General features: G+C 36.9%; 1 long non-coding RNA gene across 2 annotated transcripts; it reads left to right on the forward strand.

Annotated features, from left to right (window-relative positions):
* Positions 1–24,427: 24,427 nt before the first annotated feature.
* LOC134477762 (uncharacterized) lies at positions 24,428–53,692 on the forward strand. Of its 2 annotated transcripts, none has more exons than XR_010049959.1 (3): positions 24,428–24,736; positions 25,701–26,056; positions 53,424–53,692. It is a non-coding gene; the product is annotated as an uncharacterized LOC134477762 (long non-coding RNA). The 2 variants fall into 2 exon arrangements; XR_010049958.1 differs by having other exon boundaries at positions 25,701–25,890.
* The last annotated feature ends 18,397 nt before the right edge of the window (positions 53,693–72,089 follow it).

The raw sequence follows: 72,089 nt of genomic DNA on the forward strand, positions 1-72,089 counted from the left end.
TGTGAGCTAAATAAACCTTTCCTTCCCTAATTTTGTATGTTAGGTACTTTTTCTCAGCAATGAGAGAAAAGTAACTGAGACAATTTTTAAACATCCATAAATAATGCATTACTCTTCTTTTTTTGGTACCAGAGATCAAACTCATGACCGCAGGCTTACAAGGCAGGCACTTATGCCACTGAGCTAAATCCCCAGCCCAAAAAGTTTATTTTCAAATACAGACAGGCTCTGGTAGACTATATTTTGGTTTTATTTTATTTTAAAGATAATAAAATCAACAAAACAAAGCAAAATCCAGTCAAAGCAATTAGTGAAATTGGTACAGAACTTCAAAGCAGGATAACAGGAAGACAAAAATGGCTACCATATTATAACTTGTTATCTTCATGATAGTTGTCATTCCATCAGATATAGTAAAACTAAACCAAATCAAAACAGAATATTGAGTAAAGCAAAACAATTAATGAGAACAAAACAAAACAGTGAGAACAATACTGGATTTCAAAAACAAGATAGAAGGAAACCCCCTATATTTGCTATATTGTGTACTGTTATTCTCACTATAGATGCTCCAACCACCAGCCTGAAGCCTGCAAAGTCAACCAAACAATACAAGTATTGAGTTGCTTTTTGCACCCCAATAGCTATCAACTCGGCCTGTCCTCTGAAGCAGCCAGTTGCTTACAGGAGAGGGGAAGGGATCTTGCGGGGAGAGTGTTGGTGATTCTCAGCTATGCACCAGTAGGCTCACGGCAGGCACTATCTGACTTTTCCTGGGCCCTGCATGGCTTCTGCAGCTTACCAGACAGGCTGGCTAAGTTGACTTGTTGGTCCTGATGGGTTGTATTTTGGCAATACTTGCGGTACTGAAAAACAGTCATTCTTATTTCCTCTTTTTCTAATATGAGGCCTTAGTTTTCTTTCAAAGCTACCTGTCCTTTCCAGCTCATATGATGCAAGGGGTTTCATGATCCAGAGTTGCACATGTGACTCATGTCTGAATACTGTGCCTCATTTGGTGGACTTATGGGTGGGTCCAGGAGCCAAGGAAATTAAACATAGATTAAGGGACTTTTGCTTGAACAGTTCTAGAGTTCAATACAGAGAAATATAAGGCTAGAATGTTTGGGCCAGCACTTAAAAAAAAATCTGCTTATATTCAATGGGATTTCTATAATAGGAGGGTTTTCAATAATAGGAGAATATGGAAGACAGAGTGGGAAGGAAGGACAAATAAATATGCAATATCAAACAGCATGGAGCTTTAGTGCTAGCTTTGGCTAGATTGTGTAGGCAGTGGTGGAGTTGTGAAATACTGCTATCTACTGCAAAGTTGTTTCCATCAGAGACAAAAGAGTTGGGGTATTTATACCCCTGCACTTGTCAGCTCTACCCTTGGCAAAACAAACTCGCGAGCAATTCAAGCTTTTAGGGCAGACAAGGTTGACCTCTGAGTTTGAAAGTTACCTGTTTATTAGAAGGAAAAGTAAGCAGGAAAAGGGTACGGGTATCACAGGAAGAAAACTGACAGTTTCCTGCCATACTGCTACAGAGAGAAGTGGATAAGGAAGAAAACAAAGGCAAGAAATAGGGAGCAAAGGAGGTCTTGGACAAATGTTGAACTCCTGGCTTCAGCGATTCCTGAAACTCTAATTTACTCCTGGATTTTGTATTTACATGGGGGAAACCTCTTGGATTAATATTTTAATTACTTTCAAGGAAGTATTTTAACTGGCAGAGATACACAATTGATCAGCCTTTGCATTAACAGAATATGAAGAAAACAAATTTTAAGAGGCACACAGAAGCCCTTGGACCTTAAGTCTTGGAAGTAATTTCTCTCAATTGAGCTTTTGTGTATTTACTTCTATTATTAATAACAGCCCAGCTGTAAGGTTGCAGGCATAGAAGTCGTTCACACTCTTAAAAAACTCCAGCTCCTGAGGATGAGGAAGGGCCAGGAAAGTCTGACCCCAGATGGGAAAGAACCCCAGGTGCACTCAAGTTCCTAATAAATAATGGAGCAGGAGAAGAAGAAAAGGCAAGAAATGTGGGAAATGTGATATCTCAGTTCTGAGGCCCGGTGGACCAACTTGGCAGCCTTGGGTAGAAACAGATTAAGTGTGAGAAATCACTCATCCCTAATATGTGGTCGTTTCATGGGCTGTGTCGTTGTAAGAAGCATTCAGCCTCAGTAAGTCACAGATAACAAAATGTGCATTTTTTCACTTCAGAGGATTTAACCAGTTGATTAACTACAAAAAGAGGGTTCTTGGTGAGTAAAAGATTAAGCTTTCACTTCAGGGAATGCTGGTTGAGCCCTTTAAGAAATGGAGTTCATGTTGCAGCTCTGGGACTCTCATGGATAATAGCTCACATCACAAAACCACAGTAAAGGATTTGGCAAGTGGGTACTAGGGCAGGGGGTCAAGTGGGCAAGGAATTATGGGAAGCCTCTCCTTCTACCCTCATGGTTGGAGGCATTCTTAAAATACAGCAGAGTTACAGAATATTGGAAATCCAGCACCAGGTCTGATTTGAAAATGCCTCCTATTTGAGGGAAAACAGTATGTGATGTCTACAAAGAAAAATGATGGCCATGTAAAATGTTCTTCCTTATCTCTGGCTAATTTGTTTTTTTCCTTTTAAGGGAAGTTATCAGTAAATAGGATAGGAAATCAGGAAAGCACAATGTACTGAGGGCTGAATTTACCAACAGGCAGACTTACAAAAATGGCAGATACATATAGTTCAAGCTTTTGATTTGGGTATTAGCAAAGATGGCCATCCAAAGTTTTTTTCTCAAAGTATTTTGATGTTAATTCAAAACATTACTAAAGCAGTTTTCAAGGGGAGGATCAAAATGTTGAATATTTTTGTGTTTTCTAGCATTTACTTTGTTCATATTGTCTTTATTTTGAGTTATGTGTTAAAGATGGGGCGGAGACAAGATAAATTCTTCAGGATCGTTATATGAAGATCCCATTTGAGCCCTGGTTATATTTCTTGTATGAATCTCTACAGTCTTTAAATTTTAAAATGTTACTTTTTTAAACATCTGATAAAGGATCTTGATTCCACAGTAGAATTTGGGTGACTTTAGACATGGATATTAAGTCTTTTGATCTTTTAATCCTCATAATCCCCTTTGTTATAAAATAAGATAACAAAGGGCATGTTTTATAAGGGTCATTTTGAGGATTAAAAACGTATGTAAGGTATCTTCACATACTAGGCACTGGATAAACATTAGAAAGGACAATGAAAGTTATTATTTTTTATCCTCATTAGTAAGATAGGTCTGGAAAAGCTGAAAAAGGTGGAGCCTGTTTTCCATTTTCAGTCAACCCTCGAAGTTCACCTTTTGGAGCTCTCCTCTGCCCTCTTGGCAACTGCCCTTGAATTTGGAGTTACAAATCTGAGATCTAGTCTCAGCATTGCTACTTCCTATTGTATACGTTAGCTTACTTAAAGGTCTCTGAATTGTTTCATTATCTATAAATGCAGGTAGTATTAATTTGTTGGGTTTGTAGCATACACTAAAGATTAAATTGATACTACCGTGCGTGCTGCACAAAGACTCTCTTTTTAGCCAGTGACTACTTTCCCAAAGCTGACTGCAGCTTCCTAGCTGGCTTTCTGGCGGGTCCAGAGCACTGCCTCTCTCTCTCTTCCCATCCCACTGGAGCTTTCCACACCCTGTTCAATTCACTTTTAAGTTAGTAGAGCAAAGCTGTCAAGATGTTAATGATATTCATCCAGTCAAGAAATGTTTTTGATTGCCTAGTGGGTATCAGCCACAAGGGATTCAATAGCAAATAAAGCACACAAAATATCTGTTCTTGGTGAATTTGCCAATAAGGGGGTTCAAATAGAATTTTCTGCTACAAGCAGACAACCAAGTAAATGGTGTGCATACCATATAAGATGGTGATAATTTTTAAGGGTCAAAAATAAAGTGGAAAGGAGGGATGAGAAGTTTGTGAATTTGTGTGTGTGTGTGTGTGTGTGTTTGTACATATACACAGGTGTATATTTTAAGAGATTGCCTAAGAAGGCCTAACTGAAAATTTGATTTTAAGTACAGAATTGCAAGCAAGGTACCTAAGAGGAGGTGACTGCCAATACTATAATCCTATTATATAATATATAATGTATGTAACAAAATATTACATAAAATTAAAATTTACAATCACTAGCTTTTACCCAAAAGTATTCACTTTAGTAATACTTCTAATTATGCAGATGGGATTAAAAACATGTAGCAAGCAAGCTAAGTTAATACCGGGTCCTGACAATCATATTAGCAGAGAAGTCCATTTTTACTCATTTTCATCTGAAAAGAATCATGATTTTCTTTTTTTTTTTTATTTTTTATTGGTACCAGGGGTCAAACTCATGACCACATGCTTGCAAGGCAGGCACTTATGCCACTGAGCTAAATCCCCAGCCCGAGAATCATGATTTTCAAAGCCCATTCCTATACTTATTCAAGATTCATTCCTTTCAAAATTGTTCTTAGTTGTTGATAGAATTGTGGGGACCGGGGGTGTGGCTGAAAAGATAAGAAGTATGAAATATAAATGACCTTAATTTTGAGAATGCGGAGAGAGACCCCCGACACCCTGGAGTGTGGCATCTCCCCCTGGGGTCGGGGTGATCTCTCCGTGGAACACGTGGAGTGGGCATATGGGGGGCGGAGCTGGGAGGTGGAGTTGGGATGCAGTGTGAAGCTGGGAACTTACATGCTGGCAGACCAATGCAGAGCTGAGCCACCACGTGGAGCTGGAACTGTTCGCAGATTAGGGCGCAGCATTAGAGCCAACCCTGCGCAGACCTGGAGCGCGGCATGAGAGCTGAGATACCGCGTGAAGTTGGAAAGCTTAAAGCAGCAGTATCTCCCAACACTGTTTGGGCTGGAGTGCACATGAGAGCTTAAAGCAGCCTGCACCTATCTCTCAACACTGTTTGGGCTCACCTCCCATCTCGGCAGGGAATGGGTCAGCACACAGTGGGAAAGAGGAAGTGGTGAGAAGACAAAGGGGATGCTGGTGGAGAAAGGACACACATTCTCAAAACAAAGGCTTAAAGATAGAGAGTTTTGTAAATTTGTCGTCAGTGTGATAAGCCATAGATAGGTATGGTTCTTTTGAGCAGGGACAGGAAGTGGTCCCCAAGATAAAATCTGGTGTGGGGTCTGGCCCACAGAGTTATAGCCAGATGAGGCAACAGACCGTGGTCTACTAAGTGTAAGTCGTCACTTTTTACTTGTTTTAGACCAATCGGTATTTTGGTTCCAAAGCTTGTAATAATTGGCCGTCACCAATATACGAGTGGATTTCTTGTGGGTTTTAGTAACAGCTATGCCCATGAGAACTTAAAAAGCTCGAAGGACATGAGAGTCTTTCAGTGTGGACAAAGGCTGGCCCAGGAAAACTCTACCTTGGGCTATCTGAACCCAAAGGACGTGAGAGTCTCCCAGTGTGGACACAGGTTGGCCCAGAAAAACTCTGCTTTGGATTATCTAAGGACATGAGAGCATCACGTGAACCCATGGAAAGGGGGAGAAAACCTGCCTGGGGCCTGGCCCAGTGGCAATCTCTGGGGGTTGCTCACCTGTGGTAAATTGGGTTGGTGTTGTTTGTGAACCAGCGGTGACAAGTTTATAGCTCCCAAGTGTAGAAGTGAGGAATTAATGCAGGATGTAGTCCAGTCCTGGTCCTGAATGGCAGGGGACTCAAACTGGGAGGGCCCCAGGAATCTTTCATCTTGTCTTTCCCGGTCAGGGAACCATATGATAGAATTGTGGGGACCAGTGGCATGACTGAAAAGATAAGAAGTATGAAATATAAATGACCTTAATTTTGAGAATGCGGAGAGAGACCCCCCGACACCCTGGGGCACGGCATCTCCCCCTGGGGTTGGCAATCTTTCTGTGGAACACGTGGAGTGGGGGGCATATAAGTAGCCTAAGCTTAAGGTGGAGCCTCAGGGGGCATTAGGGGTGCACAGGTAGCCCATCGGCACTCGTTTGGCACCAGGGAAAAATTCCTAGGGATAGAGAAGATAGAGTCACAGGTAAATTCCTAGGGGTGGGGGAGATGGAGCTCCTTGATTCCACCTGAGGCTTTACAGGCTACAGTGTCCTATCTGGGTCAAAACTCTTTCAGTTGTATCCAACCCAGTTTGCTGCTCTAAAAAGCCCTGGTCTAGATGTACAGTTAGTAATTAGAACTCAGTCTTGACAGCTGTAAATACTCACAGGATACATACAATGGATCTGACATGTTTCTAAGTGCTGGATAGATATTATCTCATCTTCTCAACAACTCTGCAAGTTAACTTTCTCAATTATCACCATTTTCCAGATGAAGAAACTAAAGAACAGAAAGATTAACAGCTCAAAGTCATGCAGTTTGGAAAGCAGTAGATAAAATTTTGAGCATAGTTGTGTATTTAATTTGTGCATTAAAGTCACAAGAAAAGCTTCTGAATCCCAAACTGCAGGCTCTACTACTTTCAGAGATTTTGATTTAGTGGTTCTGGGGTGGGACCTGACAATTTCCTTTTTTAACAGGTTCCTGGGTGTTGCCACTGATCTAGGGACCATATTTTGAGAACAACTACATTGAACTGTATTAAAATAAAGGAGACTAACTTCAGGTGGCAAAACCAAAGAAAAATATTGTTCTTAAAAAAGAATCATGGCTTAGATGGAAAATGTTCCCCCAAATTTTACTATGTTCAGAGATGGGGCTTTGGAATGTTGTATCATGAAGGTGTTATAGTCATCAGTGGATTATTCCTTTGATGAGTTCATGCTATACATGCTGTTAGGAGATGGGATCTGGTGTGAAGACGTGAGTAACTGGGGTGTGACTTGGAAAAATGTATCATTGTCCTCAGGTCCTGTCTTTTCTGTCTGCTTCCTGGATGTCTTGTGGTAAACACCTTTTTTCTTTCAGGACCCTTGGTCGTAATGTTTGTACCTTGGAGCCAGCTGCCCAAGGATTGAGCCCTGTAAAACTGTGAATGAAAATAGACCTCTCCTAAAATTTGCTGGCATCAGGTATCTTACCCAACAATGGAAAATCTAATCAGTATATTTGCTCTTTTGACAACAATCTGGAGAATCAGAGTCTTCACCAGTTTGTCACTGACCTCTTTTAGGGACTTCCAATCTAGTGCATCATATAAGACCATATGCACTAATTAAAAAAAAAACAGGGTGATCAGTGGAATCTGAGAGTTTTCGAGGTTCACAGGAGAGGACACACAAAAGATAGATAGCTAAAATAATGACTTCCAAGGAGTCATACTTTTTGTGTCTATATTCCTTTGCTATGTGGAGCTGTCACTATGCATGAAGAGGTGGAATTCATTTAACTTGAGCTAGCCCATTGCTTTAATTAATGGAAGCAGCAGGTATAGTCACAAAGTTGAGGTTTTGAAAGATCTTAACTGCTTTTATTCTTGACTTCTTGGAAGCTTGGGATCAGGAAGTTACTGAAAAGACCAGGGTGAGCTCCCTGGAGAAAAACAGAGTATATGGTGGAAAAATGAGGGAGCCTGTCACTAGAGGTAGAAGCCACAGACATGTTCAGAAAGAAAAGGATCAAGAAAAGTTCCTGGATTTTCTTTCCACGTTGGCAATTTCTGTCTACACTTGTTCAGTTTACCAGCAACTCCTAAGACTCTTCAGCTACAGGTTCCACACTCAACTGCTTGCCTAGTGTCAGGATGCCCCACTTTGCTTGCAGGTGGATTGTGATGTCATTCTGTCCCTAAGGCTGAATATCACATTTCTGTGTGAGCATAATGGGCTGTGAATTTAGGATTATGTCATTGTCACAATGTCATATAGAATTTTTCTTTTTAAAATTCTTTTTATTTTAAAGAGAATAAAGTCAAACAAAATAAAACAGGATAAAGTCAATCAAAACAAAACAATGCAAGTGATATAGGACTTCAAAACAAGGTAATAGGTAATTAACAATGGCTAAAATAATGCCTCTTGTTATCTTCAAAATAGCTGCCCATACCATCAGACATAATAAAATAAAACAAAAGAGAATAAAATCAATCAAAACAAAACAATGAAAGCAATACAGGGCTTCAAAACAAGATAATAATAAATCAACAATGGCTCTGAGAATATATCTTTTTATCTTCAGAATAGCTGCCCACACTGTCAGATGTAATAACATTAAAAAAACAATAAACTCAATCAAAATAAAATAATGAAAGTGATAGAGGACTTCAAAACAAGATACTATGGCTATCATAATATATCTTGTTATCTTCAAAATAGCTGCCCATACCATCAGATATAATAAAATCACACAAAACAAAATGGAATAAAATCAAATAAAACAAAACAATGAAAATAACACAGGACTTCAAAACAAGATATTAGGAAATTAACAATGGCTACCAAAGCATCTGCAACGTGGGCCAGGAGGAGAACAGAGCTCCAGAGATCTGGCCATGGAGGGACTCAGGCAGCTTATTCACCTGTCCTCTTGGTAAGAGTCTGCAATGCGGGCCAGGAGGAGAACGGAGCTCCAGAGATCCGGCCATGGAGGGACTCAGGCAGCTTATTCACCCGCCTTCTTGGTAAGCATCTGCAGTGTGGGCCTGGAGGAGAACCATTGAGCTTACTGCCACGCGGGCTGAAAAGCAAGCACCCTTCTCCCACCTGCCCCCTCTCCTCATAGCTACTGGGGATAGATATTTCAACATCTTTTGGGAGGATGACCATGTGCAGTATAGCAAATATGGAGGATTTCCTTCTATCTTCTGTTTGAAGACATAGGTTGTTTTCACTGTTTTATTGTGTTTCTTTTGCTCTATTCAGTATTCTCAGTTGGTTTTATAATGTTCCATTTTTGGTTTGACTTTACAATACCTAATTGACTGGACAACTACTGTTAAGTTAAAGAGATATACCATAGTACTTATTACTAGTATCCCAGTATCCTGTGAAATCCTGTACCAATTTCACTGAATGTCTCGATTTGCTCTGTTCTGTCTTGTGCTGTTGCATTTTTACTACTTTCAAAATTTAAAAAAAAAAAAAAGAAATACATGTTAAGACTCATGGATGTGTAGAATCTATAAACAGTTTATGAGAACTGATCTTATGACACATGATGAAATGAACAGATACTCTGAAGAAAAAGAGACATTAAAATACCCAGTGCTGATCCTGGAGTGTCATAATATGAAACCCAGCAATAGTATTATTCTTTGTTCAGAGTGATATTAGCCTGCTTGTGTTTATTCAATGTCAACATAATTGAAGATATAGGTAACTGCATGTATGTTTAAGTGTATAGGATTGATAACTATATTTCTAAGTTTTTGTTGGATAGCTGAACAGAACTGGTTGCAATCTCACTGTTTGAATCCCCACTTTATATGCTCCACTTTAATATCTTTAATAATTATTTGTAAGAAGACAATCTGTAATCATCAACTAGTGATTTCTTACTGTTTATTTTTTTCTTTGAAATTATGTATTATTTCTACCCATTTTCTGTTTTGTTTAGTCTTTCTTTAAATTTAGTTTTAAAAAGAAGACACTACAGTACCCAGTGCTGATCATGGAGTGTCATGATGTGAAATCCAGCAATACTATTATTCTTTGTTCAGAATGATTTTAATCTGCTTTAGTTTGTTTAATCTAAACATAAATGAAGATATGGATAACTGCATGTATGTTTAAGTGTATAGGATTGACAACCATGTTACTAAGTTTTTGTTGGACAGTTGAACAGAACTTTTTGCAATCTCTGTTTGAATTCCCACATGTTCCATTTTTGTACCTTGAACAACTATTTGTAAAACGACAACACCAACTAATGATTTCTTACTGTTTATTTTTTTCTCTGAACGTATGTACTATTTCTACCTGTTTTCTGTTTTGGTTAGTCTTTCTTTAAATAAAAATTTAAAAAAAGCCAATGGCTACCATAATGCCTCTTGTTATCTTCAAAATAGCTGTCCATACCATCAGATATAGGCATGTAAAATTAACAAATTAATACAAGAACTAAGTTGCTTCTTTACTTCAGTTGTTATCTTTCCAGGAGTTTCAGCTATGTGACTTCAAATTTCTACTATGTCTGTGTCCCCTAAACTTTTTCTGTGTGGGCTGAGGTTGTATTTTGCTCCTTTGTCTTGATATTTTCCTGCAGCCCTTTGCTGCATCCTAGGTACTTCCTACCTTTGCTGCCAGTCCCTTGGTGTAGGTAATTGGAGTAGGCATCTGAGTTCTTCTGATCTGGTGTCCCTGGAGTGGTGGAGAAGCACACAGTGGTGGTTTGCTGATACTCACCAGATGGTGGTGGGGCATTATGGAATGGCTTCTTCTCTGGGCTTACTGCATCTCTCCAGGCCACTGGTGCAGGGCCCTGGGGTGTTGCTTCTTCCAATTAAGTTCATTTGGTTCTATTAAGTCTAGATTTGGTTCAGCTCTGATATTTCTTTATTGCTTTTTTGTCTAGTTGATCTGCCCCTCGGTGACAATGAATTATTGAGGTCTCCCACTACAATTGTGTTAACATGTATGTGTAACAACTGTGTGTAACATGTGATTTTCTATGCCTACTAATAACTGTCTCAAATAGTTAGGTGCTCCTGTGTTAGGGGCATATATATATATATGTATCATTATTATGGCATTTTCCCTGTCTCTAGCTGTCTCATTGATGCCAATCAATCTTGTGTTATTCTTCTTTGCTTCATTTTATAGCTGCTGGATTGATTTCTCATGGTCTCTTGCTATTTTTAGGATATCTTTATTTTCATGATTACTAGCTGCAATTCTGTTTAAGATCTCAAATTCTATCCTTTTCTTCATTCAATCTGTTGCATATCTTTCAGTGGAGGTTTTAATCTCCTGGATCTCTGCTTGGATCTATTTCATGGATTCCATTTCTCTCTTGTGTTGAGTATTTTATTTTGTTTCCATATTTTTCTAAGCTCATATATTCTTTTGTTTATGTCTTCTCTAATATCTTTGATTTTAAAAATCATTTCATTTTTGTACCTGAAAGATTTTCCCTATACTCTTTTCCACTGGATTATCACTTCTGTTGTTATTATTTTGGAAAGTTTCAGTATTTGACTTCTACTTTCATCCATCTCACTGAATTCTAGGCTGTTTTTTCTTTTATTTTGTCTTCTCTATTGAAACCTCCCATGATATATACCTCTATCAGTTGCATTGAGGCCTCTCTCAAGGAGGAAAGGAGATGTCCCTTTTTCTGGGATGTCCTTGTGTTGAGTATTTTATTTTGTTTCCATATTTTTTTAAGCTCATATATTCTTTTGTTTATGTCTTCTCTAATATCTTTGATTTTAAAAATCATTTCTTTTTTGTACCTGAAAGATTTTCAGTTGGTTTTGGTTCTCTACATATCCTAAGAACCTACTTTCTGCTGGTGTTCATGGTTCTGTGGTAATGTTCATGTTACACCCCAGAGATGTGGTGGGTCTGAAGCTGATCATGGCCTCTGGATGTGGGGTCTGGGACTGGTCTCCTCTCCAGAGTCCAATGCTGTCTCTTCACTGCTGCTTTAGATGCTTCCATGTAACTGGCCTTGCTGATTACTTCACCCTCCAGAGGTATGGGCATCTGCATGCTGGGCTGTTGGTCTGGGTCTTAGGGTTCCCATTGGTCTTATACTCCTCTGGCTTATACTCCTTCAGGACGCAGTGGAAGAGGTCCTGAGTGAAAACTTAGTATCTTCCAGCTAGCTGCCACTCTGGGATGTCAAATTTGTCTTTTTCACTTCTCTTGTTTCCCTTTTACCTACATAAAAAATAACCAGACTTACCAAGCCATCCTTGGATAAGAATAAGGAGAACAGACTTCTGGCAAAGAACCATGGCAGCCCATAGTATCTGTTTAATATCTAATAATATTTTGTTTATAGTGAGTATGTGTGTCAATGTTTATAACTAAACTTAACAGCAAGGGGCTATTTATGTATCTCATGATCTTCATTTTTCATTTGTGTTTTTGACATGAAATTTCTTTTTCAACTAATAATTTTTAAGATTATATTCACTTCTATAAAAATCTATAATAAATGGTATAATAAAGGTGCTAGAACAGGTTTCAAAAGCTGTGAAAGTGTTAAACAGGACACGGTAAGATTAATTAGGTTTGCATGCAAATGACTGAAGGTGCTGAGCATTCTGGTCAACTGACAAGCATCCAGTCTCAGCCCTCCATGCATGTGCTGAGGGTCATGGGACAATGGGCATGTTTCTAGGTTGCCATGCCCTGTGCTTTCTTCTCATCAACCCAGGCTTTCAGAGCATCCATCCTCTAAGGTTGTTAAAGCATGTTGGAGAAAACAAAGTGCAAACTTGTGGGAATTCCTCTCATATCTTGTCTCCTCCTCCCCCACTTAGTACAAAAAGCTGATAGTATAGTTTCTTTAGTGAAAAGGCTCTTCTGAGTCTTCTAAATTCTTTTAATTTTCATTTTAGAATTGGGAAGGTCTTTTTTAGAGCTGGAGTCCTTCATTTTGGCAAGCTCTGAAGGGCTGAAGAAGCCTGTGATTCATAGCTAGTTCTACATTTTAGGATGTCAGACATACATACAAAGAATGTAAAGTCTTATTTGATAACATTGGACTTTGCTCATCAATGTTGCAAGGTAGCTGGCCCTTAGGGTGTAACTGTAGTTTAAGACTAGTGAGAGAAGGCTTCCGGTCTGGGAACTCCATAGTCAGCTGAGTGAACATGTTTGGCCCCTTTATCAAAGATAAGGTGGACTTCCGGGAGAACATGGCGGACAGATAACAGCAACTACCGGAGGCTCTCTGAAAGACTCGGCTCAGAAGCCAGGAATGGTGTGGACTAAGGAGATATAAGCAGGTGGAGATATGCTCTGCTGACTCAGGAACGAACTGGGCTGAGAGAAACCAACTTGGAATGCAGTCCTGGTGCTAAAACAGGAACAGAAAAGCCTTGGTGTGGAGGCTGGACCCCACGCCATTGGAAGCCGCAATTTGGGTTTCCCGCCGCGCGGCCGGCAACTGCATCTACAGCGGCTCGGCAAGGCGCGCAGAAGCTCTGAGAGCGGGAGTCTGCGAACGGAGTCGAAAACTGGACGGGCAGGGAGGCGTGCACTGACTTGTGGTGAGGTGAGTGAGAGAAACTGACACTCTACAACAGTTTGACTCCAGCGGAGGACTTTCTGGGCCCCGGCAGTCCTGCAGGAGCAGGGCGCGGTGGCGACTCCAGCCACACATCCCCCTCTTGGGCGGGATTGGTGAAAAGTGCCTGGCCTGCGTGACGTTGCTGGCAGACCCGGTGGGCTGGCCCAACCCAGATCCCAGAGCCTGACAGTGGCCGGGAGGGGCGACCCCCGCGTAGGCTGCCTGATCTGCAACTTCCTGGTGTGCTGCAGTGGGTGGGAACACTTAACCGGAGCAATTTGATCAGGCTGTAGCTGACAGGGAGAGAAGCTGGGTCTCCTATATAAGCTTGAATATATAAGGAACAGAGAATATGGGAAGAGGCAGCAACAAGAAAGGCTCCTCGGCCCCCAATCCTGAGAAACAGTCAATAGCGGACACCGCACCAATAGACATAAAGCGCCATATAGAGAGCCTCATAGACCAATTCAGGAATGAAGTTATCAACGACCTGAAGCTAGAAGTATGCAGAATAGTTAGAGAAATGCTAAGCACCACCCAAGAAAAAACAGATAGTGGAATGGAAGAACAGAAAAAGAGGGGAGAATTGTTTGATGGAGAAAACAGAGAAAGCATAGAATACGTGAAGCAGGTTCAAAGGGACTACCAAGAAACTAAGAAGTCTATCGAAGACTGGCATAACAGCTTGAAAGAAACTAAGGACAGACTATCTGAACTGGAGGGCAGAGTTGTAATATGGGAGAATGAAATGAAAAACTTCTTAAAAATAACAAAGAAACAAACAGCAATAATACAAAGACAGGAAGATGATAAGAGGATCCATAACTTAAGGATTAAGAACATAAAAGAAGAAGTAGGGACACAAACAAGTGAACTACAAAAGCTACTCACAGAAATAATCCAGGAGAATTTTCCTAATTTAGCAAAAGGTAAAGATACTCAGATGTATGAGGCATACAGGACTCCAGCTATCTACAACCCAAACAGAGCAACATCCAGGCATATAATAATCAAAATTCCAGAAATTCAATACAAGAACAGAATATTAAAAGCTGTCAGAGACAAGAAACAGACCACTTACAAGGGAACACCCATCAGAATTACAGCAGATTTCTCTGCACAAACCATCAAATCACGAAGAGTGTGGGGGGAAATAATTCAAGCTTTGAAAGATAATAATCTCCAGCCAAGATTGAGATATCCTGCACAACTGTCCCTGGAAATTGATGGAAAAACGAGGTGCTTCCAGGATAAAGAGGAACTGGGGGAGTTTGCGGCCACCAATTCAACTCTACACAGAGTATTGCAGGATATTCTAAAAAAAAGAAAAATACAAAGAACCCAGAAATAGTGGCGGGGAGGCCACAACAAATGCAGCAGAGAACAAAATGAAGAAGACAAACTGACAGCTACTGACAGAAAAAGAGCTCAACAGAAATGAGGCAGAGAAGATTGGATGATAGGAACAGCTATTTTGGAGAAAATGACATCTTAATAGGTAATACTGATTTAGTATCATCTTGTTTTGAAGTCTCATCTAGCTTTTGTTCTTCTGTTTCCAATGGTCTAAATAGGTTGTATCTTATTGGATTTTGTTATGTACGATAGTATAAGCAAAAACCTTTTAAAGACAAGGAGATTATACAGAAACCATTGTTCATTTTCTGTTAGTCGATTCTAAATACTCTGTAATGCTGTCATTCTCTTAAATGGTTTTACATTGTTTTGATATACTTAATGCTACAGTATACGAAGTTGTACTCAAGGATTTCAAGGAAAGAGACAATATGGTAACTACTTTTGGGTCGGGATTATCTGGTGGTGAAACACTATTCTGCTTAAATGGTTATGTTTTGATCTGCGCTGTTTCGTTGTTATGCCCTCTTTTATCTCAATCTCCACTCCATTGTTTACTTTTTTATCTTTATCCTTTTAATTAAAGGAAAAAAATAGCAGGATATATTATAGTAACCCACTTTGACTTTCCATTACCTCAATTTAAAGCCCTGTATTACTCTCACCATCTGGTTTTTAACTGATGTTCCCCTATTCTGTTTTGCTGGATAGTATCAGGTTCGAAAGTTTAGGCATCAGCTGTGAAGATAATGAGATTCATTATAACACCCATTCTCGTTGACTTTTATCTACTTTTGAAGACCTACAATGTCTCCAATGTTTTGGTTTTGTTGGTTTTATTCTTTACTGTTTTGTTCAATTGTATTATAACTAACGATATAGGCAATTCTATTAGAGATAGTGGGAGGCATTATGGTAACCATTGTTGATCACCTTGTATCATGTTTTTACACTATCTATTATGTCCACCCTTTTGACTTGACCGATTCTGTTCTGTTATGTCACATTTGGTTTTACTCTCTTCCAAAAAAGTAATAAGAACCGTGGGAGCAGTGAAACCCAAAATGTGTAATAGTCATGGTACAAAAGAGAGGAAAAGAAAGTGCTCTAAACTATATAACTGCATGTATATTTAAGTGTATAAGATAGAAAATGATATCACAGAGTTTTATTGGATCATTGAACAGAACTGTTTGCAGTATCATTGATGGAATGTCCACTTTACAAGCTTTAATTTTGTGACTTGAACAATTATTTCTAGGATGACAATATGTAATCCATTAACTAGTGATTTCCTACTGTTCATTTTTTTCTGTAAATCTGTATAACTTGTACCCTTTCTCTGCTTTTTTTTTCTTTTCTCCTTAAATAAAATAAAAAAAAAGATAAAAAAAAAAGACTAGTGAGAGAAGACATTTGCTGGGATGTATTTACATGCATATGAGTGAAATAAACAGATGATAGATAGATAGATAGATAGATAGATAGATAGATAGACAAATAGATATAGATCTGAAGGCAGCATAACTTTAGTAGAAAACCAGAGAAGGCATTTGTCAATAGTCTTTTTTTTTTTTTTTTTTGCTTTGATGGTAGTGAAATACAACAGAACAAGACAGAACAAAGCCAATCAAGTCGGTGCAGTGAAACTGGTATAGAACTTCACAGCAGGATACCAGGATAACAGTAATAGGTTCCATAGTATATCTCGTTATCTTCACAATTGCTGTCCATTCAAGCAGGTACAGCAGGACCAAATCAAAAACATAACATTATAAAACCTATCAAAATAGAATATTGAATAGAGCAAAACAAAGCAAACAGTAAAAACAATATTTGCCTTCAAAGAGAAGACAGAAGGAAATCCTCCATATTTGCTGTATTGCATAGGGTCATCTTCCCAAGAGATGCTCAGACCTCTGGCCCCTAGTTGCTAACTGGGGGGTGAGTAGGAGATGGGATATTTGATTCTCCCTAGTAGATTCACAGGAGACTGACCGGTTCTCTTCCTGGCTTGCCCATTGCTTACCAGAAAGAATAGCATGTTGTTTTCTGGCTCAGTGCCCTAAGTTCCAACAAGGCTGGATCTCAGGAGATGCTTCCTGGTTCTTTTCCCGGCTCGCCCACCGCTTGCTTGTGCCAGGCCTCCTTGTCAATAGTCTTTGCCACCATTTCTCATATTGAAGGTATATAAGAAAATGAGATACTTAAGGACCCCAGTCTTATGGTTATGAATTCTAGTAAAGGAGATATTTAATAACAGTGTACTATAATCAAGCATTTTAAGGTGATGGAAAATGACTGTAAGTGTGGGTATTTGGTGTTTGCATGTGTATGTGTGCATGTGTACATGTGTGTAAGGTGTTAGTTTCGTGAAAATGGTTAGGGAAGCCTCATCAGTGGAGAGACACTTGAGTGGAAAGGGATAATCAGTGGATAATATGTCTCTATATTAGGGCTGCAGACTGGAAGAATCAACATCAGCTTAAGATGTCAGACATCACTTAGCTTGATAACCATTTGGTTGGCCATTTCTCATATAATTTGGATTCGGATTTCTCTTGAAGCAGCCCTGGTACCACAGACCTACAGGACAATTCTTTGCTGGAAGGAGCAAGGACTGTTCTCCTTCTATGGCTTATGTACAATCTGACCAACTTACTTTCATGTACTTTACATGTTCAGCTTCTATGGCTATGTATTTGTGTTCAGTGATCAGAAAAACAGCAAAAAGTGCAATGATTGTTTTTACCACCAAATAATATTTACAAAATGTGCCCTGTTGTATTTTAACATACACATTTGGAAGCCTATGCTGTAGCTTATTTGCAAAAACGCACTATTCAGCAAACAGATACTCTTGATCGATAAGCCAGGAGGATTCAGAGAAGAAAGAAATAAAACATAGAGGACATGTCTCCTACCCTGAGGAGCTCAGTCAAGTGGGAAAGATAAATATTTGAGAAAGAATCACAATACTATGAAAGTGTTGTGGGAACAGAAAGTGGCACTAGCCTGACTAGGGTCATCAAAGAATGCCTCCCATAGATGCCTCCCACAACGGTATAGATTAAGATAATTCTACCGGAACGTAGGGTGGTTACAGGGGTAAAAGAACATTCTGGCATGAATAAGGGACATGGGGAACTGAATGCGCCACGGGTTGCTCTTTGTGATTTGAGTTGCCCAATTGTCCTACCCTTTGTAAAGCCTTTACTCTTAAAGTTTGGAAATTTTCTTTTCTGTAGCCTCACTCTTACTGAAAGTGAGCCAAGAAACAAGCAGCTACATCGGCAGAAATATTCGATCTGTCCTCTGTTCTTAGCCTGGGGCAATGCTGAAGAGGAGGGTCTTTGACCCTTTCTGGGTTTTGCACTTCTGTTTCTTGTCCTGTGAAATGTCTACAAAAGCCTGTCGATCAGTGGTCCCCAGTACTTCCCACATGTCAGTGCAAAGTGTCTCCAGTAGTGTTCCTGTCATTTATTACTACATAGTAAGACACCCCAAATTTAGTGTATTCTATGAGCAGTTTACTTCTATCTCTAAATGTCATGTGCTGAATGACTCACCTGGATGCTTCTTTTTAGGGTCTTTTATGCACTTGCAGCCTGAGTTGTCTGAAGGCTCAGCTGAGATGATGTCCAGCATAGCCTCTTCAAATAGTCTGACAGGTACTCCAGTGCCTTTTCTTGTGATTACTGGGCCAGAAATATCTGGGAGGTGTGATATATTATCTCTTTCATATTTTTGTGGTTTTGATTTGCTAATAATATGTTGGAGATTTTACATCTGGATGTATGAAGACTTCATCTGCAGTTTTTTTGATCTTCATCTCGTGGTGATAGTATAGAAATACTGACCTCATAAAATGAGTTGGAAACTATTCTATTTTCTGGAAGAGATAGGGTCTTAAATTTTACTCTACTTTATATTTATTCCTGATGGATTTTTAAAATGTTTCTTCCATACTCTTAACTTTTTCAGGCACAAATCCATTGTGCATATTAAAACATGTATTCATACTATATATCATTATGAAAAATAATGCCATTAGTGGTTGTCTTGGTTACTTTTCTCTCATTGCTGAGACAAAATACCTGATGTCCAAAGTGAAGTAAGGAAAGGTTTATTTATCTTACAATTTTGGAAGTTTCAGTCCATATTTAGCTGGTTCCAATGTCATGTGGCATGGCCGGGGGCAGCTCTTCATGGCAGCCACAAACAGCAAAAGCAAAGGGCAGACAGGGGAAATCCTCCTTGCCTCTGTTACATTTTATGTCAGCTCCGCCTCTGGGCGGTGCAGCACTCACACTACCAGTCCCAGCGCTAGACCACCAACCAATCATGAATGCTAGATGGCCACCAGCTAGCACAAGGCTTGCTGGCTGCCATCTGAACACAAACCAGAACAGTGGTGGTATTACTTTTGACATCTGAGCCACCCAATCATATTTGTATCTGCCTTCTGTTGCAGAAGTGATTTGCAATGAGAAACATCTTACTTTTGAAGACTTTTATAGGTTATTATTTGAACTTTTATTAATACAATATATATTATATTATAATACAATAATTATAATATAATATATAATATAATAACTATAATACAATATATTGTATTATTGTGTACATTATACTTTGGTTTCATTTTTATTTTTGTATTGCTATGGGAACATTATTGATTTTTCTTAACATTGTGAAAGTGGATATGATTTTATTTATATTATTAAAAGATCTGTACAAATATTTTAAAGAGAGTATCAAGTAAAGTAGAGTTAATAACCATCACAGTAAATCTTCTAAGGCTTTTAATGTTTAAGTGAAAAGGAACTCTTTGTAGACATATGAACTGAGAATTGAAATATTCTGCTATATTTTTAGAAACATTTTTCAGGCTGTTTCAGAAGAAAAATTATAAAAGCATTAAGGTAGAAGTAGAGTGTCGAGAAACCATTGCAGCAAGCCACGTGATAGATGGCTGCTGCTAGTAGCCCTCGATTGAGGTAAAAGTAGTTAAAGTGCCAAATCATGCAGACATTCTTAAGGTAGACACGGCAGGCCTTACTGTCCAGCTGATTACAGGAGTGAATGAGGGGTCAAGAGTCATTCAAATATGCTTCACTTTTTCATGTACGCAACTAGGAAAATGAAGTTTTAATTTATTAAGTTGGGAGATTATACAAGAGGAGTACAATTTTGGGCATTTAATTTTGACATCTGTTTGATATTCAGCTGGAGATAATAAGCAGGCAGCCAAAAGGGGCATTCAGACTTAGAGTCTGGGGGAAATACAGGTAGCTGATAAATTCTGGAGAAATCTTAGTACTAGGTTTTGATGATACTTTTGTCTCCATTTTTTTCCCATTTTCTCTTCTGAAATTCTTATTAATCAGATTTGACTCTTCTTATATTGAGTTTCTCAATCTGTGTATACAATTTCATGTTATTGGGCTCTTAAATTTTTTGGTTAAATATCTTGATTTTTTTCTTCCATCTATTTTCCTATTTGTATTTTTAAAACTTAAATTACTTAATAATTAAAGTTCCTGATTTTGATTTCTCCAATATTCTGCTCTAGTATTATAAATTTGAAATTCTCTGATATTTCTTTAAAGATACTAATTGATGTGTTTGGAATTTTTGCTGGTTATCTAAATTAACTTTCTTTGGGTTTGATCTAGCTGAGTTTGCTTCTTTCAATAAGAGAAGACGTCTAGTGATCTTTGATTGTCATGATTACTAGTAAAACATTAAAATATTTTTAAAAATCTATTATAGGCTAATTCATGTTCCTATCAAAATTTGTGTATTGATCTCCTAAACTCAAAGTATGGAAGTATTTAGTGATACGATTTTAAAGAGGTAATCTCATTAAATTGAGATCATTAAAGAAGATTTAATCCGGTATAATAGGCATCCTTATAAGAAAAAAGAATTTGAACACCCAAGCAAAGGGACGGTCATGTGGAGAAAGGGAGAAATAGCACTTTTAAGTCAAAGAAAGAAGTGTCAGAAGAGATGAACTGTACTTCCACCTTGATCTCAGACTTTCAGCCTCTAGAACTGCGGGAAAATAAATTTATGTTCTTTGACCCACTCAGTCTGTGGTACATTGTCACACAGTCCAGGCAAATCAATACCAAAAATTTCCAGCTGCCTTCATTTTTGGTGATTTGCTATAGAACTCGGTTTTATTTATTTAATTTTATTTTTATCTATTTAAGAAAAAAAAAGACACAAGGAAGAAAAATGAAAACCAAAAGAGACAAACAGCATCAAATTCAATGCAATAACAATATAGGTTTACAAAACAAGATGATAGGAGTTGACAATGGTTGTAATATTGCATATTGTTACCTTCAAAAAGGTTGCTTAGAATAACAGATATGGACAGGCAAAATTGTTCTAATCATATGAATAGCTTTTTCAATAGCTAATACAATTATTATTATAGTCATTTTAGCTATCACACAAATTTATGTCTTTTCCTTTTCCTTTCCTTCTTCCCTCCTTTCCCCGATCCCAATTGCTTTTCCTCTTTGAGCAGTTCCTTATTCTTACACAGTACTTATTGTGGATTTTGGATCATATTTACTTTTTCAGTTTCTTCTACTATGGAGACAATACAGTATTTACACATGTGAGTTTGATTTATTTCACTTATGATTATGGTCTCAAGGCACATCCATTTGCTTATAAAAGTCTCGATGCAGTCTGTCTTTATAGCTGAGTAGTATTTCATTGTGTAAAAATATCACAACTTCTTTATACATTCCTTGATTGATGGGTACTTGGATTCTTTCCACAATTTGGCTTTTACAAATTGTGATGCTATAAACATAGGTGCATATATATCATTGTGATATGATGTTTTCAGTTCTTCTTGGAAAATGTCCAGAAGTGGGATAACTGGGTCAAATATAACCTCTAATCCTAGCTTTTTAAAAAAACCTCCACCCTGATTTCCACAGTGGTTACACCAGCCTAAATTCCCACTAACAGTGGAGAAGAGCTCTTTTTTCCCCACAGTCCCTCTAGCATTTGTTATTGGTTGATTTCTTGATCTTGGCCATTCTTTCTGGGGTGAGATGGAACCTCAGTATTGTTTTAATTTGCATTTCCCAAGTGACCATTGACGTTGAACATTTTTTCATTTTTTATTTGCCATTTGTATTTCTTCATCTGAGAACTGTGTATACACCTCAGATGCCCATTTTTGGATTGGGTCCTTGAATTTTGGGGGCCTAGTTTTTTTTTTTTTAATTTTATTTAAAAGGAAAAAGAGAAAAAACAAAAAAAAGCGGTGTAAGGGTACAAGTAATACAGAACTACAAAAAAACAAAAACAAAAAAACAAAAACAAAAAAACAGTAAGAAATCACCAGTTAATAGATTACACATTATCGTCTTAGAGATAGTTGCTCAAGTCACAGTATCAAAGCATACAAAGTGAACATTCAAACAGAGAGACTGCAAAAGTTGTGTTCAATGATCCAACCAAAAACATTAATATGGTCAGCTATTTAACACCCCTCAACACACTTATGGTCACTATTTAACACCCCTCAACACACTTGCAGTTGTATCCTTTAGAGCACTTTTTTTCTCTCTCTTTTTTACAACAAAATTTACACATTTTGGGTTTTATTATTCCTTAGTTCTTATTACTTTTTTTTTTTTTTGGAAGGGAATAAAGTCAAATATGGCAAAACAAAGCTGTCAGTCAAAACCAAGGATAGACATAGTACATGATGTAAGAACAGAGTACAAGGTTATCAACAATGGTTACCATAATGCCTCTTGCTTCCTTAAGAAGAATTGTCTATCTCATTAGTTATTATAAAGTTGAACAAAACAGTAGAGAACAAGACCAATAAAACTTAAACATTGTAAACATTACAGGACTTGTCTGAGGGACTACTGGATAAGCTATTTTTCAAATTTGTGGGTTTTCTTTTCACTCTGTTGAAAGTTTCTTTTGACATGCAAAAATTTTTTACTAAGATGAGATCCCAGTTGTTGATTCTGGGAAATATTTCCCATGCAGTTTGATTTTTGTTCATGAACTCTCTGCCTACTCTTATGTCATCAAGATTTCTACCTACTTTGTCTTCTGTTAGATTTAGTGTTTCTGTTTTAATACTTAGATCTTTGATCCACTTTGACTTTAATGCATGGTGATAGGCATGGATCTACAACTAGCTGTTTTATTGGTTGATATTCATTTCCCTCACATACATACATGCAATTTTGATGTGAGGTAGACATTCATTAACTCTAGAGATGAATCCCCCACTTCTTTCCCAGAAGTGGATACCTAGCCACATAAAGATTTGATTCATTCATTCAGCATGTAATTTTTTCCAGTGATTATTTCTTCATTCTCTTTTCTATCCCATACCACACCTTCTGCTCTGTTTAGTGCTTCTGAGTACAAGTTTTGCCCTTTTACTTTCATTGGAAAATTCTGCTGTTAAGGGCAGGTCAGAGGCATTTGACTGTTGTCATCTGTACATAGGACTGGGGAAAGGTGATGCATGAATGGAAATCTGGAATTTCAAGCCATTGATATGCCCTTTGTGCTTTAACTCTTATCTTTATAAACTGATCATATCTCAAGCGTTCTTTACTGCAAAGTCTACTCATGATATCCACCAGGATTCCCTTATGCACATGGATTTTAGATTGAAGCTCTTCGATATACCATCTACCACCCCACCATCTCTGTATCTTCTGAAACATGTGAATAAGCCTCTTCCATCTAGGTTATACTTTTTCTTATTTCTTTACTGGTGATTTGTTGACATCATATGTCAAAAAGACAAAGGAACATATTCATTCTGTCATTTTTTTCATTGTCTAAGTAACTTTTGGGTAAAAGAGATAAAGTGTTTGTAAAAATATATTTTGTTGCTATGATAAGCGAGATATCAAATAGAGTAAATAATAAAATTAGGATGAATAACAAATTTAATTTAATAAGTAGAGATAATGAAAATAAAATTCTGAAGGCCATTTTGAAAAGCTACTGAAATTAGACCAATGAATTGGGTGAGTCATGCTCAATCTCTTTACATTTTAATTCTGTCACTTATCAAATGATGGAAGAAAACTGAGTAAGTGGTTCTTGATCCCGGAGACTACTAGACTCTGCTGGAGTGCTTAATTAGAGTCCTCATCTGTAGACTTAGAGATTCAGATTCCACATGTCTGGGGTGGAAAGTATGAGGCCAAATAATCTGGTTCCCTGGGCACCACATGGAAATTCTGTGAATCTGATCATTTCATCTCTATTACTTGATTTCTATTATAATTGAGACTTCTTTTGTACATGACAAATATTCTAAATATTTAGACAACTTTAGACTCATGTCAAGCCTTAACATGAACTGTAATGATGCAACAGAATAAATCACAGACTAAGAGGTAAAAACATACCATTGGTTTAGTAGCTGGGAGGTCCAAAATGGGATATGAGTAGTGGATGTAATGAAATTTGAAAAATAATTAAAATATAGAACAGCCTTTTATTTATAATAATATAAAAAATAAAATGAAATGTTTTTCTTATACAATACACAAGAAATAGAATTAATTTTTTGCATACACATAGTTCATTGGTCAGGATAGGATCTGAGAGTGGAGAAAATGCTGTCATGAGATTTTCAACTTTATATAAAGGGCTTATAAGGCTTAAAAAATTGGAAAGCACTGAAGTAGTGAGATAGATTGCTTTCTGAAGAAAGTGAGAAAAGAAAACCATTACGTCCAACTGTCACTCCAACTAAATATTGAAACCACGTGGGAAAAACTTTGAGTGAAGTTTATGGTCATAAGCAACTTCGGTTTTTCTGAGGTTTTCCTGTGAACTGCCATTTAGCCGTATCATAGACTTCTAGAGATGTGATTAATTGTCATTTTAAAAAACTTACAAAGATGTTAAGCTGCTTGTTACAGTGGGCTGTTCCTGAAGGGTTTACATCACTTGGTTAGTGGATCAGCGTGCCTCAGTGAACAGAGAATTCAGGAGACTAGAATTTCCATCCTACTCTCACAATATCATTGTGTAGGAACTGGAACAGTCACTTAGTATTTTTTCTTTAAATCTTTGTCTATGATATATTTCGTGTAAAAGTGATTGGCTCAACATTTGTCATCCATGGACCATGACAGCTCCTTTGAGTTCCTGATCTGGCCACCTAGGTAAGTGTCTTCTCTTTGATAATATAAAGAATAGCTTTCCAAAGTGAAATCGTCAGCACTGCAGCGATAAGGGTAGCTGTAGTAGACACAGCAGTCTTTCTCCAGAAAACATGAGTGTCATGAAGGGACTAGGACATTAATATTAAAACAAAAAGTAAAATAAAATAAAATAACAGCAACAAATCTAAAGAAAAGAAAGGTGATTTGAATTTAGGTTCTTCTCACTCTTTGGACTGGGTCAAGAAGGTTTAAGATTTCTAAGCTTTAGTTTGCATATTTGTAAAAAATGAGATTATAACAGCTATCAGGTAGAACTGTTTTCAAAACTAAAAGATATAATATTTTCAAGCACAAAGCTCCATGCTTGGCAGTTTATCCTGAAGGTAGTTGTGATATGATAAATTTTTAAGCAAAAGAAAGAGCTGATTGGATTTATGCTTTAGAAAGTGCGAAGAATAAGTTGGAAGCACATAAAACTGAAAGGCAAGAGGTTTAAAACAGAGACAGGTGAAAAAAATTTTATAATAACACAGTCCCAAATTAATATGGTCTGAAATAAAACAAAAGAAAAGAGACTGGAAATAATTAGATGCATTGGAAAGATGAGTGAATTTCTTGAGAGCAAGGCTTGTGTCCTATTGGACTTTGTGTATTAGCATCTCACATAGTGCCTCCCACGGAATAAGTGCTGAGAAAGTATTTCTTATTTGATCATAAATTGACTTAATTTGATTGAATTTCACCAAATTTGTAGTTCTGATACTTGTCCCTCATGTCTCCCATTATCTTTAACACTGTCCTTTAAAAAAAAACCCAACCTGGGGTTTAGGGATGCTGACTTTGTTTTTCTCAGGAAAGTGCTGCCATTGGAGAAAGCAAGCTTTTAATGACTTAAAGTTCATAGCTGATGTTTAAAGGAGCCTAGATGTACTGGGAATAATAGAACTCAACATGTCCTTTGCAGAGGTGAACAAAGATTCACTTTCCTGTAGAACAAAGAGATTCGGAGGGAACAGGGGAAGACCTGGCAGAAAGAAGTTGGCAGAAAGCTGGATTAACCACGGAGGAGGGAAAGCAGAGGAGACAGTTCCCTGTCCATGCACAGTATATGTGGATGTGGAGAAACGCAGGCTCCAGTCCTGGTCACTAGCCCGGTGAGGAAGCCTCTCTTCTCTGAGACGTGAGCCTCAAAGAGTGACATGACATTTCGGCAGCAGATGACCTTAGGGCCTGAAAATAGCAACTTTTCCTAGCTCAGAGGAGTACCCCACAGTTGATTTTTTTTCCTGGTCCAGGGTGATTTAGAAGAGAACCAAGATGGTAAGTAGACTTTGACGAAAGGAATACTGGGGGGAGTGGAAGAGTGGAGGACCACCCTGCAGGTAAACAGTGAATGAAGTCTGGAAAGGAACCAGGACACTTGAAGTGGGCAGCAGATACTCACTGATAGCCATATTCTGGCTCCTGCTCCATCCCTGAAACCTTAAAACTCTGAGTTCTGTGAACTGTGGCTCCAGATTCGTAATGCACCTCTAGAAGAACACGGATTTCTATTAATTCAGGTTAAGTCTTTGCTATCCAGTGGCAGGGAACTCACTATATGTACTGACTTTAGTCATAGAAAAATAAAGAAAATATAACAAAAACTTCTCATTTTACCCGCTGAGATTCCAACTCCTTATGAAAATAAGTTTTTTGGATATATTCACAGATATAAAATAGACATTGACTGAAAATTGTTGTGTGAACATCTTTTGTGTTGTTTAGGTCCAAACATACAAGTAATATAGATTGAAATTGAAATCTAGTTTTCGAAAAGGCATTGACAAATTTGAATATGATCAGGATGGAAAAAGTGCAGTATGAAAAACTGTACAAGAACTACGGTCCTTAGGTGGAGCATTAGCAATTTTCTAATAGCTTACGTTAGATACTGAATGTCAAAGGAAGAACTACGCCAAACTTCATGCAGAACTTACCTTCCAGAAACTGTCCCAACACTTCAATTCTCACACTGCAGAACACAGATGTCATTATTGTTACTACTTCCAGGTGGTAAAATGGAGACCTAGAGAGGTCAAATAATTCACCCCCATTCATACAGCTGGCAAGTGGCAAAGTCAGGATTCGGACTCAGTTTTGTCCCTTGGTTTATGGTCCTCTCTTTGATGTCTGTCCAGTTCTAAATTAATGTCATGAAGACTTCTTTAAGGTTAGGGCCATTCAAAAAATTTAGACTATTGGCCTTTTTCACTGAAGTAGGGGTTGGCGGATGTCATAGATGCAATGGAGAGGTTTGAGGTGCTGATGAACGTGGATTAGGTGAGATGATTCTGAGGTTCTTGATTCTTAACTTCTAGGAGCTCGTTAATTTGCTGACATATTATTTGGTAAAATTTTATAAAATGGTGTAAAATAGTCCCCCCCCCCCGTGATGGGTGGCATGGGAGACTTAATGAAGAAAAACACTGTTGAAATAATATTGTTTGAATTAGTAAAATTCTAACTCAAATTATATAGCATTCATTCCCTATATATAATCATAAGTAGAAACACTGTTGAAAAAGAGCAGACTCTTGTAAGTGAGGATATTTTATTTATGTAGCTATAGATGTAACTGAGGATGACTTCAAGTCATTTTCAGATTCCTCTGTTCCTTTTATTGGAAGAACGCTGTACAGGGGTTGATGTGTATATGAGTGACTTCGTCTTTTGATTGTTGATTCTGTTGGCTGAATTTCTTGGGGACTGGCTTTCCCTTTGTGTTTTTGAATTTCCAAGTATTTTTGAGGGCTCATGTTGTGTGGTATTTCACCCATCTCTCTTTCTCCTATCTACATTCACACCTATCTGTCTGACATACCTGAGATTATCATGGTTATCTGGTCTTCTACGCATTGTGGTATGGTAGTGTCACATTTGGTGGTGGTGAAGATCTTTTCCTTAGGAATGTCAAGAATTTGCAGTAGTTCTAGGTTGTATTGAGAAAGTCTTGTGTGTAATTAAATGAGCACAGACTCTAGCTTGTTTTGAATACACATGGACTTTTTCAAGTGTGCAATTACATAATAATCAGGAGAAGACTTCCACTTGTTTTAGGATGAACTTTTATTTTTTTCTAAACTGTTTTGAATATTGTGTTATTAACAATCAATATCATTTAGGTATTTTGAGTTAACAATACCATATACTTCATTTGCACCTATCTTTTCACTGTGACTGCTATATACAGTTGTAACTATCTAATGAGTTTTAGTATATATTTTTAAGCGTGATTGCATCAAATACTTACATATTAAATGTACACATTTTCCCCTTCTGCTTCTCATTAATATTAAAATCAGAGCATCTCATTATTTTTAAAAATCTGTATGTAGGCAGGTTAATTTACTATAAATTTTATTAGAAAAAAAGGGATTTACCAAATATTTATTCTAAAATGAAGGTTTGAAGACTTACAGAGCTTTCATTTTGTTTTGAGTTTCTACATCTCCTTAAATCTGAAAATGAAACTATGTCAAAACCTCCTACTTTTAAAATCAGAGGCTTCCTTGAATCTTGACTCAAGTTTATTGAAATAGTATCTGACTCTTCACAAAGATTGGTGGGAGGAAGGTTTCTGTGAAAGGTAATGTGAAGCAAAGGATAGATTTCAGAGAAACCATTATATTAATATAATTCTACTTTCTCAGAATGCTTTCAGAAACTTCCTATTTCATGAGCATGTTCTAAAAAGCAAACTAAGCAAGTGCTCTTGTAAAGCCACCACAGTGGTGCAGATTTCCTTTAGCATATGTATATTAATACTTTAATTTTCTTAGTACATGATATAATATCAGAAAACAAATTCAGCTTCAAGATAGTAGAAATGACAAAAAAAAAAAAAATGAAATTCCTTCTCAGTATTGCTTTGGTCCTAAGGAACAGCTATCCAGTGGAAGTTCTTTTGGATCTATCTGTGGAATATTGTTCATAATCTCGATACTTTCAATCTTGTGTTACACACAAAAAATGAACAAAAATATTTCTGAAAAGGAAAGCAAGGCATACTGAGTAATGATTCATCTTGTCAGATAATCAAATTTATGATAAAGTTACAGAGAGTGAGATAGTACATAAATGGCAAATGAATAGAGGCAATGGTATTCCAAAAATAGATACCAGCATAGGAAAAATTATGATGAAAATTGAATCATAATTGAATAGAGAAAAATTATTAAATAGAGGTGATTACACAATAGGTAGACTTATTATGGAAATTTAGATTATTACTATGCATAATATATTTAACAGACTTAAAAATTTAATGTAAAAATAGCAAACACTATAGGTGATTAATGCTGTGAAAAAGGAAATAACTTCATAAGCAAAAGTGGAAAGCAAAACCAATGGAAGAATAAACTGATCAAACTGGCTGCTTTAAATTTTATTTTTAATCATGGTAACAACAGTAGCGCTAGCTTTAACCAACCTTTCCACCACGTGGTGCATTAGTCTCCAGACATTCTGCATGCATATCACCAGCACAGTGGCTGCTGCTAACAGATATCTGGGGTTTCTTCTGTGAAACAGCACAGTAACCAGGAGAATGCTATTCACACTGTATACACATTTGTTATTTAACATCATTCAGCATGTTTAGGTTTCAAAGACAGATTTCTTTGTGTATTTATTATGACAATTCTGTGAGCCATCCAGTAAAGTATATTTCCCAACAGTATGCAGGTATCATTTTGCTTTGACTTGGTCATAAAGCAAGGAGATGAACAAAAGACTTTGTGGATATCACAGTGAGTAATATTTCTAAATGGAATGTATTTTTCACTCATATGTTTCTTAGAAAATAAAAGAAAAAAATTTTTGTTGGCACACCTTTTTCATATGATGTGAGTTCCTATATTAGTAATGTTCATTTACTGTTACTATAAGATAATCTTCTAATTATATAAAGCAATTATTTATTGGCTTCCATGAATTATTTATTATTAAATTTTAATTAATACAATTTTTTAATTACTGTGAAAGTTTAATATCTCTTTAAAAAATATGATTTCAAAATATTATACATTCTGAAGTAAATATACTAAAAAAATCACATCAGTTTTATCCAGATATTTAGAAGATAAAAAGTAATATGTTATGACCAGAAAAACTAAAAATGAGAAGTTACTGAGCAGTAAAACACAAGAAACTTATTTGGATTATAGAACATCTAGTCTCAGTGGAATCTAGTAAATACTGTCCATCCCAAAAGGAGCACTTGGTGAATTTATCCTTTACTCCCGTGTTTGTGAGGGCGAAGGGGCTGCTTGTAAAAACTGGAAAGAAACATGCCGGATCTTCTAAGTGAAATATGCTTTCTACTGATAGTTACATGTACGTGTAATCTGAATATTTAAGGAGCAGAACCCTTCTGTGGAAATTACTCATCTCAGATAAAATAAGTTTATCTTCTAGAAAAAAGCAGAATTTTTTGAAATACAAGACAAGGATTCTGCCAAATGGTGAAAAAAAGTTCCCACTCTTGTTCTTTTTAGCTCATTCTTTCTAAAAAATTTTTTTTCAAACTCTGAGGATGGGGAAGAAACAGAATAAAAATAATAGGTGTAAAGACTAGCACATTTTCTTAGGAAAAGTTGAAAAAATGAAATGTACAACAAATATTTTATTAAATCTTTCAAATTAAGTTATTTTGAAAAAATTTATGTATTTTTATGATATAGAAAATAAATTATTTGAAGGTGAGAAAATATTAACATTTTGAATGTATACTGGTACTAAGTTTTTAGTGGCACAATTTTGCCTTTAGAGAATAATGTACAAAACTTAGTGACAATGAACATTTTCTTCATTTGGTAGAAAGGATAGCAAAATTGTACATTTTATTTTATACTTGGTACTGGGGATTGAACTCACAATCTTCACTTGCTGAGCTAAATTCCTGGCCCAATAATTTGGATATCTAAGAAGATTTGTCCACTGTTTTTTCTTCTACCATTTTATTTCTTTTTTTCTGTACTAAGAATCAAACTCAGGGCCTTGTGCTTGCCAGGCAAGCACTTGTGTCACTGAGCTATATCCCTGGCCCCCAAATTTGAGATTTTAATAATAACATGCACAATATTCAAAAAATAAACAATGCTAATTATCATTAACATTTTAAGTATTTGAGTGAACTGTCTCTCCTAAGGAAAAAAATAAACCCCTGATTTGTGGCATTTGCCAATTTCAAGAGTGTGAATATTTCTAATAATGTTGATTGCAAGCCTACAGTGGTTAAATAATTGTCTTTCACATTTTCTAAATATTTAACAATAGGCTTTCACCAGGAAGTACAAACTGGCTGCCACACACTACAGATACACACCGGCTAAGCCATGTAGAACAGAACACAATCACTGTGAATTAAATGAATATAATAAGACAAATATTGTACTTCTACCTATGATCATTTTGGGAAAGTATGTCCAGGAGATGAGATAACCAGAGAAAGTTTATAGGCACACACACACACACACACACACACACACACACACACACTCACACACTTTTCTTTTGAGATGGTATCTGAACATGTACTAAAGCTATTTTGGAAGACCACTTTTAATGAAAAATGTGTGAAAATCTAAACTCTGCCTGAATAATGGAATAAATAATCATAGAAACAAATTACAAAAGACATTGCTTGATAACGACAAGTAACAACCCAGTGTGGAGCCTGCTTCTGATCGGCCTTCCAGTGCAAGCATTCTCCAAGATGACCCTAAAGGAAAGGCCAACACCACAGTACTGAGACTCGCAGGTTAAAAAAAATTCATGACAGGGAAAAGTAAAGAAGATCACGCAGGAGGCCTGGATGCTGATGATGCACCAGACTCACAAATTCCTAAGAAAATGTTTGTGCCTATGATGACCACCAGAGCCTGCACATTGTTTCAGCTGCCGCAATTACCAAAACAAAAAGGGGGATGTGCTGGGGACCACAAAGCACAATGGCTACTTTTACATATTTCTCTAAGGGATGAATGGATGCTTGGGAATTCCAATGCATCGCACTTGGGAGATTTCCCATTATCTCATTAGTGGCAGGCCATCTCTCCCCCCTAACAAGATTAAGACTAAGATTAAGATACTAAGACTAAGACCACTAAGACTGAGAGTAAGACTAAGAATTTTAAGACTGAAAACTCTCCAGGCAAGGCCCCTGTTAGTCTAAAATCACCACTGCCCTCTAAATCATTTGATACTCCCTCTGATTACTGTGTGGCATGCAGGGTTATTGTCTCTGAGCATCCGAGGCATTGACTTCCCAGTTCCCCTTTTATGATTTTAAAATAAAAAGAAAATGCTAAGTCATCTTCTATTCTACTTTCCGCATATGTTTTAAACTTGGAGGAAATGAACCAGCAAAAATTTCTTCGACAACTGTGGCTAGACTTTTAGCTACAGAAACTACACCACTGCTTTTTAAACCGAATAGATGAGTTTTGGAAACTTATTTATGAACAGAAATAGTCTTGGTTGAATTTGTAGGAGAAAATACAATTAATAGCATCCAGGTACTGAAAACATAAGTACAGCCAGGTTATAATTTTCTTTAAAATCGTTTGATGATGTTAGTAAAGCTATAAATTCTGAAACAGAATTCATGAGGGTGAACTTGGTATGTATGTATTTAAAGCTAATTTATCATATTTTTACAAGTATTTATGTTATAGGAAAAGTGTTACAAAACTAAAATTGAGAAGTTAGTATTCTTGAAATTTCAAAGATTAGGAAATTACTTTTAAAAAAGAATTTGTGGGGCTGGAGATTTAGCTCAGTGGCATAAACACCTGCCTTGCAAGCAGGCAGTCGTGAGTTTGATACCCGGTACCGATAAAAAGGAAAAAGACAAAAAAAAAAAAAAAAGAATTTGTGATTTATATGAAAATATATTATTGTTGCTAAATAAATTACCATTTTTAACATTAATTTGAAGTTCTCTGTCAGGTAAAAAATAAAAATGACAAAACCAATTTTGATTCTACAATAAATTCATCTCATCCAAAATCACTAATTTTTTTTTCTTTGTCAGATGTGTATTGATCCCTTTCAGGAAAGGTTTATGATAGTAAAAGAATATTATGCTTGTTTTGGTATTCTAAATAACATGGCAAGTGAAGAAATAGGAGGACTATAAAATATTATGACTACATAAAAGTTACAGGTGGTTTTGAGTATAGAGACTGTTATATTAATGTCATGAATACGTGAGAAACTAAAATCCTTAAGCATGTCTTAGAATATAGATTGCTTTTGTATATACTATTGCTGTCTGTAGCATTTGTGGTACAGTGGTAGAATTCTCCAATACACTATTGCAATTTCCACATTTAAATGTTTGCAATAATAATTTACTGGACACATTTCCGAATACTCTTCTGGGTTTAAGACAATGTAACTGTCAGTTTTCAGTTTCCAGGGGAGAACATAGAGTTCCAAAGTGAAACCATTTTAAAACTACTTATAGTCTTAAGAACACCAGCAAATAAATCTGAGATGATTTATTATGTAAAATGAAGTATCAGAGTAACAAATATTGCAACCATTAAGACAATTTTAAAAAATACATTGACATTTGATGTTTATAATTATTTAAAATAAAATTTGCATTTTCTGTCATGTTATGACAATAATCTTATTTTGTAATTTATATAAAATAATTTTGTACTTGATACACAAATGATAATATGCAAACTTTAAAACGCTTTGACTTGAAGAAGGGGAATCATTTCAAATTGACTGCTTTTGCAGATCAGCAGTATTTCCAGTTATACATATTTATTTATGAGGTATAGCAATGTGAGAGTGTGTGAAAACAACCCAAGTGCATTCTGTTCTGTTTTGTTTTGTGTTTTTGATGCTGGGAGTTGAACTCATGACCTTGTGCTTGCCAAGCCGGCACTGTGTTGCTGAGCTGTATCCCCAGCTCCACAAATGTGTATTTATAAACGACATGATAAAGATGAAGATGGAAGTGCCTTCCTTCCTTCCTTCCTTCCTTCCTTCCTTCCTTCCTTCCTTCCTTCCTTCCTTTCTTCCTTCCTTCTTGCCTGCCTGCCTGCCTGCCTCCTGCCTTTGGAGCAGTGGGACATGAACAGAAGGACCTTCTACCACAGTACTACATCTTCAGCATTTTTACTTCCTGTTTGGCAAGGCTTTGTTTAGTTGTCAAAGCTGGTGTCAATGCAGACTTCACAGTAGCTGGGATTACAGAATCTCACAGCTTGGTTTGTGTTTAGTTTTGTGTTATAGTAGTAACGTGTTTTACTTATGCTTAAAATGGTTATAAACAATATTGTATTAACATTACTGTGATTGAATAGGCTACACAAAGTTTTGGCTTATCTATTTGTGAGATTGTTCAAAGGATTATTTCCTAAATTTATTTCTATGCGGATTTTTAATGACTGCTGCTGTTAAAAAATTTTTCCTCAGGAATATTCTAACAAGAAACTTCAGCATAAATACTATCACTAATCTTAGGGGAATTTTTTTTTTTTCCTTAGGGGAAATTTTTAAGTACTAGATAAGAATCATGTGAATTTTAGCAATTGGGAAAAATAGTAGGTTTGCTTTTATCTGTTAGATGCATATGTAGACAGTCTTGTCAATCATGGTGACTTTGTGCTGCAGTTAGCTATCAAGATGAAATGTGTGCACAGGATGACAATCTGCACCCAGACAGCAAGTAATCCCCTTGCACATTTTAGCTGTTCTGACCAATCTGGTGGCAAGCCTGAAGGCCTCTGAAGTAGCTGATGAGAACTAGTGTCAACTTTGCTATTTTAAAATTATTTTTCACTTGTATTTGCATTGATAATGTCATTCAATTCACCTATGCCTGCAGGAAATATTTTAGATGTGCACTCATTTTTGAAGGATAGTTTATATAAAGTCAGGTCCTATGATCTATAAATCTATTTTCTTAAGGCACATGTAAGGGCAACACAGCAAAGTCCTCTAAAAATGCAGGCAGGCAGCAGAGCAGGGCCATGGTTACATTTTAGAACCCTCAGTCTTTGTGCCTTTCAGGACATTTCCTATAGCTGCTATGTGATCCAGGCCAAGGCCTTAAAGATTTGTGTCTATACTAATAATTGGTAAAACTGAATTTCTAGTTTTAGAAGACAAAATAGTTTCAAAAGATAGCAAGTATTAAAAGGAGGTATTTTTTCTTGACTTTCCCTCATGAGCCATATGTATATAATCACCAAACATATGGGCTTTGTTTCATACTAAATTCGGCTGGAAATTTTTCCAAACTGGAAAGGCCATTAAAATGTTGAGTTGGCCAAAAGATAATGGATGGCATTGTGTATGTTACACTGAATGTGTTACCAGGAAAGCCCAATAGTTTTTACTGCTTGAAGATTTAAAACTTTAGCATACTTTTTTGTATGCAAAAATTTAATTCTATGGGACAAACTGAGAGTTTATATAAATATATTTATATTTATATAAATAACAATACAGAAAGATACTCTGAAATATAATTTTAAAACTGTTGAAGAAAAAATTTTTTAAAGTTACAGGGCACAGCTGACATGGCTGTAATCCCAGCATTTGGGAGGCTGAGGCAGGAGAATTGCTGAGTTCAAGTCCAGCCTGTTACAGAGTGAGTTTATAGCCAGGCTGAATTATGTAGTAAACTCTGTCTAATAATAATAATAGTAATAATGTCACAGAGCATAACAAAAGACCAATAAAACCTCAAGCCACTTGCAAAAATGTGGAAAAAAACTCACAAGTAATAAATACAAAATAAAACATTGGCAAGATTATCATCATTTTGTCAAACTATCTGTGGGAAATAGTGGGCAAAAATAGCCGTTCATAATTTCTCTTTTTCTGTTGTGCATGGCACACTGCTCAGCAAGTAGTGCTGTCTTTTTCTCTTTTCTCAAAAGTACTGGGCAGGTAGGGTCACAGATCTCTGGATAACAGAACAGTGTAGAAGAGATACAAGTGCTTGGTTTGGTTTCTCAGAAGGCTCACAGCTCCTGTTGTTTTTCCTTTCAAACTCAACTGCTGTGATGGTAGGATGATCAGGCTATGTATCTTGCTGGAGAAAGAGGGCATTAGGACCAGTGCATTGGTCAGTTGTTACCCCAAACTAACGAGGCAGACCCATAAGTGAGGTCCTAGTGCACTTTCCATCCCAGCCCGAGCCTCTGCAGTCCCATGAGTGACTCCAGCTGACTCAGTGGAATAAGAACAACCAGTTAACCTCAAAGCCTATGAGGAATAAGTTGCTGGGGGGTTTTTTGAAGCCACTGAGCTGTAAAGGTACTTTACTAGGTATCAATAGTGATCAAACAAAACAGATTCAAATAAGATCAGTCAATATAAGATAGTGAAAGCAATACAAGGCTTCAAACCAAGCTAATAGGAACCAAAAATGATTACCATAGTATATCCTGCTGTCTTTGGAATAGCTGTCCATGCCATGAAATCTAGTACAAGTAGACAAACTGAAACAGACTAAAACCAAACTAAACAGAACGATGAAAACAATACGGGTTTCAAATCCTGATATGAGATTAACATTGACCACTGCCTTCCATTTTTAGACAATTTCTTCTCTTTTACTTTCACAGGATGTATTGTACATTTTGTATGCCACTTATGTTAGAGAGGCAACCCGCTATTCACCTAAGTGATTCTGAACTTTTTTACCCCTGAGCATGATCTCAAGTTGTGTCTACTTACAAAAAGCCTCAAGGTTTTCTTTCTTTATAGCTGAGTAGTTCTCCATTGTATTACAGTGTCATGGTTTTCTAACCAGTCTGCGGCTGATGGGCAAGCTACCCCCACGTTTTTCCGACTCCCTGTCACATAGAGCATTGTTTTCTCATCTTTAAGTTTCAGTCTATGAACCCCATTTCGGGTGAGATGTATTTCTTATATAAAGCATATTGATGGACCCTATCTCCTGATCCAGTATTTGTATGTTTCTTTTTATTGGTGAATTGAGGCCACATATATTAGTGATTATGGCCAACCTTCTCTGCCTCATCTCTGCCATGCTATTTTTCTGCCATTGGTTGTCTACTTTTCCCCTTCATTCCACTGTCTGCCCCATTCAGTGAGTCCCCTCTGCCACTGTTCCTGAAACCATAATAGTTTTTTTTCTCTCTCTAGAATATCCTTCAGTATTTTTTGTAGGGTTGGATTGGTAGTCACGAACTCCCCTAGTTCCTCTTTGTCATGAAAGCATCTTGTTACTCCATTAGTTTTGAGAGACAGTGTTTCAGGGTACATCTAGATCTGGGTCAGAAGTTATTTTCTTTAAGGGCTTGGAACACTTCACTCCAAGCTCTTCTTGATTTGCTGGTTTATGTTGAGAAGTCTGTCATGATTCTGATGGTTTTTCCTTTACAGGTGATTACTTAGTTTTCTAATAGGTGACTCACTGTAGTTTATTATTAGAGATGTTGAGCATCTTTTTATAAACATGTTGTCCATTTCTGTATCATTTTTGGAAAAATGCTTATCATAATCCTTTATCCAAAATATTGAAAGCAGTATCTCAAAGAAATATTCATACATGAGTATTTTTAGCAGCATTATTCATAATAGCCAAGAGGTGAGAATGACCTAAATACCAATCAATAGATTAATATATAAAGGGTGGTATACAGACAGTGGAATGGCATTCAGCTTTAAAATGAAAAGGAATTCTGTCATAAGTTTCATCACTGATGAACTTTTGGGGCATTATGGTAAGTGAAATAAGTCAGACACAAAAAGACAAAAATTGTATGATTCCATATGTATGTGGTATACTTAATGGAGAGAAAAATAAGGGAAACCACACCCTTCACTGTAGCATCCAAAAAATGAAATATTTAGGAATCAGCCTAACAAAGGAAGTGAAAAATCTACATATTGAAAGTTATAGTACTCTGAAAAAAAGAAATTGAAGAGGATTTCAGAAAATGGAAATATATTAATTGTACATGGATAAGAACAAACATTGTGAAAATGGCCATTTTCCCAAAATTGTTATACAGATGTAATGCAATTCCAATCAAAATACCACTAGCAAATGCCTGCTTGGCAAATGTGAGGTCATAAGTTTGAACCTCAGCACCAAAAAACAAACAAACAAACACCCCCCCCAAAAAAAACCCCAAAAACCTATAACACCTGCATACCTCACAGATATAAAGAAATTGTTCCTAAAACTCATTTGGAGCTAGAAGAGACCTAGACTACCAAAGGCAATCCTGGGCAACAAAGGCAAGGCAGAAGGCATCAAAATCTCTTATTTGAAATTATACTATAAAGCTACTGTGGTAAAACCAGCATGGTACTGAAATGAAAGCAGACTGAAGATCAATGGAATAAATTAGAAAATACACCTAAAACTATAAATACACTCAGTCACCTAGTCTTTGATAAAGGGGCTGAATATATTCACTGGAAGAAAGATAGTCTCTTTATTTTTTTATCAGTACCGGGGATCAAACTCACGACCGCCTGCTTGCAAGGCAGGTGCTTATGCCGCTGAGCTAAATTCCCAGCCCCGATAGTCTCTTTAATAAGTGGTGCTGGAATAACTGGCTTTACATATACCAAAAACTAAAAGTAGACCCATGCCTATCACCAAAGTCAAAATGGATCAAAGATCTAAGTATTAAAACAGAAACAATAAATCTGCTGGAAGACAAAGTAGGTAGAAATCTTGAAAATATAGGGATAGGTAGATAATTCATGAACAAAAATCAAACTGTATGAGAAATACTTCCCAGAATCAATAACTGGGATCATGTCTTATTAAAATTTTTTTCATGCTGAAAGAAAACCCCGAGTTTACTCCCAGGGCTATCGCTGGAAGGTTAGCAGGATAGGAAGGGCCAGAAGAGATCACTAGCACCGTCTCTTTTGAGGAAGCAAATGCTCCAGTGCTGGATTTCAGCAGATCTGCAAGCGTGTCTTTAAAAACCTTCTCATTTATAGAGAGCTCTTCGTTGCCTTCATAACAGTTCAGGGAGTTTATATTTGTAATCCATGGAAAAGTTACTAGAATTCCAATAAATAAATTCCAACCTACCACTTCCAGTGCAACCAAAAGTCAGAATGAAGACACTAAAACATATTTATAGATATGGGGAGCAAAGAGGTCCTAAATTCAGCCAGGATGAGGGTTCATCAGAACAAAGGCCTCAACCCAGAGCCAACCTGGATTTTATTAACTTGTGAAGAAGGGAGTGGCTTGAGGATGAGTGTCTGTGAGAAAAGAGAGACTTACATGTTATGAGCCGGGCTAGATAGGCGGCTTGAGGTCATCTCTGCAATATGCAGAGGGAAAGATATGCAGAAAGAGTAATCTGCAAGGAGTGGTGCTTTGCACCAAGCATGTAAACTTCTCTACCCCGGGAAGTCATAGCCTCTTACTTTAAGGTTGCATCCCAGTTGACGGCAGGATGTGGTGTCTCTTCATCCCACCTGGCTCAATCATGTTTATGGGGAATCCAAGGGTGGGGAAGCAGTCACAATTACTAGCATCAAAGGTTACCATCAGGACCTCAGCCAGTGATATTTACATTGCTTAAATCCAGTTGAAATGATAAAGAAAAAACCTCGCCAGCTCTATACATATCAGAGATAAGACCAGGTTTAGCCAAAATGGAGACCACTGCTTTTTATTCAAGGAAAGCATCCAGGTGGTTCCCCACATTTGTTCCTACACAGATCTTGCCTTTGCCAATTTCCCTCTTACTTCTTCCTCATGAGGTGGTGCCAGTGGTGTCTGCTACCTCATCGCTCCTTTCTTAGGCTTCAGTCCTCTTAACCCACCCCTATTTTAAATAGGGTGTTTGAGGTGGTCCTTTTGGAAGTGATCCACATTATGATCCCTGTGTCCTACAGAAAAATAAGGATCCCTGATCCCTCTGAAATGTTGTAGTACATGTACTGCCTAGCTTGGGCCTCTTTTCTGTGTTTCTTTACCACTGACTGCTATGGTCAGGTTTGTACTTCAGAGTTTTTGTAAAAATCAGTCAAATTTTGCTGTGTGTGCTATTGAACTTCAGAGGACTCTGGTTGAGCTATTTAGATAGTTTGCTCGCATCCTCTTACTTGGGTCCAAGTGAGAGAGATGCTTGCGTTTCACAGACATGGGTTGGAGTACTGCATCTGATAAGGTAAGTCTTCTCAACGTCAACATTATTGTCATTTGGGGCCAGATCATCTTTTGTTGTGATGACTGTCCTGAACACTTTAAAATGATCACCAGTATCCCCGGTGTCTACCAATATGCTAGTAGCATCACTTCCAATTTGTGACAACCAATGATATTTCCAAATGTGCTTGGCAAGGCAAAATTGCCTCTGGTTCAGAACTGCTGATTTTTAACTCATACTTTCTACAAATATCCTAATTTTCCAATGAACTCTTTCCCAGCAGTAAAAGTCAGGAAAGACAAAGATCAGAATCAATGGCTAAAATTGCAATGGTGACCTTAAATCTGTAAGTCCAGTATATAAAACTGTAACTTCATCACCAACTGGGATAGACTTGATTTGTTACAAACAATCACAATTTACAATTTTTATTTCTTCCCAGTTTCATATTAAACATTTTTGGCTGATAACAGAAATAACAAAATTTGATATTGGGAGATTTTGTCACCGATGACCAACTTGGTTGACCACCCTCAGTTAACACTATGGTATTTACAACCTTAATGGTCTGCACAGAGTGGGGAGTGATTCCAATGGGTTTTGGGTCAAATCTTCTTATGGTTCACTGGTGTTATCAAGGACATGTACATGTGGACAAAAGAAATTCATCAATAGAAAGTTCTAGAATAGTGTTTCCTTGCTTCACAATGTTGTTTCCAACATAACAATCACAACATAACAACGTAACATAACATAACAACATAACCACATAACAACCACAGATTTCTCAGGTTACAAATTCATATAAAATATTTAAAACCACAGAAAAAAGTTTGAAAGACCCATTGCTCAGGGCTGGAAGTGGAGTTGGAAAATGACAAGTAGTATGTGCATGTAAATAATTTTGCAGCTTATCCTTGGGTAACTTCATGGAAGCTGTCATTTGTGGGCTTTTGTAAGCACGCTCTTTTTTCATTGGGTCTTTAGAAAAGCAGATTTTAATTGCTAGAATTCCCAGAGCTTCAGTGTGCCAGTTCTTATACTTTTATATCTCAGTCAGAATCTCATTCAAAATAAAAGTCAAGGGACTAATGTCTAATGACAGTTTTTTTCCACCTGGGAAATATTAGCTTTCATGTGCTTGAAAAGTTCGACAAAGAGTGAATGAGCTTTCCTCTTGATATCAGAAACTCTTGGAAATGTTACTCCCCCTGGCCTAGCCAGCAGTCAAAATCATCAGCAGAGCTCTGGCCTTAGAGTCAAATTAAAACCATCAACTCAGCTTGACTATGATGTGGCCATAACATTTCACCACATTAAATGTGTGATAACTGTACATAGTCAAGTAATGTGATCTGACAGTGTCCATTGTCACCACAGAGCAGTCATGTCTGAATTGTTTTCTAAATCCCAGAATGTCGATGTCCATTGTGAGTTACTATACTGATCTGAACTTACTGTGATGGTGATAATATAGGTAGTGATAGGTGAACCCAAAGCAGGAGAGGTGAATTAATTTTTATTGTGTATTCACTATGTATCTGTGGCAGAAAGACCTTAAGATTATCTTCAATGATTTCCATGTAATTGCCTTTTCTCAAATGTGCACAGAACTTGTAACTCGCTTTTAACTGGTAAGATATGCCAAATTGTTGTTGTGACTCTCCTGATTAGGCTACCTTATATAACAATAGCAATAGGTGTAAATTCCTGTGATTATACTGTTATGTAGGACTCTTTAGAAGAGACTCTCCTTGCTCATCTGATGAAGTAAACAGGCACACTGAAGAAATAGAAGTAACAAAAAGCTTTTCAATGAGTCTTCTGATCTTTTTCAGAGATTCCCAGGGGTACTGAGACCCAAGTACCAACAAGACTAGCCTGCTCTGTTTAACAAATCCAAGCAAGGTTGTTTTCCCTTCCTTGTCTCACTTCTCAAGTACCAACCCAAATAAATGTCTTGAATTCAGTTCTTTTTCTTAGGGTCTAATTCTGAGACAACCAAGGTAGGGACACTTCAAGTTGGGTGCAAATTTATTAGAAACTCTATCAGGAAGGAATGAAACATGCATGGGTACTATTTTTCCTAGGCCAGTGGTGGTGCTTATGACAATCGTATGCAGCAGGCACACAGAGCCCTCTCTTTTGGCACCAAGTCAGGTTGCCATGCTGTTTTTTATAAACTAGTACCTCAATATTCAGGCATAATCATTTGCCAATATTGCTCTAGCAAAGTGTAAATAACTGAGGTGAGAAAGAAATGAACTGACCTGGAACTATCATTTAGGTTTGTCAGATTCAACATTAACCCACCATATTTTGGTAAATAATATGAGCCTAAATACTCTAACACTGAGAAGGCTGGATGGTGGGTGCTGCTGTTTCTCCACTCCACAGAGAGCTCGTTTATTGTAAAAACACATATTAATGTTTTGACTTATATAGCCTTGCAAGTTTGGTTAGTGGGAACCAGTTTCCAAAGTCCTGTCTTTTGCAGGAGTCTCTTTTGATTAAAAGATTGGTGTGAGGAACCACCCAGAATGCTTCACAGCTCAGGGCCATCTAAAGACACCGGAGAATGTGACCCCACTTGTATAGCTCAGGCGCACAGTGGGATACAGTTATGTAACCATGATGTAGCACAGGTAAACACACGTGTGGTGATGGCACCATGTAAGAATGTAAATATGAGATAACAACCTGCGTAAGAATTATACAGTAAAGATGCAGGAGGCTCTTGCTCTGGCTCTGGCTCTCTGCTCTGCTCCGTGCTGCCCGCTGTTGCTGCTGATATCCTGCACATGTGTATTTTTTAACCTTGGGACCTCATCCATGAAAATCTCCCTTGGACCTCCTGAGCAGGTTGACAGTAGGATTTTGGAACTGCCACCACAGAAGGCTCTGTCTGGGAGACCAGGTAGACTCCTTTTACACATTTGTCAATTGTTAAAATCTTACCATTATGAAATCAAAATCATATATTAATTCTTCAGGAAATGTAAACATTTCCTTGCATTAGGGTTTGAAAGAAATGCATTGCCTATGAGTGAAACTAGATAATGTACTGATTAATTATTAAATTTACATGCATTTGAGGCTAGTGGATGTATTCACCTTTAGCAGTGTGACGTGTTTCTGTTGTGCAAAGCTAAGGTCATAGTGATAGCGTTTTTGAAGTAGGAACTGTGATTCTTAATCTGTGACAAAAATAACTTTATGGATCTCAGTAGATTTCACAAGAGATTTCCATAAGAACTAATGACTGTTTTACAGAAGTAGGCAAATATTTCTTATTGTAGTATTATAAGTTCTTGGTAGTGGGTAGTTTGGGTCAGTATGTATTTTCTGACTATGAAATAAAACTGCTGTCATATAGGGAAGGCCTCGGTAAATCTTTTTCTTAAAACTTTTTTAGGATAATGAAGAATTCTCATATTAAGAGAGTAGGAACCATGATTTTAGACAATTTTTTGAGCATTTATCTTTGAATATCTTTCTTAGTAATCCATTTTTCAAAACAGGTTTTGAGAGGTATAAGGAAGATTAGCTACCTTCTCTGGCAGCCTTGAAATTTAGAAATTCTGAGATTTTGCCTGAAGTGGATCCTTGTGCTAGAGGTACAATGGACATTTTATTATGAAAATTTCTAAGTCTGAGTGTGGTTATCCCCTAGGTGGGGCCTGTTTTCCAGTCTGTGCAAACAGAACACAAGGAAGGGGGGGAAATGGTTCTACCTGGAGCTCATTCCAAAATCCTGGCCAAGGAGGAGCAGTTTTCTCCGGGACCCAAGGAAGAAGACATTTCTATTACAGGCAGCAGGCTTGGTTCCACCTTTATGTGGCTGTGGAGACTGTGTCCTCAAGGGAAACCTTCTCTGAGCCTACAGATGACAACACATGCTATGAGATCACTAGGCTTTTCAGAATGGTGGTCTTTCTCATTTCTATAGTGCTTCACAACGTTGTGTGCATTTTATCTTGATCCCCTCTGCAGCTTCTGCAAGGAAGGAAGGGTAAGATTATCTCATTTTAAAGATAAGATAAGCACTCAATTTCCCTGAGATTGGCTTCCTCAGTGTCACTTTGCTAACATGTAACAGAATCACACAGCTATGACCAGAGCCTTTCTGAAAGGAAATTACATATGTAGGTTTCAATTTCAAATGTAACATAAAATAACATGATTACCTTTTGAGAATCACAGAATCTCCAAATCAGAATTTGTACTCTTATTAATAGCACACACAAAATATGATATTCTAAAAATATACTTGGGAATTCAGGAGTTCGAAGTGGAAACTACATTTAATAACAAATAAAGAATGTTTAATTTTTAAAAATCTAGTATCACTTTGAATGTAGTTCTCTGAACAAGACACTTTACATAGATTATTCCATTTCATCATCACCACTGTCCCCTATGGTATTATCTCATCTTTAAAACAGAAAAATAGGTTTATAGTTACACATCGCTAGAGCAGTGGTAGTTTGAAATATATTGCTGCTATTTTCTCTTACTCCTACACTTTCAGTCTGATATCTAAATATTTTCTATAAGACAGTCTATGTGTTTCATGGATCAGTCTTTATCCTTTACCTCCTGTTATGCATTACATAAATATTTAGGACTTTAGACTCCGTTTTGGGTTCTTTTGCCATACAGGTCTTGAATGTTCTGTAAAGTGTCCCCACTCTGCCCCCCAAAGAAACATTCTTCAGGCTTCTTCTCTAACCCACTAAATATCTCATTACCATTGACCAGCCGGATGTCAGCATGTCACACACTATTCAGAGAGTAGAGCAAGAGCCCCTCAGGTCGGCAGATAATCAAGAAACAGTGTTATGAGAGTTGACATCTTATGAATAATTATTTTAAAAATCTGTTCATTTCTGTGCTTTCAGCTCCAGATGGGTGAATTGCTTCTACCAAGGTGCCAGTTAAACAAGATGACTGCTGCTTTTTCTTTTTTTAAAGGAACTTTATTCATGGGTTATGTTATAAGAGTTTATGACCAAAAAGTGTAAGACAAATAACTCTGTAAAACTTGGACTCTTTTGGCAACTGCTCTTAGAGGCTGGATCCCAATTATTTCTTTGTTTTATATTTGTTGGTATACATTTTTATTGGTAGATGGTAAATAGTAGAAAACTGGTAATGACACAGCATATGAACATAAAATTCTTTTTTTTTTTTTTTTTGTTTTTGCCTTTTTGAGACAGAGTTTTCCTATATCATTCAGACCAGTCCTAAACTCACTATGTAGCCCAGACTAGCCTTGAACTCACAGAGACCCTCCTGCTCAGCCTCCCAAGTACTGAGATTACGGGCATGCAGCAGTATGCCTGACCTGAACATAAATTCTAAGCTGATTAATTACAACTTTGAGATACATCTATCTAAACCTTCTACCTATCTAAACATTTGGAATGAAAGAGTTTGAGGGCAGGGCTGGTTAAGGACTATTGAACTTTTTGCAAAATGTATTTGAGATGATGCCTGTTATAGTTTATATCTAGATGTTCACTCTCAAAGCCTCTTGTGCTCGCTGGTGAGACTTGGATGTGAGGCCTGGTGTGAGGAGATGGATCACTGGGTTGTGGCCTGGAAGGGTTTATCTCCCTCCCTCCTTTGATCTCTCTCTGCTTCCTGCTGCCCCGCCATGACCTGTTTCTTCTCTGCTGTGTCCTTCTGTGATGCTGCCTTGTATTGGAGCTAAACTTCTGTAAACTGTGAGCAGAAACACACACTTTTTTACAGTTGTGGGCATCAGCTGCTGTGTCTAAGCAATGAGAAAGTAAGCAAGAAAAACTCCTCTGGCCCCAGAGTGTGAAATACCATTTTTCCAATTCTGTTAACAGCATTGAATCATCAGAATAGCTTGACAAGGTAGATGCCTAGGTCCTATTGAAGGCAACTGAATATGAGTAACTGAGAATATTCATATAATTTAGAAGTAATTTTGATGTAGAGTACAATACCAATGAACTTCTTCCTTTGGCAGACCACACATAAGGTATGCTCACATTATCATCCACAATAAAAGTGGGAAAAAATCGCTCGACAACGTCTTACTGCAAAGCATATTGGAGAAAGTTGCTTTCCTCAAGGATGTAACAGCTGGAACAAACCTTTAATTGCCTGAACCAACCAATTGTAGCGCTGGGGGTGGGGTGGGGGGCCCCAAGGACCACAGTGCCAGCACAGCCCCAGGACCTGTTTGGGGAGGCAATGCTGCTTCTGCCAAACGAGCCTCTGTGGGTTGGCACCCAGTCCCCCTGGCTGCTCTCAAGGAGGAGACGAACATGGGTGGTTTGGTGTAATAAAAACAAATCTCTGTGGAGTGGGAGTTTTCTTAATGCTAAATAAAATAAATGCATTCAGAAAGGTTGCATGGCATGGGATTTCTTTTTTAAAATAATTGAAGACATGAGAAAGTCTTATAAGTGGAGACTTGTAAGAGAAATCAGTTTTGAGTTAAACTTTATATGAAATAGGGTGTATCACGTAGTGATTACGATAGCCAGTGCGCCTTGTTTTTCCTGGTCCTATAATATTCTGTTGCCCTTTGAGAAGAGATTAAAGTTGAGGATAACTTCTCACCTATGAATTTAAAAACCATGGCAGCTAAAAATGCCACTTCATGTAAAATTTCTATCAGTCTATATATTGCTACTTTTTGATCTCTGAGAGATACATTTTTAGTTGAAAAAACAATAGTATTGAAATACAATTTGTGGGAAAAATGACTCTAGTCCCAAATAATTATTTTTATTTTTATGTCTCCATATTCCATAAGCTTTGAAGCAATAGGAGAAACAACAAAAAAATTGACCAGTTTAATTACAAACATTCCCTACTTAAAATAAGTTTGATTTTAAAATTTCAACTTTATAGTAGTTCTAAAGTGATATGCATTCAATAGAAACTGTCCATCAAATTCTGAATTTTCGTCTTTTCCTGGGAAGGTAATTTGTAGCACAACTTGGTGCTGGGTGGTGGCCATAAGTGCAGCTCCATGCGATCGCAGGGGTACGTGGTGGTACCTCACAGCTTACTGCACTGCCAAACTATGTCGTTCAGTCAGGTAAGTGTACTAAATGCATTTTTGATTTGTGATATTTTCAATTTATGATGAGTTTATCAGGACACAGCTCCACTGTAAGTCAAGGAACACCCATATATAAATTTAAATATCTCAGTTTATTTGTGCTTCAGTGTGACACAGTCAGCACTCAGCATCTTGCCTCATCACCTCTTCATGTATATTCTTGTCCTTCAGGGTTCAAAGGTAAAAACGGGCATTTCCCAGACTCTTTTCCATACAGAGTGAAAGATTCAAATCAGCTTCACCCACTAATGCTGGCTTGTGGGGATTTAAAAGTGAGACCCACACTGCTGTGGGCTGCTCAGTTTTGTTTTGGAGTGTGGCTGTGGAGGTGCCAGTCTGAAGGAGTACTCTCATGTCTAATTTCCATCCTCCTGGGGGTCAGGAGCTACAGCAGGCTACAGCAATGGTGACTTCCTAACGTTTGAATCTCAGCTGCAGTGGCGTCTTCTTCCTGATGGTGGCAGATGTAGCAGGAACTTTTAAGGATCAATTCAGTGATGTTTTGGGAGCCACTCTTGAGGATCCAAATAAGAGCTTATTTCTACACAGTTTTCAGTGTTATAAACATCTAATTTTCAGTGTTAAATCCTTTTTGCTTAAAATATCTACAGTGATTTCTGCTTTTTGTATTGAATTATGACTCACATATAAACATGAAAAAAATAATTAAATCCTTGATTAGTTCATACCAGTAGAAATATAAATAAGAAAAAAAAGTCTACAGTAGATTTTGTTCAGAAATTTCCCCATGGCAAGCTCACCCAAATGACTGTGATGAAAATAGTCACACACAAAATATGATCCTATTCTCTTGTCTGCAAGTGATTACTTGATTTCTTCAAAAACCTGACATTGGAAATGAAATTTCTGATATTTTTCTGAGTAGTTGGAATGAAGATATATAAATCTTTTGTTGGTGGACTGAGACACAAAGAAAGCTGATTCACTGTAAGAAAGAACAGTAGGCAGAGGACCATGGAGAAACAGAGACAAGAAAGGGTAGAGAATGAGAGATTCCCTGATTTCAGTTTGTTCCTGAGGCTCTGCAGTCTATTTCTCATTTTGTTGAAGCTTAATGTGTTTTGGTTTCTTACAAATAAAATCACAATAAGTCTAGCCAGTATTTTTGCCATAACTGGAAATGGACAAAGAAATCATCAACAAATATGCACTAGGCATGTTGTGCAAAAAAATCAAGGATTAGTGTTTCACCTTCGTGCAGTTGACAGATGATCAGGAAAAGACAATGAGCAACTCATCCTGAGGATGAATCCTTACTGGAGCCTTTAGAATACATCGTTAGTTATCCAGAATACACAGTCATTTACTTTTGATTGGGGAAATCTCTCAAGTATCAGTTATATCTCTGTCTTCCCTTCAGGCATAGCACCATTTTGCTACCATGATCAAATGCCAAAGCCAGAAACTTCTGGGATAGAAGAGTCAGAGGCTCAAAGCTATGACATTAAGTAAACCACAGAATAATCCTATTTGCTCCACTAATAGTAGCTTTTATTCTATGGGCATAAAAGAATACATAGAATATGTATTTTTAATACATAGAATAAAGGCTACCTTCCTGAAAATGAAAAACATTAAAAGACTCCAAAGGATGTAGATTCTGAAACATAGTTACAGTTCTCATAACACACTTAGGATTTTTCCTGAATGGTCCTGCTCCGATTCCAATGAGGTTTTTATCATCATTCGATTCCACAAGAATTCATACCATGAGGATTTTGGAGAGACATACAAATTTGGTTATATACTTTAGGATATTTAAAAAAGATCCGTGAACTTCTATAGATGTTGAAAATTTAACAGTAAGGAGGAGGAGAACATGGCGGACAGACAACAGCAACTACCGAAGGCTCTCTGGAAGACTTGGCTCAGAGGCCAGGAATGATGCGGACTAAGGAGTCACGAACCAGTAGAGATATGCTCTGCTGACTCAGGAACGAACTGGGCTGAGAGAAACCAACTTAAAATATAGTCCTGGCACTAAAATAGGAACAGAAAAGGCTCGGTGTGGAGGCTCGACTACGCGCCATTGGAAACCGCGATTTGGGAATCCCGCCGCGATTTGGGTTTCCCGCCGCCCGGCAGCTGGCTGCCTCCACAAGCGGCTCGGCAAGGAGAGACGCGCAGAAGCTCGGGAACGGGAGTCTGCGAACGGAGTCGAAAACAGGACGGACAAGAAGGCGTACACGAAAACTGACTGGTGGCAAGGTGAGCGAGAAAACTGAGCCCCTACCACAGTTTGACTCCAGTGGAGGTCTTTTTGGGCTCGGGCAGTCCTGTAGGAGCAGGGCGCCATGGCAACTCCAGCCACACATTCCCCTCTCGGACGGGATTGGTGAAAAGTCCCTGGCCTGAGTGACGCTGCTGGCGGACTCCCTAGGCTGGCCTAACCCAGATCCCAGAGCCTGACGGTGGCCCGGAGGAGCGACTGACTCCCTCGTAGGCTGCCCCCTCCGCGACTCCCTGGGGCGCAGCGGTGGGCGGGAACAACTAGCCAGCGCAATTTGACCAGGCTGTGGCTGACAGGCAGGGAAGCCGGGCTTCCTTTGTAAGCTTGCATTTTATAAGGAAGAGAAAATATGGGGAAGGGAAGCAACAAAAAAGGCTCCTCGGCCCCCAATCCTGAGAAACAGGCAATAGTGGACACCGCACCAATATACATTAAGCGCCATCTAGAGAGCCTCATAGACCAATTCAGGAATGAAGTTATCAACGACCTGAAGCTAGAAGTATGCAGAATAGTTAGAGAAATGCTAAGCACCACCCAGGAAAAAACAGATGGTGGAATGGAAGAACAGAAAAAGAGGGGAGAATTGCTTGATGGAGAAAACAGAGAAAACATTGAGTATGTGAAGCAGGTTCAAAGGGACTATCAAGAAATTAAGAAGTCTATCGAAGACTGGCATAACAGCTTGAAAGAAACTAAGGACAGACTATCTGAACTGGAGGGCAGACTTGTAATATGGGAGAATGAAATGAAAAACTTCTTAAAAATGACAAAGAAACAAACAGCAATAATACAAAGACAAGAAGATGATAAGAGGAGCCATAACTTAAGGATTAAGAACATAAAAGAAGAAGTAGGGACACAAACAAGTGAACTACAAAAGCTACTCCCAGAAATAATCCAGGAGAATTTTCCTAATTTAGCAAAAGGTAAAGATACTCAGATATATGAGGCATATAGGACCCCAGCTACCTACAACCCTAACAGAGCAACACCCAGGCATATAATAATAAAAATTCCAGAAATTCAATACAAGAACAGAATATTAAAAGCTGTAAGAGACAAGAAACAGACTACTTACAAGGGAACACCCATCAGAATTACAGCAGATTTCTCTTCACAAACCATCAAATCACGAAGAGCGTGGGGGGAAATAATTCAAGCTTTGAAAGATAATAATCTCCAGCCAAGATTGAGATATCCTGCACAACTGTCCCTGGAAATTGATGGAAAAACGAGGTGCTTCCAGGATAAAGAGGAACTGGGGGAATTTGCAACCACCAATTCAACCCTACAGAAAGTATTGCAGGATATTCTAAAAAAAGAAAAATACAAAGAACCCAGAAATAGTGGCGGGGAGGCTACAACGAATGGAGCAGAGAACAAAATGAAGAAGACAAACTGACAGCTACTGACAGAAACAGAGCTCAACAGAAATGAGACAGAGACGATTGGATGATAGGAACAGCTATTTTGGAGAAAATGACATCTTAATAGGTAATACTGATTTAGTACCATCTTGTTTTGAAGTCTCATCTAGCTTTTGTTCTTCTGTCTCCAATGGTCTAAACAGGTTGTATCTTATTGGATTTTATTATGTACAATAGTATAAGCAAAAACCTTGTAAAGACAAGGAGACTATACAGAAACCATTGTTCATTTTCTGTTAGTCGATTCTAAATACTCTATAATGCTGTCATTCTCTTAAATGGTTTTACATTGTTTTGATATACTTAATGCTACAGTATATGAAGTTATACTCAAGGACTTCAAGGAAAGAGTCAATATGGTAACTACTTTTGGGTTGGAAATATCTGGTGGTGAAACACTATTCTGCTTAAATGGTTATGTTTTGATCTGCCCTGTTTTGCTGTTATGCCCTCTTTTTTTTCTCAATCTCCACTCCATTATTTACTTTTTTATTTTTATCCGTTTAATTAAAGGGAAAAAATAGCAGGATATAATATAGTAACCCACTATGACTTTCTATTATCTCGATTTGAAGCCCTGTATTACTCTCACCATCTTGTTTTTGACTCAGGTTCCTCTATTCTGTTTTGCTGGATAGTATCAGGTTCGAAAGTTTAGGCATCAGCTGAGAAGATAATGAGATTCATTATAACGCCCATTCTCGTTGACGTTTATCTACTTTTGAAGACCTACAATATCTCCAATGTTTTGGTTTTGTCGGTTTTATTCTATACTGTTTTATTCAATTGTATTACAACTAATGATATAGGCAATTCTATTAGAAATAGCGGGAGGCATTATGGTAACCATTGTTGATCACCTTGTATTATGTTTTTATGTTATCTATTATATCCACTCTTTTGACTTGACCGATTCGGTTCTGTTATGTCACATTTGGTTTTACTCTCTTCCAAAAAAGCAATAAGAACTGTGGGAGCAATGAAACCCAAAATGTGTAATAGTCACAGTACAAAAGAGAGGAAAAGAAAGTGCTCTAAACTATATAACTGTATGTATATTTAAATGTATGAGATAGAAAATGATATCACAGAGTTTTATTGGATCAGTGAACAGAACTGTTTGCAGTATCATTGTTGGAATGTCCACTCTACAAGCTTTAATTTTGTGACTTGAACAATTATTTCTAAGATGGCAATATGTAATCCATTAACTAGTGACCTCCTACTGCACATTTTTTTCTTCTGTAAATCTGTATAACTTGTACCCCTTCACTGTTTTTTTTTTCTGTTCTTTTCTCCTTAAATAAAAAAAAATTAAAAGAAATCAAAAAAAAAAAAAAAAAAAAGAAAATTTAACAGTACCCCCTGGGTGTGGCTACCTGCTGACCACCCCCTTGATGTTATGAGCTGAAGTCTGTTTCTTCTGTTCTGGGACAATGTGTGTGCAGGAGAAATGTATCTGGAATCAGAAATAATGAAGGTATCAGGCCCTAACACTCTGCTGTACAATCTCCTAGGCCAGGGGTGGCAAACTTATGGCACAGGTGCTATTTGTTTTCCTTTTAAGACAAAAGATGTTAATATGTGAGTTGTTTTACTTAAACTAAAACTTCAATATCCAGGTTTAATTGCAGGGTTGGCAGTTTGTGATAAGTAAGTGGATTTTAGGTCACAGGCTGGGCATTTGTCTCTAAAAGGTTCACCATCACAGTACTCAAGCTTTATTTCCTTCCTCGCACAATACTATGCTCCAGCTCTGCCCTGGGAAATCTCTGTAGACCAAGAGATGGTTTAATTGCAATAAATAGGCAAAGGCACAAACAAGATGGAAGGAGAATATTTTTGGAAATACCTGTATTGCCAGAAGATGACAGATTGGTGTGAAAATTTGAACATGAGGTAGGGAGAGGTGAGCTGGGCTCAGCTCACACCAACAAACATGGCATAGCTGGAGGAGGCTTCACCCCGATTAAACACCAGGTGAACTAAAAGCCATTGCCAGCAGCTGTGAAGAATGTCACTGGAATGCTGTCTGATTACCCAGTGAGTTCTGTAAGTGAAGGCAGGTCAGCTGTGTTTCAAATGCTTCAGCTGCAGGGTTTGGCTAGAGGCACCCATACATGTACAGGTTCTGGGAAATGTCTGTGACCTGCCGTGTGGACTGAGACAGCGCAACTGTGTGGTGGCAGATTAAATGTCGCATACAGAACCTGGGCCATGATAGGAAAAGACTGGATCTGGGGCAGGAAATGAGCTCCCTGGGAGCAGTATGAGCTGGAGTTAGGACGTGTTTTTTCTCTTCTTGTTTCTGTCCCCAAGAGAAGACGGATTGTCCTGTCACTTTGCCTACTAGTTTTTATTCTAAAACTTATTGGGAAAAAATGGCAGTTTTCATATTGTATTTCTTGGAGTCCTGATGAGGATGGTGGTGTGATTTCAACCACAAATGCTCTATTTTAATTCTTTTTTTTGGTACTGGGTATTGAACTCGGTATATGACCTCGTGCTTGTAGGGCAGGCACTTACACCACTGAGCTAAACTCATGGCCTTCATTTTTTCTTTTCTCCTTCTCTTTTTATTCTTTTCTTTCTTATCATATAGATTTAAAGTGCACAACATGATATTTACAGTGGCAAAATACACACAGATACCCATACATACTCAGAGCCCATCAAAAAAGCATACGTGCTTCAGAAAAAGAAAAATAATAAGGTGTTTCTTCAACAGATGCTGCTACCTTCATATGGAGGACTGGAGAGGACATGATATACCATAGGAAATCCACTGCTGCTGGCCCTTAGAGAAGAAATTGAAAATGCGTGTGCAGCAATCTGTGACCATGGTTATCCAAACTGCAGAAGTTTGCTATGCTGATAAATGTCTGTAAGCAAATGACCATCACTTTGAGCACCACTTGTAATTGTGGAGGGGGAAAGTTATTATTATTAATCTCCTGGTGTTTCAGTAAGTCTAATATTAAAATATTTATACAAGTTTTTCTTTTCCTGAAGTGTATGCACATCTTTGGGGGTAGAAAGGATCTGTATATATACACATGGTTGCTACTGGGGAAATTTAACTTGCCCATTATCTAACATAGTCATACAGTCAAAGCAACTCTTTTGTACGACTATATCAAGTTTAAGGTGCTAAGAAACTGTTCCGTTGTTCAAAATAAATCAATAAGTAGAATTGAGGATCGCTGAATCAGAGCTTTTCCATTTGATGCTGCATATGTATCTCTTGTAGATTTTGTGAGAACAAAGATCCTGGTGCAGCAGGTCTGGGGTGAAGCCTGTGCTGCTTTTCTAAACAGCTCCTATGTGATGGACAGACTTCTTGTCCATGGACTACACATTGAGAAACAAGAAATAGATGAACTTTTTGTTTTTTTCTTTTTTTATTTTAAAGAGGGTAAAATTAAGCATAATAAAATAGAACAAAATGGATCTAAGAAAACAATATAAGAAACACAGATTTCAAAGCAAGACCACCAGGGATCTTTACTGTCTATCATATTGTCTCTTGTTTTCTTCCAAATAGTTGTCCATATCTTCACATAGAATGATTCATACAAAACAAAATAGTATAAAACTGTTCAAAACAGGATGATGAAGGCATTTTAGGTCTTCAAGACCAGACAAAAGGGAAGTCAACAATGGCTGCCAGAATGTCTCTTGTTTTCTTCAAAATAGCTGTCCATATCTTTATGTATGTTAAAATTAAACAATAGAAAACAGATTAATATCACTCTGGACAGAGAATAATAGTATTACTAGATTTTATATTATGATCCTATAGTATTAGCACTGGCTATCTTAGTGTTTCATTTTCTTCAGAGTATCTGCTCATTACATCATACATTATAGAATCTATTCTTGTAAAATGTTTAGAAGTTCTACAAATGCATGAATCTCTACCTATATACGAAGCCTTTCTATATTGGAGGGAAAAACAAATCAAAATAAGACAACAACACAAATTCCTAGAAAAACATGAAACGAAAAAGACATAGTAACACACAATAATAGGTGATCTACAGTAGTTACTATGATGTCTCTTGTTATTTTCAATCATCAGACATAATATAATTGAATATAGCACTACATAGCAATAGTAATAAAAACAAAACATTGGAGACATTATAGGACTTCAAAAGCAGTTAATAATCAAGCCAGAATGGGTATCCTATTGCATCTTGTTGTTTCAGAGAAGTTGCCTTTGCTCTTAGACTTGATACATACCGAATGTGAATAAAATCAGTCAAGACAAAACAGTGATCTAACCGGATTCAAATGAGGTCAGTCATAGTAAGACAGTGTAAGTAATACAGGACATCAGGTTAAGTTAATAGGAAATTAAGTATATAGTTACCGTAATATATCCAGCTATTTTTGGGGTAGCCGTCTGTGCCCTCAAATCTAGTACAAGTAGACAGACTGGAACAGAATAAAATCAAACTAAACAGAGTGATAAGACTCATTGGGCTTTTAAATACTGATACACTATTAAGAATATCCTCTGCCTTTTTTTTTAAGACAGTTCCTCCCTTTTCCCTTTCTCAGGGTGCTTTGTACATTTTGGGTCCCTCTAACTCCTTTAGCTTTTAGATTAGGGGGGCAACCTGCTATCCACCCAAGTGGTTCTGAACCTTTTTACCCCTGAGCTTGATCTTAAGTTGTATTTCTTTACTTATTAAAGCCTCAAGGTTTTCCTTCCTTATAGCTGAATAGTTCTCCACTGCACAAAAGTGTCATGCCCTTCCAACCGATCTTCGACCTTCTCTGCCTCATTTCTGCCATGCTATTTTTTGGCCATTGGTTGTCTACTTTTCTCCTTTATTCCAATGTCTGCCCCATTCAGTAAGCCTTTTTTCTCTTTCTAGAATGTCCTTATGTATTTTTTATAGAGTTGAATTAGTGTTCATGAACTCCCCCAGTTGCTCTTTGTCATGGAAGCATCTTGTTTCTCCATTAATTTTAAGAGACAGTTTTTTAGGGTGCATCAATCTGGGTTGGAGGTTATTTTCTTTCAGGGCTTGGATTACTTTGCTCCAAGCTCTTCTTGATTTAACAGTTTGTGTTCTTGTTCTTTTATTATTTTTCTTATATCTTCCTTTACTTGTATTAATATTTCTGTTTTAAGTTCTTTTATAATTTCACAATGATGTTTCTTTATGTCAGATGCTATTACTCCAGAAACTGCAGTTGTGCAACTCCTGATGTCTTCTGTGTTTACTCCTGGGTCAGTACTGCTTGGGTTGGAGGCTGGAGACTGCCTTTTGTTTTTTCTTCTTGTCATGTTCCTGGTTTCTTCCAGACAAGTGGATACTTCCTGCACTTGCTGTATTGGTTATAATTACTCTGAAGCATGTTGGCTAGGTATTGCTACCCTCCCCCAATCTGCTGGTGCCCCCTGGAGTACAAGGGAAGGGGCAGGCTGGCCCCTACCTTCTGAGCTGGTCAAAAGTATCATGGCCGTCAGTGAATTTTTCTTTCAGAATTTTATAGATGGAGAATATGAGGAAAAGGTATGATGATATGAACAGATTAAAATAGTAAAAGTAATAGCTATAATCAACTTTAATATGTCTGTATCTAATTAAAGCAGCTTTGCATCATTTTCAAATACAGTGGTAACAGTGTAGTACATGAACAACAACAACAAAATCACAATAAATCCCTAAGGCAGAAATTAAATGAGTCACATTCTCTAACTTCATGTTAATAATACTAGAAAGTAATAAAAAATAAAAGCAAATAAAGCCCCAACTAATTTTAAAGTTGAAAGTAATCATATAGAAAAGCCTACTAATTTTTCAGATAAATGAGATGTTATAAAACCACATTAATATGAGTTGTAGATATAAAAGTAATGAAAACACCTCATTCTAAAACCCGTTTTCTGTTCTATAATTCATAGTTGTCAGTTGTGTTTATTGGAAAAAAAGAAAAAAATACTACATCCATTTTGTCATAGATGTTTATATGTTCTATTTCCTCAAATGATATGAAAATGCCAATGAAGCATTAGTACACAGCTAAATGACAAGAAAAGGGAAGAGAAAATATTAACTGAGGAGATTCAATATATTTTGCAAAGTTAAAAAACACCTGCTTTAACTGAACAGTTCAAATTATTATTCAAGCACCTTCAAACACCGATACTAACAAGTGGTATGTAATTCACACTCAAATGTCTGTCAGATTTGGCTCTAAATGGGGGGAGTTGTTAAAGGTGCCACTTGCCCCGGGGTTGACATAGCAAATTTCGCATAGGGTTGTTGGTACTTGGGTCCTTTCTCCCACTCTGTAGCCATGTGACTTGCTCCGTCCCTGCCATGTGGCCCTGAAGGTACATACTCTAGACAGTTTGAGAAGTCATAGCCTAAATTTCGAAGTCATCAGGGATAGTAAGAATAACACAGTGGGAGCGAGTAACAGGACAGAAAAGGAGGATAGGCAGCCTGACCTGGCTAGTTGAATGAATGGCTCATCACTGAGCAAATGAATTACAGATGTTATAAGGATATGGCACTTGTAATTCCTGTATCACACAGGTTACCATTCAATTCACTGTCCCATGACAGGTACAATCAAGAGGCAAGAAAGATCTTTGGAAATTGAGGATGTGCTGTGAAAAATTAAAAATTCAGGAGAATTAAAAGATAAAATTAAAGCTATCTCACATAAAATGAAATAAATGGAAATATGAGTAAATAAATATGTGGCAGATGGGAAAAGCATAACAATATTTCAGAATCAATAGATGACTGCATCTCAATTTTATGAGGTCTAGAAAAAATTGAGAAAATAAAGGAGAGGAAATTGTAAGGAAAAGTTACAAGAAAAGCTTGAAAAATTGAAGGACACATCTACAAAGTGAGAAATCCCGTTACAATCACTGAAAAGATTGTTGCTTTAAAAAGTCAAGGTGCTGGAGGTAAAAACAAGATACAAGATATCATAAAACAAGGACATGGGAATGAAAATCATTTTGGACCTTTGAACTTCAATACCAAATGCTAGAAAATAGTGAAAAAATTCTTAGAAGTAAAAGAGAATGATACTAAAACTAGTGTTCCAAACCTAGCGAAACTAGAAATTAACCATCCTCTAAATTTAAAGCATTCAGGCATATGAGGATGCTCCATTCATTCTTTTCAGGGAAAGTTCTGGAAAACATGCATCAGCAAATACAAGGGTAAAATAAAAGACGAAAATGTGAAATCCAGGAAATACAGGATTTTAGGTAAGAAAAGGGTAAAAAGGACTCCCTGGGCTATAGCTATAAAACTGTCTTTGAAAAGCAGCAGATCTGGATGAAGCTTTAAAACTGCACAGCTGTGGCAGGAAAATCACATAGATGGAAAGGCATTAGAGAGGTTGTCCAGTGTGTTCAAGGGATTAGGAAAAAATTTAGTTTTTATTCGGATCCACAGAAGGGTTAGAAAAATCATAGGCTCAGATACATAGACTACTATACAAAAGAAGAAGGTAAGGAAAATATTAACTCAAAACACTAAAAGGTTTTGTAAGAATGGAAGGATTATATAGCTCAACAGTAATTTATAAATATTGATTAAAATTTAAAGAAATTTATTTTAGAAGATGTTTGGTTCCATGCAGTTTCTATAACAGAGTAAAGTATAATAATGACCATTATGAAACTTCTAAAACTTCTTGTGGAAGTTAGTAGAATTTTTAGAAAAGTCCAGAAAGAAAAATATATGTATAAGCACTAAACTTAAAAAGCTGAAAAGATGACAAAAAAAAAGAAAAGAAAGAGAAAAAAACACACTAAAAAACCAAAAACAAAAAAAATTTCCCAAAACAAAAAATGTAAAAAATAAAAAAGGAGAAGGAGAAATAAGATAATAAGAGCGGTTTCAATCAATAAAACCAAAAGCTTGTCTTGTAAAAACCCACTGCAACAATGAAACTCTGGGCAAGACTGATGAACAAAAAAAGAGAACAAGTAAGTTATATTATAAATAAGAAAGTTCACAACAACTGTGTTTTTTAAAAAAACTGTTTATGGTATATTTGACATGTAGAATTTTCTCTTTTGTTGTTAGTTTTTAAAAAATCACATTTTATTTTGTTTCTGGATTCCAGACTTAGCCAATATAGAATTATATACCATTATATGTTTTTGTGTAGTTCAAAAATAAAATGGCATTGAAATAAAAATTTAAAAACTATTTTGACCTATTTTTAAAACTCTTTAAATCTGAAAAATGAAAAATTCTTCTGGAAATGTAAATATTCTAGAATAAAAAATAAATTTAAAGGAAGAGAGACACAAAATTCACCTCTAGTTATCAGAACATAATAGAAGTTTCAAGAAATTAAGTAGTATAGTAGTGTGTTTTTTTTCAAAAAGGAATGAATGGAGAGGAATAGAGTTACCAGAATCTGACTCATGCACAGTGAGAATTGAGTATATTATTAATATAAAAGTATAAAAATATTCAGAATTTAATAAAATTGTTCCTGAGATGATTATGTAGTTATACAAAATGTATGTCCCCTCCTTTTATCACAAACACAAACATTCCAAATAACTTTTTAAATGAAGTATATTTGTGAGAACTGTTAAGAATTAGGCTCAAGTGTACGTGATAAGTATATAACCTTAAAAAGAAAAGAAGAAGAAAAACAACCAAGATTCTCAGTACTTATAGGCCTTCAGTCTTGGAATATTTACACTTGCATTTCTCAGCACTGGTGTCCTGACATTTTTTTTTTTTTTTTTTTTTTTTTTGCTTTTTCGTTTTTATCGGTACCGGGGATCGAACTCACGACTGCCTGCTTGCAAGGCAGGTGCTTATGCCGCTGAGCTAAACCTCCAGCCCCAGTGTCCTGACATCCTAACCCCTAGCACTTCAGAATGTTAGAGAGGTAATTGATTTAAATGAGATTTTTTTTTTTTACAGTGGAACTTAATCCAGTACATTGCAGCCCCTATATGAAGAAGACTATGACACAGAAATGATCAGGAGACCAAGTAGAGACACAGGGAGAAGAAAGATGCTCACAAACTAAGAAAAAAAAAAAAAGCCTCAGCATAAAACCAACCCTGCTATCACCTTGATCTGGGAACTTGTGGCCTCAAGTACTGCATCTCAATTGTTTAAGTCATCAAGTTGGTGGCATGTTGTTATTACAGTCCTAGAGAAAAGTACTGCAGAAGGGTTCTCATTGTTGATAGTTTGATTTGTCTGATTATAGAATTAGAAAAATAATTTTTTTCTTTATTGAGAATCAAATTCAGGCCTTAAAATGGACTTTTTGAGCTAGGATTAACTAACTGCATGTAAAGAATGGAGAATACATTCTCCAGTTGATAGCAATTATTTTTATATACATATCCTGGTTAAGCATACTTGTGGGCATGGCATATTTTTTTAAAATCAGCAGTTGCTTATATCCTGTTTATAAATAAGTGACATGTAGAGAAGTGACGGTGATTCAAGTGAGAAATAAGCTGTTTACAATCTAGAGGAAGAGAAAAAACGAAAGAGGCCTGGATAAGTCAAAGCGTGGTGAAAATAGGACTCCATGACCAAATGACATGAATTCTTTCACATGAACCAATCTGAACTCACTGAAAGTTTGAATTATGAAGTTTGAGATCATAGGCCAGGAGAGAAGGCCTGTAGCAGCACTTCTCAAATTTAATGTTCGTTGAATTACTTGGTAGTCTTGTAAAAATGCAGACACTGAATGAGGTAGGTCTGAGTAAGAGCATGAAAATTCTGTGTCTGGAAAGCTCTGAGAAACTGCTGGTGCTACCTGTTTGGGACAACATTCTGAAGAGAACTTGAAATATTTGAATGAAAGGGGAAGGAAAGAAAACCATGAAGTCATCATTACTCAGCTTCATTTTGAAATTAAAGACACAAATTAAAATAACCACATAGTATGTTCTGCCTGTCCATTCAGCAAAGCTCTGACTATCTAGGATGTCATCTAGGAGACAGGATAGAACTCTCTTATTTTTCAGTAGCTGGAATGTTAATAATTCTTATCTAATAATAATTTAGATAACAGGAATTTGGGTTTACCTATTAAAATTGGGAAGGCATATACTTCTGAGCTCAATATTTTTACGTCTGTAAAGGAACTCTACCGTCACATCCACAAGTGTGCAAAAACTTGCTGTATACTTTCCGTGAAAAGTTATACCTATGTGTATTCATATACTAGAACACACACAAATTGCCCTAGAAAATTACAACAGAAAGAAATCTCAGCCTAGCTTCTGACAGAAGAGCATCAGATGAGATGGAACCGGAGGTTACTTCTCCTCTTTGTGACTTTTTTAAGCAATCAAAGAGGTGGCACATCTTCCTCCCACCATGGTCAGGCATTCTCACCCTGTGTGTTTTTTTCCCTTGAACTTATGTTTCTTGCATCCTGTTAATGGCTTGGAATTCCCCTCTCCTGTCCTAGTCCTAATTCCTATACCTCATGTCTCAGTTTCTGGTAGAAAAGGTTTGTTTATTTGCTGTGATTTTTAAATGTTTCCTTATGTTCCTTTGTGTCTCTGGTTGATTGCTCGATTCTATCATGACTCTGGTGGGAATCATAGTACAGAGTGGCTTCTGCACATGCAGACGAAGCTGCTGCTTCATTTGAAAGGGGTCACACATGGAGCAGACACCATGACTGACTTTTTATGACAGACTCTTTTTCCAAATCTCATTTCTGAAGATCCAGCCTCGAATCAAAGGATGAAAAGCAGTGATCATCTAGAGTCCTCCAGTCTTTTGTGGTATGTCACTCCTCTTTCTATCCATGGATCAGACTGCCCACAGCCCTGGACTGTGCCTTCTAAGTCACCATGATGAGTTACACTTGCACATTTAATAACTGCTTAGGAAGACTCTGCTCTTTAAGACCCTCATGCAGGGTTTGGCTATCTTTTCCAGTTAGCTTGCGATCAGTTTATAACTGATTCTTCTATGGAACCCATTCTGCTTACCAAGCTCAGCAGAATTAAGAGTGGTATCATTTTTCCATTTACTAAAAGATTTACAAAACGCAAACAGGATCACACCCCGGAGGCTGAGAAAACATCACTTCTTTGATGTTTTTCCTGCATTTCTCCTGAGTGAAAAACATATATTTTTTTTCCAGCTGTGGTTCTTTATAACTCCCTTGCTTAGCAAAGTAGAAAGCTAAGAAAATAGAGTGTTACAGCTAGATGTTTTTCAGTACTGCATCCAAATGAAACAACTTATAGAGTTCTTTTTCCACCTTCCCCTCCGAGCTCCCTACATGTGTAGTTCCTCGTCCAAAGAGGCTGTGCACTTTTGGCACAATTCTTTCTAATTTACAGCTCTCATCCCATCCAGTGCTCTCTATAGAAAGATGGAACTGAAAGCCCAGGACTTGGCAGATCTCAGTGCATCATCTCTAGCTTCCCTGTATCTACAGGAGGGAAAAAGCTAGAGAGAAGTGATGCCCGGTCTCTTTATGCTAATGCTGTTGGCATCTCTGACATCATGTCCCACAGCACCTGTTAGGTGTTCTGTAATAATTGGAAATTCTTGCTGGAAGAAGATTTTGGCTATTTCTAGAATTTCCCTGGGAGGCTCTTAAATGAACTTCATGCATTCCTGGGGATCACATTTCTTCTGGCTTTGACAATACCCTCTTTCTGTTACAGCCCTTCTCTCCTCCATATGTAGTTTGAAAATTTGTTTTTTAAAAATAAATGATATGTGTTTAGATTGCAGATGGCACAAGATTCAGCATAAGACTCAATTAGCTATTAACCAAAGCTGGGAGTCAGTTCAATCAAGCTTTGAAATATCAGAAGGAAAAGGGGTATTTCATCTTGGGTTGCTACAAGGTAGTCAAACTAAATGGTAGAGAGTCAAGAAGTAGAGAAAATAGGCAACATATGACGAAAGGCATTCAGGAGAACCAAGGCTATTTTCAAAGAAAAAGTGAATCTGCCCAACTTTTCCTGACCTTTTTATATTTATGAGGGATATTCAGCCATGTTGGCTACAAAGAGAAATCCTTTTCATTCTGTCTAACATTTCAAACATAGAGAAATGTAGATGTGGATGTTTTACTGCCAAAACAAAAAAATTATAATGTCAAAATAAAGCCAAACATTTCTAGAATTACTATAGATGGTATAATGACTAGAGTCCAATGAAGTCTGTGCAAAGTAGACCTTAGCCTATGTCATCATGAACTGATGTTTTGGTGGCTATTTTTCAAACTTCTAAGAAGGAGCTAGAGTTTTAAGAAATATATATATGACATTAAAAAATTACCAGTCCTTTGTTTTGTTCCTTCCCTATTCTACAGTACTTACCCTTCATTGTCATTGTCATCATTTTCGTTTATAATTTTTCCTTATCCTGGTGTTTTTATTTCCTTTTTCTTTAACTATTCCTAAAAGGAGCTATATCAATGGGAAGACACAAAGATCATGAAACAAAAGCCAGAATACAACCTGGGACTTGGAAAGAGGCTACTGATCAAAACCAAGGAGAACGCAGGGAAAACAGTGGGCTTCCTGAAAGGAGAATCATTAATGTAGGCAGAGTTTGATCTGGCTTGAATTTTGTTAATGAATTAGTCCTCTTCCTACAACCTCAGGAAGGACAAGAATTGGAAATGGTAGCTCATAGCAGACTATTTTGTTCTAAATGTCTTTTTTCTATGTTAGGGAAGAAAGAGATGTCCATTTGCTTGAATGGAACTCTCCCTTCTGGTAACTTATACAGTTGGAGTCTCAGTGTATGGGACATAAACTCAACAACACCCACCAACACTCACTGTGTTTGGCCAAATAACTGTCTGGTGACTTCATTTGCTTCTAAGTTTCTGATGCGGAGGCACACTGAGAAAGATACCAAGCTGCTACCTAGGTAGGTACGATGGATATTTTCTACATTAAAGAGATCATTAGTTTTCTCCATATGGGTGGGCGGTGGAAATAGAGAAATAAGCATTAGTGGGTGAGGAGAAGCTTTGATGAATACAAGGCTCCATCCTTAGTGTCAGGAAAACTGAGTTTTACACCAACTTGCCACTAGCTAAGTGGTTTCATTTAACAGAAAATCATTTAAATACTCCAAAATATCTTTGAGTTCCTTTCTAGGCTTTTGATTCTATGTCACCTGATCCTTGGGGCCATAATCAGGAGATGTAGAGGAAAGTAATCATGGCTGGAAACAGTAATTGCACAACTCAGCTCAGAGCTCACATGCTGGCCGATGGCGCTGAGCAGTTTATACGAGATTCCATGATGTTGCTGATGTTTCTCATTTTGTTTTACTTTATTTTTTATTTACTTTGGGAGGGGGGCTTATTTTATTTATTTTTTTCAAATCCATTGTATTCATAGATAAGAAAAAAAGAATAAGAAAAAAAAAACTACAACAAAATTTTAAAGTACATCAGTCAGGAGTAACAATGGTACATACACTGTGTATTGTCATCCCCAAATCATTCACCCAGAGAACAGACATCTGCTTTCAATTGTCTAAACACTATCAGTACAAATCTTTCTCTTCAGTGAACTCAAAGTGTTTCTCATTTTATACATTTTTTAGCTTTGGGATAACATTTTAAAATCTTACTTTCATTCCTTTTTTCCACCTTTTACACACAACTACCACAACTTTTTTTTCTTATCAAATATGCTACCATATGATCCCTACACAACACGACATATGAGAATGAATTGTTTTAAACAGCCATTTAAATGTCAGGTAAATTCCATCAGGGTTGCATGGGAAAAGAAATTTTATGTGATTTCTCCTCCAATGTTCTACCCATAATTACACAAACTAATTTTCTTTTCAATATTTTCACTTCCTTAAGTTTCCAGAAGTATTTGTCACTTGCAAGAAGCAAAAGAAAAGTTCTGTTACGCATGTGGGATACATACTATTTTGGGCTCCTCTATTTTTTTCCCCATCTCTACCTAGAGTGGGACTTGATGTCTGAAACACTAGCAAACACTTTGTGTCCATTCACTAAAAAACCAAATAGGAAAAAGAATCTTGTTCTGCTAAGGAACCCTAATCTTGTTTGCTTACCTGTTTAGGTAAACCAAGAGAAAACAAAAACCTCCTCTTCAGTCACTGTGACTGCAGATCTCTGTTATTAATGTACAAATGTAATTTCTAACTGGCAGGTGACCATCGTGGCTCAAAAGCTTATATCCACCGAAGAAAGGAAGAATAAATATAAGAAAATACACATATTGTTTGCTTATTTAATTTGCAGTGCTTGCTCACGCTAGGCAAGTCCTGTACTATAAGTCCTAGCTGCAAGAAGATACAGGAGATGTAGTCACACAGGTCGTAGATGTAACACACTGTCACAGGAATGGTTTGATAAACAAATTCAGGAAAGGTGAACATTAAAAGATTTCATGTGAATGGGAAGAAGACAGCTGAGGAGGAAGGAGCTGACCCCAGATTGGGACACAGAAGCTGCTTGGTAGATATCAAGGATACCTTGTCTAGGTTAACTGAAGACTGATATTTAGGAAATTGCCAAAAGATTGTGTTTTTAAAAAATATTGACTTGAAATCACAAAGGACTTAACTGGTAGCAGAAAACAGGGAAAGCAAAACATGAAAATTAGAAAAGTAAGAAATAATCTGTTTGTGGAAAATACAAGTTCATCAGACAAGCAGAGTGCTAAGAGAAAATGAATGACAAAATCAGGCAAGTCAGAGCCAAGCATGGTGGTGCAGTCCACTGTGAGAAGGTGACGCAGGGAGAAGGACAGATTAAGCTCACCCTGGGCAATTCAGTGACTTACTGAGACCCTGTCTCAAAATGAAAAGATCTTAAAGGGGCTGAGGATTCAACCTAGTGCACATAAAACAAACAAACAAACACTCAGCAAGGTCAGAAGGCATTTCTAAAAGATGGAGAGTGTGGCTTCAGACATCTGATTGGATTCTGCTAGGCAGTGAGAAATGTAGAGATAGGATTTGGAACTAGGTTGGAGTTGCAGAACTAAACAGAGGAGAGTTTCCCACAGACAAGAAGCAGGAAGCTATTTTTACACTTGTAAAACAGCAGCTGTTTTAGTTACAAGAAGACTGGGTGAAAAATGGAGAGCAGTGAGCAAGCTTATAGGAAACAGAAGTTGGGGGCAGGCAACAAAAATGGCTTCAAGAATGGCAGTGGGCAATTCTCCTAAAAGCAAACAAGATAACAACAACCCTAAAACCCAAAGCATTTGAGCACTTAGAAGAGACAATTAGAATTGGAAACTAGGTGATTGATGAGTTTTATGGGTGTAACTTCAGTTATGAGAAACCAGACTGCCATGGGAAGGAACCATTTACAGAGGTTGGTGGCCACAGCGGCCAGCTGGACCTGGCAGAGTTTGACAGTAAGAAGGAACACCAGAGCTTCCTGGCAACTAGGTCATGAATAACTTTGTTTTTTTGCTTGTTTGGTTTCTTTTTCTTTTTTCTTTCTCTTCTTCTTCTTCTTCTTTTTTTTTTTTTTCCTGTATTGGGGGCTGAGTTTATTTGCACTGAGCTACATCCTCAATTGTTTTGGCTGTTGCTGCTTTGTTTTTTGTTAATTTTCACTTTGAAACAAGGTCACTCCCTGTGGTTAAACTGCACAGGCTGGATTTAAACTAGAGACCCCCTTGCCTCAGCTTCTCATGGTACTGGAATTATAGACATGCAACACCACTGTCAGATTATTTTGTGTTAAGAGAGAAGTTCTTCGTGTTGGTTAAAGTGAAGAACTTGGTAAAGAACAGACTGATAATGAAGGAGAACATTTTTTCTAGTACTGATTCTTGGCAATCTTTTACAATTTTTGCTAGTTAATAAGCAAAATGGATTCTTCATATTTTAAAATTTCCATTTCCTTGGTTATTGTCAAGAATTTCTGTTTTTTTATGTTTATTGTCCAGTTGTGTTTATTTTTATGTGACCTGTCTGTGCAGATCCATTACTTAATTTTCTATTTTGATTTTTTATATTAATTTATATAAACTTATTTTGAATTTCAATTATTAGCCATTTGTAATGCCTTGTGTTTTCTCTAGTTCACACCTTTAATTTTACTTATATATTACTTGCTTTAAATGAAAAAATAAGTAGTTGTAATCATTAAGTGTTTGCATTGGGATTTTGAATTTTAAGCTGTCTCAACCCCAGGTTTAAAAAATATTTTTTGTATATGTAGTTTCAATAATGTTATTATTTTGTTTTTATATTTAAGTTTCTAAGTCACATGAGATTTATTTTTTGTGTGTCTATTATGTATGGATGTCCAAATGCTTTAACACAACTTGCCTCAAATTATTTTTCCTGAGATCTAAAATATTATTATAGTACATATTAAGTTTTCCCTATTTATTTATTTGTCTTTATGCAGCCTTGGGAACTGCAAAACCCAGGCCCAGTGTCTATTTTGAGACAGGGTCTCACTAAGTGGCTGAGATACCCAAGTTGGGCTTGAACCTGTGGTCCTCCCACCTAGGCCACCCAGCGTGCTGGAGGTGCAGCCATGTGCCACTATGGTGAGCTGGCTTTGCATTTATTCTTGAGTTTCCCTAGATTCTACTCCCACAAGTAGTGTATGTGCTAGTGCTAATCTCCTGGTTATGGTTTGCTTCCCAAATTATCTTGGCTTCTCTTAGGTAGGCTTAAATCAATTTGTTCAAATAAAATTATACACATAGGTAAACTAATTTATATTTGCATTGAATTATCTTGAATTTACATATTTGGAAAATAAAAATGTCATTCAACAAAAATGCTCTCCTTCACTATATGTTCCCAAAAGAGTTAATGACATCGTATCACATTGCTATGTGCATACCCACGTTTATAGGAGCACAATTCATAATAGCCAAATCTTGCAACGTTCATCAGCACATTACTGGATAAAGAAAATGTGACATTTATATGTAATGGAGTATTACTTTGCTGCAAAGATGGATAAACTTGAGTTATTTGTATGAAAATGTGTGAACTTTAAGGCTATAAGTTTAGGTGAAATAAATTAGACACACAAGCTTAACATGACATGGTTTCTGTTATATGAGAAATCCAAAGTGCACTCGATAAAGAATTAAAAGAGCAAAATGAAGGATGGATAATAGGAATCAGTGATTCCTAAATCCCTTGAAATGAAAGAGAGATCTAGAGATGGAGAGAAGGAGAAGAGGAGAAAGGGAAAAGGACTGAGATATACATGTACCAACTCTTGATGGTTAATGTACAATCACCATGTACTGTAAACACATACTAATAATTTTTTAAAATTTTACATTTTAATATTTATATTTAAATATGACATTCTTTACTCACACTTTTTATGTCTTTCAGCATAATTTTAGAGTTTCCTAAGTATTGTAATTTTTTTCCATTTTGGCATCATTTTGTACAACAATTATTTCACATTTAATGTACTCTAGGACTAAAAATGTGTTAAGTAATTTTGAAAGTACAGAACTATCCTTGAAAATGGTATACTACTTAAAATCCTTTTTTTAAAAAAAACATATGCTTCACTAAGGTTTGGGTTAGGAATTTTTCTGCTTATACTAATAAGTAATAATTCCCTAGCATTTTTCTTTTAATGGTATTATTTTCAATTTGAAAAGAACATCATGCAAACTTTGAGCAACAGAAATAGCCTGATCTGGAAAGTTAAGTTTCTGAGCCTGGCACTCTTTCAAATGATAGATCTTTGACGAAGTTTTAATTTCCATCTTGGACTTTAGTCTACTTGGCTTTTCTATCTTTTCTTCTCATATATAGTTTGACCATATATTGTTCATTTAATAGATTTTTAAATATTTGTCAAAAGGGGGCACAATGTAATTACTTAAACTTATGGGAGTCTATTTTATGACTTCTTTTCTACTTTGTGGCCGATGCAGCGTCTACTTGTTCTTCATTTTTATAGTTTTACTTGGTGTGCCACAGATTTGGTCACTATCTTAAAGCTTTTGAAAAATTGTATTTTAGTTTCATTTATTAACTTTACCTACATTTAAATTTTTTCTCATTAATTTTAGCTTTTACATGAATTCTATTTTTTGTATTTATTTTGTAATTTCATCCTACAATTTATGGTTTGTTGAAAGTTTTTACTATAAATTTATATCATTTTGTCATACTACACTTTTTTTGGAATTATTATGATTATCATATAATTTTTTAAATCTGTTAATATGGTAAAGTATTACTCTTTAAATGTTAAACCAACATTGGAATCCTAAGATTAATCTAAAGAATGGTCATGATGCGTTATACTTTTTATATATTACTGGATTCAGTTTGCTAAAATTTTTAAAAGAAGGAATTCTGTTTGCAACTGGGATATGGAACATTAGTTTCCCTCTTTTTATAGATTCTTTGGTTTTGGTATCAGAGTAATGCTAGCCCCACAGAATGAACTGGGAAATATTTTTTCCTTTTGTAATCTCTAAAAAAAGTTGTGAAGAACTATGTAATTTCATTTTTAAATGTTTGGTAGAATTCAATTGAAAATACTAGTTGTCCTGAGTTTTCTTTGTGTGGGGAGGTTGTTAATTACAAATATAATTTATTTAATTGATCATGATATGCATGACTACAGTTATCTTATTGTGTTTATGTGTCAGGCATTGTTCTAGGTACACAAATTTTGAAATCAGTCATTATAGTAACATTATGAAATTAATACGATCCTCCTCCTCATTTTTAGACAAAAACTGAGATTTAGAGAAGTGACTTGCCAAAGAACACATGCCAAGTAAATAATAAAGCATGGCTTCAAAGTTATATATTTCCTACTCTGGTTTCTCAGTCCTTCAGCCATATACTGATTGTACATAATCTTAGTCTAGGAATAAGCCTAGAATAGGAAGTATAGCTCTATGTACTTACCATTCATCCACTTATTTCTTGCTGTTATTCCACACGTATATTAAGTGTCTACCATGAGGCCACACCATGTTTCAGGGCCTATGTATTAGTATGCTCATTAGAGACTTAGAAATCATTCATGTATAAGGATAAGTTACTGAAAATGAATGGAAATACTCCTGTGTGTATTCAGAAAATTTTTGCATCCTTAAAGATGCTTGATTCTCCCAGTATTACTAAACTTTGCCCAGTGAACTTTTGCTAACCCTACCTAACTCAAAGTTATATAAACTAATACTCCCAGATGGTGTCAGTTTAGATAAATACTATAAATTTATTTAATACCTTGGCGAGAAAATACAGACAATAATAATATTTGCCCATAAATGCCTACACTCAGCAAACCAAAATTTCATCATATGGAATTTTCAAGAAGCTATTGAAATTAAATCCACATAATTTCCTTAGCAACTCAAGTGACATTATCCATTCCCTTCCCTCTCTCATCCACGACAGTCCTCAAGTATTAGTTTTACAAAACCCCAAACTTTTATTCTTTTGCTATGAAAAAACAAAATGCTAAGGAAAAGACAGAATGAAATCATGGACTTTCAAGAAGATGTCCAGTTATATTTTTCCCTTGTACTTGAAACCATATGATTGTATTTTCCAGTAGGGTTCAAGAGGGTAGAGTTGAAAACGTTCTTACACTTAAGAAATAGTTTTTGCCCAAAGGGTTTTTCCCAGTTTGAAAAATAAATGTGTTATGCCTCCAAATAAAATGATCACAGGAACTGGTAGCCAAGTGGCTAAACGCAGAAAAACAAAAGAAACTGAACACTAACACCTCCCTAAGTATACGTCAGTACGTGGTGGAAAAAAATAAGCCTACATCTGTAAAAGCTGTCTAGATGTGACAGGATTTGATAGCTGAACTGGAAAGCAGGACCAAGCAAGAACCAACATTGAACTTGGAGGTGGTGGTTCCTGGGGTTGTCAGAAATTTTGTTTAAATTTCAAAGCATACTCTCATATATAATGTATATAACTACACAAACGTATATAACTACACAAATTAAATGGCGGTGTACCTCATTTTAAAATACAAAGAATCTTTTAAAAAAATGTTTAGTCCATGAATTTGTGTTGCAGTGAAGAAACATAGGCAATTGATTTGGGTAGTGTTCAATTACTAAGCAGTGGCAGAACTTAGATCAGAAATGCAGGTGTTATGAGTGAGAAAATATATTTGTGTTCTCTCCACTACACAGCTGTGGTGGATTAACTAATGGTCACCTTGTGTCACCCAGCTGAACTGAATCAATTGGTGCTGGGTGTGGAAGGCCCACCTGAGGAGTGTTGCCAACAGAATCAAAGCAGAACTGGCAGGGAAGATGGTGTGCTGCTGGTTTTCTTGGAGAAGTGTGGCACACTGGTTTTCCTGATATGAACTTAGCTGCTTTCATCATGGGGAGATCCCCACTGTTGCTGAAAATGGCAGCAGTTCTCCTTAGAGGAGCTCTGGTCTTTACCTTGAGCATCACTTCCTGGATCCCGTGCAGATCCCTCAGCCCGCTGGAACAGATCTTCCATCCTATTGGAGCAGACTTTCTAGCTTCCACCGCTGACCTTTGGGGCCTTCCCAGGGCAGAACCTTGATACAGATTTGCATGAGACATTGTTGGGGGAATCTAGGTCTCCAGATGGACTCGTGGAGGACATTGCCATGGGCTCTAGGTTTTCAGTTGGACTTGTGCAGGACAGGCCCTCAGATGGAGTTTCTGGGTCTCTCCTATGTCATCAGATCTCCCAGCACTCTTCGGCATTTGACTTTTTGGGTGAGTATTATAAAATAATCCCATTCACTATGTATCCTGTATTAAATCTATTCCCATGGAAACCCTGACTACAACTCACACATAGGAATGAAAACTGCGATATGTAGCAAACAAAAGACATGTGAGATTACTATGTGGTATCTGAAACTTTTGAAAATTATGTGAGATAATACAAATAAAGCACTTCACATAGAGGTTGATATCTATATAGAGTTTAAAAAATAAAAGGAGAACCTGAAACATTCAATTATTCAATTAATATTTGTTGCATTGTTGAATATTTTCCTGCCTTCTTATTACAGACTTCTGCAATAACTCTTGATTGTATTTGAAAATAAAGAAAGTGGTCTCCCAGGATGAATACATTTCTTCAGGGAACTAGGCATCTCCCAAGGGAAATTCAGTTTCTTTTAAGTTGCAAAGTAGACTTTCAGTTTTCAGTTACCCAGTGGTGATGGAGTGGTGGGCAAAGGTAGCTGGATTCCTGTTTGAAGTTGTGACAGTTAACTATGGCCACAGTGACACTGCGTTAACAGAAACTATTAACCATTAATTAAACTGTTAGGAAAACACTGTATTATTAATTATTAATTAAACTGTAGGAAAACACTGCTCTATCAATACAGAGCAGGGAAGAGGAAGAGGAGGCCACACTTGGGAATAGCAAAGAGTAAA

This window comes from Cavia porcellus, unplaced genomic scaffold, assembly GCF_034190915.1.
Source record: "Cavia porcellus strain 051 isolate PalLab524CR breed Dunkin Hartley unplaced genomic scaffold, mCavPor4.1 scaffold_10, whole genome shotgun sequence".
NCBI classification, from domain to species: domain Eukaryota; kingdom Metazoa; phylum Chordata; class Mammalia; order Rodentia; family Caviidae; genus Cavia; species Cavia porcellus.